At 46.4% G+C, this 72089-nt stretch overlaps 1 long non-coding RNA gene across 1 annotated transcript; it reads right to left on the reverse strand.

The window, feature by feature from the left end:
• Positions 1-6315: 6315 nt before the first annotated feature.
• LOC138579821 (uncharacterized) lies at positions 6316-48812 on the reverse strand. The gene is made up of 3 exons (XR_011304136.1): positions 48665-48812; positions 12337-12459; positions 6316-6528 (listed from the first exon to the last, which is right to left on the reverse strand). It is a non-coding gene; the product is annotated as an uncharacterized lncRNA (long non-coding RNA).
• Between the last annotated feature and the right edge of the window lie 23277 nt (positions 48813-72089).

A 72089-nucleotide genomic window follows, 5' to 3' on the forward strand; every position in this document is an offset into this window, starting at 1 on the left:
GAGATCGACCGGGGCCTCTCCAGAAGCTTACCCGGGTTCTCGGACTTCCTCTTCCCCGAACCAGAGCGCTGGCTCGTGGTTGATCGTGCCGGGGAAGTCGCGCCCTGCCTGGAAGCTGAAGAGCCTGACTTTTTGGCACTCCCGGTGCCCGCGGACTCGCGGTGCTTGGCCTTCTGTTGGGCCCCCGTCGCCGGGGCGCCCACACAGGACTTAGAAGACCGCTCAGACTTTTTCTTCGCCTTCTCACCTGCTGTGCCCTTCTCCAGCCAGGCGGCGAGGCGGGAACGGCGATCTTGCTTGGTCCGTTCCGACAGGTTCTTGCAGAATGCACAGTCCTTCTCCACGTGCGTCTTGTCCTCATGAAGGCAGTAGAGACATCTCGAATGCTCGTCCTCCTTGAAAACATTTTGCAATCCGCATCCCGGGCAGCTCCTGAACAGCTTGGATCCGGGCGTCGAGCTTCCCATGTCCTGGGCCATGTCCGTTGAGGTAGGCCACGGATCTTCTGGAATCCTCCAAGAAGCGTAGCTCGACGAAAACTTCACCCTTGAGGGGCGTAGAAGAATTCCGAAACGGGTCCCCATTATCGGAAGTAGAAACGGTGGAGCTTGAGGCTCGATTAAACCGAAAAAATAAGAAAATCTCCAGAAAAAGCGCAAAAACGCAGTAAAAGCTCGAGAGCTAAAGCACGAGGACTCCCAACACTTGAACGTTCGGTAAAAATCTGAGGATGGCTGCCAGGGGAGTGGCTTACGGAGAGGGCAGTCATTGGCTGGGGGCAGTATGACCCAGAAATTAGTGATTGGTTACTTCTAAGAAAGACAGATCAGAAACGAAACTGATTTTTTCTTTACCGAGGATTCCCAGCCTGACGACGGGGAATATTCATGAGCATGTGACTCCATGCCAGACCCCATGCTGGAGAATGTCTACTTACACCCCTACAGAATACCGTCTGGAACTTCAACAACTGTTACCGGAAAGGTTCATGGTAAGAATTTTACTTTTTGCCATCAGACCACACGAATTACAAGTACTTATAACTGGAGGCATATAGGCTTTTTCGTCTGTTGTCTCTGGAACAACCCGTGTGTAACTAGCCATAGATAAGCCCTCTGTGGTCCAAGATGTTGTTGAAGGAGACAAGGTGCACATTGCAACTCTTTTTTCGTTCAGGTCTCGCTTTCCCTTCACATGATGTTACCTACTACTGTATGCCCGTAGGGCCATTCAGGTGCCCCCTTTTGTACTGGGCCGATGAACTGTCGGGTCACAATTACATATTGTTGATTCATGGACATGTGTACAATAGAAAAATGGATATTGATCCCATTGTCTTCTCTATTTTTCTGGAGATACACAGTGTTACCAGTGGCCACGTTCTGGATACACCATCAACCTTACGCTGAGAATGAAAGGTTCATGAAGTGTTTTCTTTAGCACTTTTTGGAGTGCTCATTGTAATTCAGGATCATTTCCTGTTTGTTTCAGCAGGTTTTGCACATTGCTTATTACAGTGCACTTTATTTGTTTTCCCCTGACAGTCCCTGATGAATTTCCTTGCATCTTTCGCACTTTATGTTATGGAAAGAAACATGTTGGAGGTATTTGCTAGTATGTGGGTGAATGAGTGATGGAGAGTTTGAATGGAGTGTTGGATTTAGTTTACATGCGTATTTGCACAGCACACGGCACTTTCTTGACACCACTGACATTATAGGGCAACTGATTCATAACCCTTGACCTAACTATCTGCTGTCTGTTATAAATTTGCACTGCTCTAATTGATTGGAGTATTCACCCCTACCCGGATGACTTCAGTTTTTGTGTATAACCATCCCAATATTTTTATTATTGTGACCATTTTATGGTGTTATTTTTTGTATATGAATAAAATTGTTTACTTTTTGCTATACTTGATTGTGCTTCGTAATTTAATGTACCGGGGGCACACACTTGGTTGAATGTCACTGGTTTCTCCCAGGCTATCACTTGGCAAAAATAGAATTGGTAACCCCTCTAACCTTTGTGTTTGTATGTAAAGGTGAAATACCTAAATGAGGGTCGGTTAGTAGTGGGCATTGGTACTCCCTCAATCTCTCATTGTGTTTAGTGGGGCTTTCTTTGCACCATTTCATACAGTTTGGGACCAGCTGTGTGACCTTCCACTGGTGCAGGATCTTCACCACCTTAGAATGACATTGAAATACCTTCAAAGGACTTGTCCTAAGATTCGGGTTCTGTTTGGAGTACATTCCTGGGACTGTGTACACTTCCCAGGGTTTTTTCGCCTTACGCTATGTGTCTCAATGTTCAGAACATCAAACTCTAGCCTCCTACGGTATAAGGAGGATTACAGTCCCCTTCCTCTCCGTTATACCATATAGAACATTAGCACCCTTAGCAGGTGTGGCAGCCAATCAGGTTGCTCCAAACCCATGCTGAATCTACAGATGCAAGTCCGGGTTACGGAGCAAACCGAGTGCTCTACGCAACCACCGTCCACCCAGCGCTGTTGTTTTCCCTCCTCCCTGCCACCCGCTCCCAAATCCAGCTCCTGAAAACCTGCACCTCCCATCTTCTTACCTGAAAGGGGCTCCTCTGCCTGGGCCGCATCATCCGCTTGGGTTGCTGTTCAAGCCATGGAAATGGAAGAAGGGCTCAGAATTGAGCCACACCTTCCATTCCATGGCAATCATGACTCTCCCTGGCCGCTGCTATGAACGAAGCAGCGCAGGCATGCTTTTTTCCCCAACTGCTATTAGCACCTCCAGGGTTTACCTCGGGCTGCTAATGTTATGTTATTATGTTATGTTATGTTAAAGGTACTTATACAGCGCACCGTCACCAACGGAATTGGTCCCCAGGCGCTCTGGCGGATCTGTAAACGAGAAGGTGGGAAGGGTTAGTAAGGTGAAGGGTAAGTAGGATAGTGAGAGAGGAGTATACTGTTGGCAGCTTCAACTCGGTGGACACCGAGTGCTGAGCTTTGGTGCAAGTATTGGATCGGTGTAAGTCCGTGTGTGCTGTTGGTGCAGCTTATGTGTTGTGGTGTGGTGAAGTGTGTGCAGCTTGTTGTGCGAGAGATGGTTGTGTGAGTTTTTCAGTGATATTAGTATGCAGAGAGTTTGAGATGATATTGGTTAGTTGGTTATATGAGATTTAACATGTTGACCTACATAGTTCCGTCTAAGTGTGGCATATGTGGCAAGTGTGGCATATGCTAACATTCACTATCCTGTCTAGATACGGCACAGGCTAATGTTCTAAATTCTAAGTGTTGCACGTGCTAATATTCACAATAATATCTAGGCACGGCGCAGGCTAATGTTCTCAATTCTAAGTGTGGCACATGCTAACATTCAAGTTCCATCTAAGTGTTGCACATGCTAATATTCACAATCCTATCTAGATACGGCGCAGGCTAACGTTCTCAATTCTAAGTGTGGCACATGCTAACATTCAAGTTCCATCTAAGTGTTGCACATGCTAATATTCACAATCCTATCTAGATACGCCGCAGGCTAACGTTCTCAATTCTAAGTGTGGTACATGCTAACATTCAAGTTCCATCTAAGTGTGGCACATGCTAACATTCACAATCCTATCTAGATACGGTGCAGGCCAATGTTCCCAATTTCCTCCAGCTGTGACACTTGCTAACATATATTTTTATGTTAGGATGCAATGCAGGGCAACATTTACAATACTGTCGTGGAGAGATTTGGGTTGGTGGTCACAAACCTTTCTAAATATGCATGGGCTAAGACTATGACAGTCTATGTTATGGAAATGTAGGTAGAGTGGCGGGTCTTTCTAGTGTAGAATAATTGCTCTACACCCCACCCATTCCACACTTACGGTTTTTGCTGGGGTCCTGGTAACTGCTGGCTTCTCAGGCTTCCCCTGCTGACACCTGCCGAAACCTTGTGGAGCCGCCTCTGTTGAAGCCGCCCTCTGCCTCGGTGTCCTCAGCCACTGGGGCTGCCGGGCAGGGGGGCTGCCCTCAGAGGGTCGATGACATGGAGGGAAAGGGCCAATCAGGGCGCGAGGGAGAGTAGGGAGGGAGGTCTTATTTCCCCAAGCACTCACCTGCTCTGCACCGAGAGACTGGGCGAGCGTGAGGCTGTGCCGGCCAGTAGGCCTACAGTGCAGAAAGAGGCCCAGCCAATCAGCTGGGGAAGGCGGGTCACGAGGAGGGAACCAGGAAGTTGCAGCGGGAGGGAAGGGGGAGAGAGGACAGGCTCTCCAGCGAGGCTCAGGGCTGCAAAAAGTCCAAAATGGGGTTGGATGGTCCAGGGGGGTCTTATTTCCCCAAGAACTCACCTGCTCTGCACCGGGAGACTGGGCGAGCGTGAGGCTGTGCCGGCCAGTAGGCCTGAAGTGCAGCACGAGGCCCGGCCAATCATCTGGGGAAGGCGGGCTAGGAGGAGGGAACCAGGAAGTTGCCGCGGGAGGGGAGGGGTAGAGAGGACAGGCTCTCCAGCGAGGCTCAGGGCTGCAAAAAGTCCAAAATGGGGTTGGATGGTCCAGGGGGGTCTTATTTCCCCAAGCCCTCACCTGCTCTTCACCGGGAGACTGGGTGAGCGTGAGGCTGTGCCGGCCAGTAGGCCTAGAGAGCAGCACGAGGCCAGGCCAATCAGCTGGGGAAGGCGGGCCAGGAGGAGGGAACCAGGAAGTTGCCGCGGGAGGGAAGGAGGAGAGAGGACAGGCTCTCCAGCGAGGCTCAAAGCTGCAAAAAGTCCAAAATGGGGTCGGATGGTCCAGGGGGGTCTTATTTCCCCAAGCAGTCACCTGCTCTGCACCAGGAGACTGGGCGAGCGTGAGGCTGTGCCGGCCATTAGGCCTAGAGTGCAGCACGAGGCCCGGCCAATCAGCTGGGGAAGGTGGGCTAGGAGGAGGGAACCAGGAAGTTGCCGCAGGAGGGGAGGGGGAGAGAGGACAGGCGCTCCAGCGAGGCTCAGGGCTGCAAAAAGTCCAAAATGGGGTTGGATGGTCCAGGGGGGTCTTATTTCCCCAAGCAGTCACCTGCTCTGCACCAGGAGACTGGGCGAGCGTGAGGCTGTGCCGGCCAGTAGGCCTAGAGTGCAGCACGAGGCCTGGCCAAGCAGCTGGGGAAGGCGGGCCAGGAGGAGGGAACCAGGAAGTTGCTCCGGGAGGGGAGGGGGAGAGAGGACAGGCTCTCCAGCGAGACTCAGGGCTGCAAAAAGTCCAAAATGGGGTCGGATGGTCCAGGGGGGTCTTATTTCCCCAAGCACTCACCTGCTCTGCAGCGGGAGACTGTAATTAAGCAATGATGACATGTTCTGCAGGCTTTGCCGGCCCAGTAAAGGCACCTGGGCTCGGCAATAAGGCCCTTGCTTCACTTAGGCCTATATCTTGATCCCTGGGCCGTTACCGGTCAGTGAAGCCCGCAGAACACGTTATTATTGCTTAATTAGAGTGGTTCTACCATCATCCACCTGTGATGCTCCTTCCATTTCAGGGATGAAGTTCTTTTTTCCTCCAAAAGTCTTTTAAGTCCTTCAAAGGGAAGGCCCTTTCTAATTGTTGCCATGCTGCGATTGAGTCTCCACCTTTTAATCAATTGCTTATACTTATAATGATGAATTCTAAATGACCCCTTGTCCCTGTCTCACTGGGCTTTCCTTGCCATCTGGGAAAGTTAATGTTGTGCAGCTAAGCAGCCATGGTCCAACCTAGCTCACCCTGCCCTCCCTTGGGATGAGCCGACCAACCTCTCTGAACTCATGTGGAATTCCCTGGGGTCATTGGTTTCCATTCTTACATAAGGAGGATCCGGAGAGTCACAACACTCAAAAGGGCAGTATTTTGTTAATAATTTACCATTGGATAGGTTTTTGGAAACACATTTCCTGATTCTGAATTAGTAGCCCATCGATAAGATCACAGAATCTTTTTCAGCAGAGGTCTGTCATGAATTACCAAATCATGAACAGTGAAGATGGACTTGCACAAGAGGGAGCCAAAGGCAACCTCGCATCTTAGATTTCAAACCCAGAGATTTGAGGGCCACCTGCCCTAGCCCGTGAAGAACCCGGCGTGCAAGAGGCGACAGCATCTAACCTCACGGATATGTCTGAGCTTGAATCCAGAGAAGGGCACAATACGGGAAAGAAAATCATTACATTGTCGCTTGTAGTCATCTAGGACACAGAGAAAGATCAAAATCTTTGGAAACATCAAAATCACGCACTAAGAAGCCAACAGCTGACACAGCATACAGTGCTCATATTGAAAAAAGCTAAATACCATAACCCCTCTGCACGGCACCAACACAGACAAACACGCCTATACGCAACAATATTTATTCATAACTTATAACTTAAATACTTAAATACTTTAAAAAAACATATTGACTGAAACATGTATAAATAACTATTATCATCTGCTGGAGCAATGTTTTCTTTCACTGAAAACCATTTGTGAGAAATCTTTAATTCCCTTTAGGAAGTCATGGAAAGAGGACTCTTTCTTCTCTGTCCTGGCCTTCGCGGAGCACTGGACCTAAGAGGAGAATAACATTGCGCAGGTTAGTGAGATGCAAGCCCAGGCTCACACTGATGACATCAGCAATGCTATTACTGTACGTGTGACTCACGCAGCCTCTGAAACGAGTCCGCTTCTGGGAACAGCATGAATAGCATTACGGTAATTCTGAAAGGTGCGAAACGCGTATGTCTCATTGCTACTAAGCCTGACCTCTGTCCTCGCGTGCACACTTCCGCACATTTTGATAACTCTTTGTGATATGGTTCATCTTGCGAAGAATACGGTTCGCTTACGTGGCTTGTGATTAGGGACACCAATAACGGGTCCTAGCTTTAGTATCCGGCTGTGCAAGAGAAGACAGAACCACAGGTTTCGCGATTGTGCTAAGTTCTCCCCTTGGGTTTTTCTGACCTAGCGCTTCCACCCAACATGCTACAGGGTTTAAACAGCAGGAGATGGACATTCTTTGGGCCGGATTGTGTTGTGTGAAGATATATGAATAGAAGGGTTTGTGCAGAAATAAGGGTGCAGGCAATTGTGGTTGGGCAATCATGTGTATTTGGATGTGGGGGGCAGTTTTCTGCCCCTTCATCCAGAGAATAAGCAAACATTGTTATTTTGTTTGCCGTGTTAGTGGAATCTATCCCTCCCCCAACTAGGGAAGTCTGCATCTAGGTTTACGCTGTTGCCCGTTTTTAACATGAGCAACTAACTGCAGCCCAGTTTCAGAATCGTGAAGTCTGCACTCTGTAGCTAACTCCCAAAAGAGCCAACAGAAGGCTTGCGGGCATCAAACCTCCCACATTACTAAAGACATCGCCATGAAGCACAAACCGGCCTCAAGAACCTACAGACAGCCTGGTCCAGGGCATTGCTCTCAGAGGTGCCCCAGTGCCAAGTCCACTCTCATTTAAGAGTCTGTGGTTCCACCCAGCTTCCCTGACAATAGAACCTGGCTGGTCATGCTCAATCAAGGCCCAGGGAGGAGCAGAATAGAACGTGCTCGCCTTTTCCCACACCTCCAAAAACACAGACAAAAGGTCTATCTATCTATCTAAATTCTTGTATTGCGCCACTAACCCGAGGGCCTCAGGGCGCACACAGGAGAAGGAAAAGAGACAGACAACAGATAACAAGAACAATTAAAGAAACGTGAGACGCAGTAGAACCAAGTGGAATCCAGTACTCTCGGAAGCCAAAATAAGGGTAAGATATGGTGAGATACAAGATTCAGTGCAAGAGCACTATACATGGAAGATGAATATATCTTAACCTTTGTCAAAGAAGGAAGTCTTTAGTTGTTTCTTAAAGATGAACAAGGAGCCACTATTAGCGAGGTGTTTGGGAAGTGAATTCCAAAGGGCCGGGGCCCATGAATCAAAGCTTGTGCCTCCAAATCTTTTCAAGGTGAACAGGGGTTGAACCAGGATAGTGTTACTGCTTGAGCGCAGAGAACGACCAACTGATTTCTTTTTTAGCCTAGCGGTAAGATAGGATGGAGCTTTACCATATAGGCATTTAAACACAATGGTTAAACCTTTATGTTGTAACTGCTGTTGAACTGGCAGCCAATGTAAGCTACGCCTAGCATCGGAAACATGCATATTGCGCTTAAGGCCCATTACAGCAAGTACTGCACTATTCTGTATGACCTGCAGAGTCTTAATATTAGCCTGCGAGGTACCAATCAAAAGACTGTTTCAGTAATCCAACTTACAGTTTACAATTGCCGCTGCGATCAAAGCAAGATTTCCTTTGGACAGATATGGGCATATATAGTAATGGCAAGAGGATTTAAGGTAGTTGGTCTGTCAGGTAAAAGATAACTGAGGGTCAAAAAAGACCCCCAGAGTTTTTACAGATTTTGATATAGAAATAACATGTTGACCAATCAAGAAGTTGTCATATTTTATGTCGAGTTTCTTTAACCTCTGCTGAGTTCCTAAGATCAACAGCTCAGTTTTGGCATTATTGAGGGTTAAAGAGTTTAACGCCATCCATTTCTGAATTTCAGCAAAAATGTGATTAATGTGCTCTAAATCTTTTAGATACTCACCAGTAAGTTTGATGACAATCTGCGTATCGTCAGCATAGTTGGAGAAATAAATGCCTATAGATGACAAAATAGCGCAGAGAAGGCGTGAGTAAATATTAAAGAGTAAAGGCCAGAGACATGAGCCCTGCGGAACACCACATAGTAACAAAGATGCCATAGAGTAAGCATTGTCCTTTGTTACCTTCTTGTTAAGCTGATGCTTCAGATGAGCATTTACCGATTGTAATTAGTCTATCCGCCAGAAGTTGGTGATCGACTAAATCGAACGCGGCGGATAGATCTAATAACAGCAGCAAGGCTGTATGACCTTCATCAACAAGACCAGTAATATAGGATTTTAAATCCAGCAGCGCAGTCTCAGTCCCATGATTAGGACGGAACCCGGACTGTTGGGTAGCTAATATATCGTGTTCCTCGATGAAGGTTTGATATTGATAATATGCAATTTTGTCCAAGGTTTTCAACATAAAGGTGAACATTGGTGATTGGACGATAATTCCCCGCCTCGCCAGGATCCAGGTTTTCTTTCTTGAGCAAAGGTGTAACCCAGGCTTCTTTTATATTCTCAGGGACATAGGATTCCTGAAAGGATCTATTGAAAAAGGTAGTGTCCCATGGGGCAAGAGTAAGGATATGATCTTTGAATAGGGAGATGGAAAAACATCCCCTTTGCAGGAGGTAGGTTTCAGTTTAGAGACAGTGTCAATGACTTCTTCTATGGAAACAGATCTAAAAGTAAAAGCGGGGAAATCTCCAATGATATCAATATTATCTATAGTAGATGATATATTGGCAGAAATAAGTTTGACCTGGGTACTAATATTATGTTGATGAGTTAGGGTTTTATTTACAAAGCTTTTGTGAATGTTTTGACACCATATACTGTCCGCCGGAGGCAACAATGTAGTAATGCAACCCTTTAGCTCCTGAAGAATAACAAAAAGCTCTTTAGAGCTAGATTTAGCTTTAGAAATCCGGGAATTAAGATGATATTCTTTAGTGGAACGAATAAGTGATTTGTAGCGTCAGAGGGCATGCCTGTAAGAAGTGAAGCTAGACTCAGATGGTTGTTTATGCCATAGTCGTTCCATGGTGCCATGGAAGGCTTTAAAGCCTGACCACGCCTCAGCTAAAGACATGCCAACATCATACTCTAAGGGGTTCGAGATGTACTGTAGCCCAGCTGCTTCCACCCGGCCTAGTCTAAGATCTTGTTTGGGCCACAGATGAGAGAGGAGTACTATGCTGTTTAGCTGGTGCCCTATTTGCCCATTGGTGACTCAGTCTTTTTAGTGCAGACTAATCATTGCACCGATTTTGCAGTGCAGAAAAGTCACTGCAGGCAAGCTCACCTGCAGTATGTATCTGCAGAAAAGGTACAGATTGTATGTTTTGGAAAAAAAGGATTATGGTTTACTTGGGGTGTGAGTGGTTAGTTAATGGGAACTTCTGAGGGGTTTCCCCTCAATATTGCTGCTGCACTAAACTTAAAAACACCGAAAATTGAAATATTATACACCCAAACAATGTGACGAAATAACACAAGGAACCTCCAATTGTACACAAGGGTTCCTTGTAGTGAAATAACGCATGCTCTTTTTACTGTTCCTAAAATGGTGTTTTTGTTAGAAACCCAGTTTGCCTCGTCATTATGTATTCAATTCGTGTGTCCCTCATTAATGAACTGTTGCAAACTGGCATTTTGTGTGGAAGTGGCTGAAAGACCAACTTGACCTGCTTGATAAGGCCATGAGAATGCAACGTGGTCTTCTAAAGACACAATAAATGGGTTTGGTTACTGGTATCTGGTGTTACGGAGCAGATCTGACTGAAACATTTGGTGTCCCATGAGGGCTTCGTATGATTGAAGTACAAGTGTTGACATACAAACGGTGTCTCTCGGTTTAAAGAGACAATATTATTCTGAAGGTTATTAATATTGAAGGTGCAGGCTCCATCTATCCCTCGAATGTAGCCAGAGTGAGAGCAAACACAGTGAATGGTTTAGCCAACTTTACTTCAATGCTGTGCCTCTGGACAGCCCAGTTCTGAACTGAACTTTTAGGTAGAGTTACATTCCAAGAGATTTCTAGAGAGCAGGTAATATGGCTGTGCCATTTGGAGGGATTGAGGGCCTCCCAGAACCTGGGACTCTGTGCTTCTAGTCATCAGCTCACAGATTTCTGCTGTTTGCACGTCTTTTGGGCAGTGGAGTAACGTTGCTGAAAATGTTGGGGGGGACATGACATCTGAAGAAAAGGTGCCCCAGCCAAATGAATGGGGACAAAATGGTGTACCATGAAAGTTGGGGGGGACAAACACCCCCGTACCCCCCTAAAATTACGCCCATGCTTTTGGGGTGTCACTGCTCTTAGTACTTTGGTGGTTTCATTAATCCTGTCCTACCTTGCTCAGTGGGACACCTTCATCGTAACAAGCACTTAACATTACTTTGACAAGGAATTATATGAGGCTCGGATTGTATTGGAGGGCCATTTCTTGGTGTCATTTGAAAACATGCATTTTTCGTCTCCAGAAAGGAATTTGAAAATTGATCAACACCGTTCTGTTTTGGGGTTTGATCCTAGAAGTGCTATTTGTTCTTAAAAAGAGCCTCTTAGTTTCTCAAATTTCACATACTCTTTTCGTTTCGTGATTGGTCCCCAATCTTAGCCATAGCAGTTTTAAAAGAATGTGATGCCATTGGAAATATTGCATGCTCGTCACATGTACTCATACACCTGCCCCCTGCACTCCTTACTCCTAAATGGCTTTAGTTTGCTCTTATTGGATACAATGTATTCTCACAATGCACTGTTCCTTGTGCAAGACCTGTGGTTCAGTATGCACCTAAAATATCTCAGGACTAAATACTTGCTGAGGGAAGACAGTAACCTGCTTATCCTTAGAGAGTCTACATCATTCGGACAGGAGCTTGGCACACAGCAAGCACCTGCACGATCTGAAACTCAATGGATGTCCTCAAAGTTCCCATCCAGCCTTAAATGTCTGCATACTCCAGTACAAGAGGAACCCGCCTAGTTCCCCAAAAGGAGATTTGTTTTCTAGCTCCGCTAATATCCTCCTAATCAGGAATCGAGGACGCCCACACCCCAAAGGATCAAAGACTAGGTGGGAAGTAAGATTTCTAGGTGATAGCATCTCTTGGCCTGGATCACTCAGAATTCAAGTATCCTCAAAAGTCTCATTCTAAGTTTTAACTTCACTTTCCAGTGGTTATAACATCCACATTTTTCTGGGACTCTGGCATATCAGGGTGGTTGGAGAGTGTGACACAGATGTGTTTACATTGGACATTTTTGTATTCAAACAGTGTAGTCTGTTATAAAGGTACAGGCACCCGGTTCTCCTTTAATCAGTTGGATTGGTCATGCTCAATATAGACCTATACAACAATGGTAACATGTCCATGCTCTTAGTCCACCAGGAGTCCTCCATTTTGGAACAGAGAACAAGGAGAAAAGTACAGAACATTCCTGTTTGGTCCAAATGATGCTCACGTGGCCTGTTCCAATATCCTGATGGTAATGAGGGGGTGCAGATTAGAGCAGGCAGGGGTTGCACACCTGTATGGCTGGCTCATCTAAGGTTCTCAATGACTAAATTTGTGAAGAATAAACTAGCATGCACAATAAAATGAAGGAAATGTGATAAGGTTACTTGTAAGAGAGTTTCGACAGGTACGGAGATACGGACAGCTTCAAGCACTCGATATACAGTGAGAGGTAAAACAAAATTACACTTACGTTGTCTTGCAATCGCGCTAAATTTATGAGGAGACCATTCAATTGGATCTGATGGGACGGGCAAACAATTTGTTTGACAATGTTGGCTGCTTGGCACCATGTTTCACATGTGTCTGTTCCTCCCTAAAAAACATTGCAAGAAGTCAATTAATTAATGATCATGCATTTTATTAATGAATTCCACATCCCTTCAAGCAAATTATAAAGTTGCAATGTAGAATAATGACTATGTGCACAAAAGAAAAAGGCAACAAAAGCATTTCTGGTTCTTATATCACCTAGAAAAAAGGGATGGGTGGCCCCTTCTTATACTATCCGTGTGCTGCGACATATCTTTAACAATCCAACAGAAGCAAACAGCCTAAACATGTGTAAGATCATCATAAGACACAGACTTATCTGCAGCCCATTGGATATTCTGAATGCAGTTTCCTTTCATAAAGGTTGCATGCAGCCTTGCGGCTATAACTTTAATGAAAACAAATGTATAGTTTTTTCTTTGGCTGTTGATAAAGCTCAATCAGCCCTTGAACGCTTTGCAACTCTTCCCCAGGTAAATTATGAAAATCCCATTGATTGGAAGAACATTTGTCCATGGTACAGCTTTGGGAGGTTGAACCCAAAAGCACCCACTTCCTAGCACACTTTACAATCAGTTTATCTTTAGCCTAAACAAATCCTAAACTAGAAAGAAGTGGCATAATTAAAGTGCAAACCCATGCAAAGTATAACAAAGGTTTTTGACCCATCTGCACGGTGGTCTGCCAACATTTGCATTTTTGTATTTTGATTGCTGTATTGGTCATTAAAGAAGTGTGGATCTTTTCTGTCATCCACATCAGGGACGCACACATAATCATTTCTGTAATTTATTTTAAATGAACTAATGTTATCATGTAGTAAATTACACAGAACCTTGGATTCTAACAGTGCCTTTCCCAAACATTGAAAGATACACAATAATATTGTATGATTATGTTCTCAGACTAAGTTTACCATTGTACTAAAAAGTGGTAATAAAGTACCAGGCTGTTATGCAAGTCTATGCAAAAAGGACGAGCATTCTCGTCCTTGTCACTTAAGGGATACAATCAAATAAAATTAAAAAGAGATTTCAATTAGAATATGCAAGTAGATGGTTTAATTCCCTTTGTGTTACTTTTTCAAATAGCTGAGCCGATCCTAAATGTGTTTACATTTTTGCTCTTCTTCAGGGCTCTAGTACAATGATATTAATGGTAATTGCATATTTCAATACATACCAATGTAACCAAAATCAATTCAACCAATGTATTGCTTCCCAAATAAAAAAAAGTCCAACATAGCCGTTGTGTCACAGAAAATAAATAATCATTAATGAAAATGAGTTAAAGAAAACATTGTATATGTGATACAAAATAGACATCCAAAATCAAACGAGATAAAATGCCCGAAAAATAGGGAAAGAGAGCTGTGACAACAGACCAAACATAAAAACAAAGAAATAGAAATCATAAATAATTTGTGAATGCACAACGGATTATTTTATAGTTACATAGTCCTTCTCATTTAGTTAGTAGTACTAATAAATAAATAATATTCGTGTAAATATACATTGTTATTAGATTGGTGTCCTATGACCATTGCACCGGCACCACTGGAAAAAAAATCACTGGCCACTGTAAGAAAGGCATGGTATCAAACAGTAAGGTAAGACAGACACAAGTGATCACAGTTAAAGGGTGTTTATTTAACTTCAACTGGGTTTGAAAAACACCTATCTAATCCTAAATCTAAAAGATGGGAGCAAGCTGCGACCATCAAATAATAACACAGTCCTAGTGGTGTCTTGTAAAAAAAAAAGGGCCTATACTATTAAACCTATTGCCAATCCTTACTTCTAAATACAAATAGTGTGGGAAACGATGTTATGCAAAAGAAAAGAGTTCAAGAAATGATATGTCATGATATTCAAGCTGTTGGCTTCCCTTCCCCACTTTGTCAGCACGGTACAAGACGGCACACTTGAGCTTAGCACAGTCTCTGGCTTCTCTAGCACAAGGTTTCAGTACAAAAATTCAACATCAGGGCCTTCTGTGCCAAAGTCACTTTGCCATTCAAAGTCTCTTACTCCAGAGGGCCTGATGCAACACGACAAACATCAAAAGTTCCTTTCTCCTCAGGATTCTCATGTACAACTTCTTTGGTGATGTTCGATTCACCCCGGGTCCCCGCCTGTCGGGCTCAGACCCACTTTAACACAAAGCCTTCAAGTGGTCTGACTCTGCCGAGCTCGGCCCAAATTCATGTACTTTTGTGTGCAGCATTTTACTTGACCCGTCGCAGGACCACTTCGATTCACATTTATTTATTCTCTTTCAATTGGTCTCCTTCCACCAAACTCAGACCAAATTCATCTACTGTTATTACTTCTCAGCTGGATACCTTACAGAGACCTTTGATTGAGCACCCACACAGTGCCGGACAACTCAGTCAAAGGTATTGTAGCTTGCTTTAAAGTTCAATCACTCATCAGCAGTTTAACTTCACTTGCATCTCTTATCACACATGTTTTAACAAAGTTCGTTCCAGCGCTCACCATACAATGTTGCTCCTTGCAACTTTGGCTTCAACACAGACCGGTCTTGTATCGGTCGCCCCAACTCACTGGCTGTGTTGACTTCACTGATGCTGCTTTGTTCTTGGAGCCAATGAAAGTAGGCTTGTTAATCTCCCCACATTGATTACTGATGCGGGAGGGCCCCGGGTATCTCCGACACACATTGCAGGATTCTTCAGCCTGGCTTTCTGGTCTTACGCTTTCTATTCTCGAGGTCTCTGGATCCCCTTTGGTTTTGTCATCTTTCTCTGCGTGCTCAGCTGCCAACTCAAAACTGCTGTTTCCTTGTGTGCGTTGCCTCGCTCAGAGTGTGCTCTCGTGCTCCGCCTTTTATCATTTTGGGGAAGTGTAATGGAAGCAAGGTGTGAGTTATTGTCTGTAATTGCCTGACCTCGCCTGACCTTAGTATTGGGATATGTCAGGTACACAGCTCGGTGTTAGTCTGTTTTCCCTTATAGCCGGCTGTCTGTGAGAAGGTTTTCATGTTCTTAAAGGGGCGGTGAGTAGAGTTCCTAAATATCCTACCGGGTAGGATGGGGTAGATGTGTTATGGGGAAGGGGATACCGCGTCTCACCATCCGGTGTCCCACTCCCTGAAAACCCCTCGCTCAGGTGATCCTCCCACACTGGTCCACCCTCAGGAGATGGATCCTAAAACAATGTCCGTGTCCTGGCCACCTGGATGACAGATCCCTGGGGACTAGTGGGTGGGACACCTTCTGGTTTCTCACACCACCCGTAACACTCGTGTCAAAATAATGGTGAGTGCCAAAAATATAAACCGATGAATAAACCATTTAATCATGTTAGTGATTCTATTAGGGGGGAGGGTAATCTGTGTTACCTATCCTTGATATCTGCGAGTGTGGTCTAGGACGTGAATCAACTGATACATTCATAAGTTGTTACCTATATGGATCTATGCATGTACTCTTTTTTTAAATACTTCCAGGAAAACATATCTACCTGTTGTGAACATAAGACTATTAATAGCGTCTTGTAAGTGATACAAAAGGTCTTTGATTGAGCAATTTAAAATTAAGAGGGGCATAATGCAGAAAGCCACCAACCTTGTATGAGTCACTATATTTAGTGATGTTTATGAAGTTTCCGTTATAGCTCATGTTAAAGCTATCCTTGTGGAACTGATCAGGCTTATTCTTGTCTGTGCACGGATCAGTGTTCCCTATATGAGGGTTGAAAACAAATAAGAATCGAGCTTGTAACCATGTTTGGCGTAAATGGGGTTAACCTGCATGTAAAATCCTTTCTGTGGCTAATCGGATTGTGGTGTGACCCAATTACCATTTGCTTACATCTGGTGTAGAGAAAATCACCTTTCTCAAAGACCACTGTTAATTCCGGTGTCCAGGGTTACAGGAGCCATGTTGTCACTTATAAGGAAGAGGAACTAACAGAGTGGATGGACTAACTACAATACAATGTGCTTGAACACTTGGTGCAAATGTGGGTGCTATTTTGAAACTACATACTACCTGTGCAAATAATGATGTTACGTGTCGAGATTTATAGGCAAATGTTACGTGTCGAGATTTATAGGCAAATGTCAAGCTACCGATGCTTCATGTGTGCAAATCGAAAAAAAGAGATTACTAAATATATATGGATGATGATGATGATTACTGCTGTAAAATGTGTTCCAATGTCTCCCTTAAAATTAAACTGCTGACTGAAATCATGGTAATACATGTAGCTCCATGTCAGTGAACTAGACTATTCACTACTACATGAGCAATGCCTTCAGAAATTCAGGTGCAGTGCACATAAATAGATGCAACTGGGATTTCCTTATAAGATATCCAAATATTCATCGCTATGAAAGGAAAGATAGGTTACTTTCCCAAATATGCATCTCAAATAGGTAAAAAAGATAGATAAGAAAAAAGAGGGGGAATGTTCCAAAATCGTTTATAGTTCAGTTGATAAAAACATGTAATTCACTGTCATTGAGGTCTTCCTTTGAATTCTAATGATCCTGGCTTCTTTTTTTTCTCATCTCTGGTTCTCTGTTGTCTATTCTCGGTTCTCAAATTTCTTGATTCAAATAAATCTAATTTGTTTGATGTTGTCCTTTGAATGTTACAGAGACCAATGAAGTTCCAATGGGTATTACCCATTCGAATTATATACAGGTGTTCTCGAATACTCAGCTGAAATGGGCCCCAAAGAAGGCTATTGGGGCAAAATGTCGAGGGGCCACAGTGAAAGGCTGTGTATACTGGCAAGGGCTAAAGACCATGGCTAGTGTGCCCAAAAGAAACCTAGTGGTGTGCCCACAGCTGAAGGCCGGGGCAATTAGCCATGGCTGAAGATGATGGCTAGTGGGCCTGTTTAGGAAACCTATTGGAGCAATATGTAGAGTGGCCATGGCCAAAGGCCATGGCCATTAGGCATGGCCAAAGGACATGGCTATTGGGACTGGAAGAAAGCATTTGGGACAACATTTAAATGGGCCGCGGCCGAACGGCCAGGGCCAATGGTCATGGGCGATGGTCACAGCTAGTGAGTGGGAAAGAAAGATAGTATTTTAGAAGAAACAGTGGGAAAGGCCAAAGGCCATGCTGACTGGCCAGGAACGAAGGCCCTGACTAGTGGGCCGGAAAGACATGTATAGTGGGTCCAAAAGAAAATATTTGGGGAATATGTATTTTGAACACGGTCAAAGGCCGTGGCCACTGGCCATGGTCAACATGGACGAAGGACATGGCTAGTGGCCCCTAAAAAAAACATGGTATAACAACATCCTTGCAATTCACTGAAAAAACCTTAGCTAAGGCGAAGTTAAGTTGAGCAGATTTAACAAAAAAACGTTGAAATTCAGCACATGTGGGAAGTCATCACCAGCTTAACTCTGAGTGTTCTCGTTGCAAAGCCTATGAGCTGTGAGAAACCTGAAGGTACTCTCCCATCTACTCCCCAAGGATCTTCTTTTCAGTTGGCCTGGGAAGGGCCATCGCTTTTGGATCCCAACCCTGGGGGTGGACTAGCAAGGTAGGATCACCTGGGTGGAAGGGCCTGGGGGATTGGAGAGAGAGTACCTGAAGGCGAGACATGGTATCCCCCACTTCCTGATATTAACTTATCTAAACCTTCCTCAGTCTCTGTAGGATATTGTTGTTCATATCTTAATGTCCCCCCTGAAGTTATCCAAAGTACTGCAAAGAAGAAGATGCCACAAAGAATAGTACAGACTTCCTATAGGAAACACACTATAGTACTGGGATGAAGAAGAATGATTTTGAAGCCTAAAGGACTGAATGTCAGGCATGTCATGTTAATTGGATTGACTGTGGTCAGGCAATTGGGCCTGGGATGGTACACCTGCAGCCTGTTAGAGGCCTACAGGTGTATAAACGGTGGAGTTCACAAACACCAAGGAGAGAGAGAAAGGCGAGAGCGAGAAGCCTGTGCAAGGAGAGAGCAGCAGGAGGGTCACCACAGCCCGCAAGAAGCCGGAGGAAAGCGGGACGCCAAGACGCTGAAGGACAGCAGAGTGAGAGAAGCTGTCATTGCGTGGTGAGGGAGCCGTGTCTCCAAGGAGCCAGAGAAGGCAGAAGAAGGGTACCGTGGAAGGTACCGGAGGGTACCGGTCCCTTTATTGTGGCCAAGAACTGTTTGTTTCCCTGAATGGCAGTAACCATCAATGGGTGTCTGAGGGGCAGGCAGTGAGACCCTGACTTCAAATCCAAGAAAGCATCTTACTGAGGAAACCGAAGAACTGGTCAAAGTAGGTCGCAGCTGGTGAGTTTCAAGAGAATGGAAGGCAACCTGGTGTGCATATAAAAGTGAAGGAATTACATTGTCGCGGAGTGGTCGCGTTCCATCGGCACAGTCTCAAAAGCCCGTGAAGAATGAATTAAGACAAATTGATTTTTGCAGAAACATTGTGTCACAGTGGTCACGATTAAGCATTGCATGTTCAAAAGTCCCTGACTAACGAAGGACATTGTGAAAGTGTCAGGAAATGAGAATACTATGAATAAGAGAGTGAAGATGATGAACGTCCAACCCAAGGGGAGACAGTGAAGTGTGTGCAAAATGCAGAACAGGTAAAACAAAGCTGTTACTGAATGTCAAGCTTGTATATTATAGAAAGGAGAACCAAAGAAGTATCAAGAAAGGCAACCCCTGAATCTAAGAACTGGTTAAACCCTGTAACTTGCCAAAGTGATAGAAAGATGCGTGACCTGTACTGGGTGGGCCGTGTGGCCTGTTAACTGTGCCTAGATGAGGACGCCCCAACTAGGAGAAGTGTGAAAGCAACTTTGTAATACAAATACTTTTGAACACTGTGAAGTTTGTTGAACATTGAGAGAAAGTGCTTAAAGCTTGGGGAAGGAAACCCTGAGCGTCCAGTGAACAGTGAGAATCTAATTTGAACATTGTGCTTTGAAGCTCGGGGAAGGGAATCCCTGAGCTTCCAGTGAACAGTGATAATCTAATTTGAACATTGTGCATTGAAGCTCGGGGAAGGGACTCCCTGAGCTCCTTTGAAACATTGTTATTTTGACAATCAATGTTTGAAGCTTGGGGAAGGGAAACCCTGAGCTCCTATGGAACATTGCTGCTTTGGAAATCAAGGCTTGAAGCTTGGGGAAGGGAACATCTGAGCTCCTTTGGAGCATTGTTGTTTTGGTGAAATAGAGCTTATGCTTGGGGAAGGGAACCCTAAGCACCTGTGCTTTGTGGTTGGAACTGTATCCTGAACTTGTGAAGGAGCTACAGACTGCTCCAGACTTTATGTTGAACACTATTTAAATTGGAATATTCCTGTACTACATTTCTATATTGGACATTAAAACAAGCATAGGTTTTGACACAGACACACTTTTGAGTTGAGATTAGACTTTTCCTTAGTTTCTTTAGGTAGGGCTATTCTCACCATAGCTGTAGGGCAAGTTAGGCATTACACCCATCCTGATATTTTAATAAAGGTTTTCAAAATTGTTACATCTGTTGTCTGTGTCATCTCTTGATACCATGCCTGTCTCACAGAGCACATACATATTATAAGAGATGGGATTCACAATGACATACACAATGGCAATATGGGGGGCATGGCATTATGGGGGGCATCAATGGGAATGCGCTGAGTTAAGCTGATTATGTTTTCCCACTTTGCTGAATATATATATGCATATTCCAATGTTAAACAGCATCCAAGACGCTGTTCAGGCGAGCAGCACTCCACACAAAAATGTTCCAAATAGTAGCCACGGGCAGCCAGCAACAAACACTGCTACACCAGTTGTATTTTATAAAACAACCTTTATTTTCGTTTTTAGCAGTTTTTAAAAATCAATTCACCCAGTGAGAGTCTCTTGCCAGACGGCAGCCTGATGCGTTTCGCCACAACCTAGTGGCTTGTACACAGTAACTCATCACTCACAGGAAATTCATTTTTGTAAAAAACACCACAGTGTAAAACATAGAAGAGGTGACTTGCCGAGTTAGCATAGTGGCTAGTAGCCATTTTGGCTTGGGCTACTAAGTCTGATTACAGATCTCCTAATATTGTGCCCAATCCAACCTTATTAGTTAATTTTGCGCAAGTGAAACATGACTCTTAAAGATTGTGATAGAAGCACAATTCTTAATATTTAAATTGTAGCAACTACAATCTAGACAATAGCATGCCACTGTATCTGTAGTGTTAGAAACGGGACCCAATCGTGCATGCTGTAATAGCACCATTATAATGCTGTGGACATAATTAAAAATGACACATTTCTACAACCTGAAAGAAAGGGAAATCCTCATAAAATCCTTTTAAAAATGTTAAGTCCATAACCATTATTAATTTTTAAAGTGCCAAGTGCATCAAAATGGGAGAATCTATACCCTAACCATAGGCAATAATAGCCAAGTGCATTGGAGTCTGAGAAATGTGTTTTCAGACCATAGGCAGTCATTGCGTATATGTATCACCGTTATAAGAGATATATTTATATGATTAAAATTCATTTCGCATTTTCAAGACAGTGTTGTGATAATGTAAAGTGCATAGTGCGTACCTAATGCATTGAAGAATATTTCAGTGTGCATAGGTGTTTCCATGTGCAAAAGTGCATTCATATGATTGGGTTCAATTCACATTTTAAAAGCAACACTGTCATGATATAAAGTGCATAGTGCATACTCATTGCGTTCTCTAAACAGCAGTCACATAATGGGAATTGCGTAATGCATTCCTAAAATATCGGTTTAAAATGCAAAACCACATACACCAGATCTGCCTACAATTATAAATGTGCAATGATGCATTCCTATGGTTTCTATATTGAACATGGTATGGAAAAGGTAAATATAAGAGAGAAATGTGTTCTAAGGTGCCATGTGCATATATAAAACACAAAATAAAAAAGTCCAGGTGCTAAAAAGTCAAATGGCACTGTTTTGGTTATTCAGATGTTGAAAAAATGTATAGAGTATTGCTACTCAGAAAACATGCTAATAATGAATTTTCATGAATAATAATAGCCACATGTATACACTTTGTTGCAAACAATTAAATTCTAAATCATATTGCAAGTCACCATAAAAAAGTGAGAGATAAAAATAGTGATAAGTAAAAAAGAAATGAAAGAAAACTTTGCACAAGTAACCAAACGTAAAGGGTCACAGTGTATGGTCATTTGGATTGATGATCTTGCTGGGGTTTCTATGCTGTATTAAATAGAATCCTTATGTCCACAGGAAGGTGTAAGCTCTTCATCAATATTATGTCCCACCGGGGTCGTACTCTCAAAATCTAGAATAAATTTAGTCTCTTCTTGTCAGAGTATTCTCTCATTATCTCCTCCCCTGGGACCTGGAATGACCTTATGTATGCCAAAAAATGTTAGACAGGCTGGATCGGCATTATGGATTTCAGAGAAATGTTTCGCCATCGGGTAGGAACAATCTTTGTTGGTGATGGCTCTGACATGTTGCAGGATACGTACTTTTAGCTTGCATTTGGTACTTCCAACGTACCATTTAAGACATGGGCACATCAGAAACGTACACCACCAGCTCTGATTCGCATGTAATTTTGCTGTTAATATGAACCAGATGTTTTAATATTGGGTGAGCATAGCTTTTGCAATTTCTTGCGTATTTGCAGATTTTACACCTGGTACATTTAGAGAAGCCAACTCTTGTTGTGGAAAGCCAATTAGTGTTTATATCGTTCCTTTCCACAGCCATGTAGCTTTTTACCAATAAGTCTTTTATGGATGTGCTTTTACGAAAGGTAATGTCAGGATGATTATGGAACAAACTTCGGATGTCTTTGTCCGCTTTTAGCACCTTCCAGTACTTATTTATTATCCGTTTGCTAATTCTATAGTGGCTTCCAAATGTCAAAATGAGCCTGGTGGTGTTTTCCTCTTCTTGTTTTGCTAGGTCAGTCTTTCATGTTATTAACATTTTATGTCTATTCATTTCTCAGACCTTCAGATATGCCCTTTCAATTATCTTTTTTGGGTACTGTTGTTGTAGGAAGTTTTGGGCCGTTACTTTGCTTACTAAGTCAAAATCCATGATATTGCAACAATTGCGTCTGATACTGATAAACTCACCATATGGGATACTCCATAAAAGAGTATTGGGATGCGCACTGTTTGCGTGTAGAGGGATGTTTGCCCCTCTAATTTTTCTGTAAAGACAGGACTCGATTTTTGCGCCACTATCTTTACCTCTACATCCAAGAACACAATGGATTGGTGGCTGTGGTGTTCAGTGAACTTGAGATTCATATTGTTGATATTAAGTGATTCAACAAACTCACACTATGTCATGATGCATGCTCCGAAACCCCTGGAGCTGTTGGGTCCACCCCAGTCCCTGTCGCCCAGAGGGACTTCTCAGCCTCTAGGGGGTGCCCCAGAGCCTCATGGGCTCAGTCCTGGCGCTGTTGGCGCCGGGCTCATGAAGTGGGCTGAACTTATGGAACTGTTTGGTCTGCCTGGGGGGGCTGAGCCTCCTGTGTATCCGGGGTGTGGCAGAGGGACTACTTTTCCTGAGAAGACAGGGTGTGGTAAAGGGACTACTTTACCTGGGACTACTTGCAAGGCTATCTAAGCCACACCCTGCAGGCAGAACACGCTTCGCGTTATTCTGCACCTCTGCAGCGTAACGCTCACCGTGTCTGCTCTGCCCTCGAGTTTCTGCAGCCACACCCGTCCGAGATTTCCATCCATCGGTGCCTGCAAGGAGAAAAGGAGAGGAACAGGTATTACTTCTGCGACAAAGGCCTTACCTGCAATTCCGTCCATCGGTTCTGTCTCCAGCTGGACTCCCGATCGTCGCCCCCGTTAGAAAAGGACTTCTGCGCAGGCATCCAATACTCACCTGGGATTTTGCATTCCTCCGGGTTACTTCGGGGCGGTTCTTCCAATTCTTCATCCTGGGGCCGCGCCGCACCTGCGAAAAGGGAACAGAAAACAGCAGGTTAGTCGCGCACAATACAAAAACAAACAAATGTTCAACCATCCAGCGCCACTCATCCGCGCTCATACTCACCTGGAGACAACCAGTTCAGCATTCTAGGAGGGTTCATTCTTCTTCTAACCTGCCATACGAGACCGCATCTGCAAGAAAGACAAAACACGTTTAAACCTTGGAACAATAAGACTTGAGCATCTATACCAAGCTATCATTGGGATAGAGACTTACCTGATTAATCCAAACATTCCTGAAACACAGCAACAGGTACTCATGAACAGTGAAGTAACTGTGCCCAGAGAAAGACTAAGCCTACTGAGCCCCTGCTGAAGGTCAAGCAGGACGGAGAGCCTACCTCACCAAACTCAAAGGTGAGCCGGAGAGGAGTTGGGCATCAGGAGGTTGCAGGAAGTGGGACCAACCCAACCCACTCATTAGCTAACTTCTTGTTTCAACAATGCAGGCTAATGCCTCCTGGGGAGATAACAGGGGAGAAGACACCATCATACCATCAAAACTACGCCAGTACAGACATCGATCATACGACTACGTGCTACGCCCCCGTGGAGACCAGGTGAGCGTGACAGAACGCGAAGCCTTCTACAAATTCTCTACCTGGGCATCATGGAAACCTCAGAGACAGACCAACTAGCCCAGCTTTTGGGGGAACTCAGGGCCGAGGTACATGCGGCCCGGCAGGAGACCAATGCTTTAAGGAGGGAATTGATTGTGGCTAAAGACCGTACCGATGAGCTTGCTAAACAATTGCTTCAATCCCAGGCGGGGCAAACACCGTTACCTGGATTGGGGTCAACGGTTCCGACTACACCCAGCAATCCAGTTCAAGTGGTTCTTCCAGGAGCCGTACCTTTGGCACCTCCAGAACGCTTTGCAGGTGACCCAAAAAGGTATGCGGTTTTCATGAACCAGTGCCTGCTACATTTCCTATGTAGGCCAGGGGCCTTTCCAAACGACCAATCAAGGGTAGCCTTTGTATTGTCTTATCTCAGTGGCAGTGCTGCTGACAGGTCGGTACCTCTAGTCAATCGGGACGATCCCATCTTGCGAGACTTCCAGAGGTTTCAAATGAACATGGAGAAGTTGTTTGCTCACCACTCTCAGGGTCAGGCATTGGATAATGAACTCTTGTCCCTGCGCCAAGGCAATCAAGATCTGTTGACGTACATCGTAACCTTTAATAGACTGATGGTAGAAACTGATTGGCCTGACGACAAAAGAACAACTCTGTTTTACCAGGGCTTAAGAGGGGAGTTGAAGGATGTTTTAGCTCAAGTGGTCAACCCTCCTAGTGATTGTGTGGAATACATAGATCTGGTGGTTCAGCTTGATCATAGACTACAGAACCGTAAGGCAGATCGAGCTAGAATGGATACTCTGGTTTTTGTACGCCCCAAGGAGAATGCATCCAAGACTTCCGACTTGGCCGAACCCATGCAGATTGGAGGGGTGCGAGGGCCGTTAACCAAGGCAGAAAGAGATAGAAGAAGACAACAACAGCGTTGTTTGTATTGCGGCTCAGCCGGCCACTTCCTTCGAGACTGCCCTGTAAAACCATCCAAGAAGGCAGTCGGAGTTGCCGGCAAAGTGGAAGCGGAGCCGGAGTCGGAAAACATCCTCGCCCGACAAGCGTAGAGGTCCGCTTGTCGAGCGAAAAGGATTCTCAGACCTCGCACCTCGTCTTGCCAATGATCCCCATAAATCACCAACAGCAGTCTCAAATGCATGCAGTCAGAGCATACATCGATAGCAGAGCCATTTGAAATTATATGGATCATGATTTGGCTACAATGATGAATCTTCCGCTGTGCGAAAAGGCAACTACAGATTTAGTCACCACTGTCCATGGAACTGAGATCTCTTAGGGTCCAGTGACACACTCAACAACAGAAATGACAATCTTGTGCCAAGACGGACATCGGGAAGACATTGGGACATCGGGAAGACATTGTGTTCGATTTAATCAAGGCTTCACAATTTCAAATAATTCTGGGAATGCCATGGCTAGAATCACACAATCCTTGCATCGACTGGCGTGCTAAGAGGCTGACCTTCTCAGTCGAATGTGCTTGTACCTGTTACCAAACAAAGGAACCTTTAGTTAAGGAAGTTGCAACTATCATGAATCAGACTAATCCGCTACCTCCAGAATACCAAGACTATCAGGATGTTTTCCAGAAGGACCAAGCGAATACTCTTCCTCCCCATAGATCGTACGATTGTCAGATCGACCTTATACCTGGCGCATAGATTTCCATGTGGCAGAATCTATGCACTTACAGAACCTGAAAATCTGCACTTAAAAAAGTATCTGGACCAATACCTAGCTAAAAGCTTTATCCGCCCATCCAAGTCCCCGGCAGCCTCGCCCTTGTTCTTCGTGCCTAAAAAAGAAGGAGACCTTAGGACTTGCATCGATTACCGCGCATTAAACCAAGTCACAGTTAAAAACCGTTACCCCTTGCCACTAATTCCTGAACTTTTGGACCAAGTTAAAGATGCCCGAATCTATACCAAGCTAGATCTTAGAGGGGCATATCATCTGGTATAAAATAAAAAAAAGGGACGAATGGAAGACTGCCTTCCGCACCAAATACGGATTATTCGAATACCAAGTGATGCCCTTTGGCCTTTGCAACGCCCCAGCAGCGTTCCAGTATTTCATGAATGATGTCCTGTGTGAATTGATTGATGTGTGTGTCGTAGTATACATTGACGACATTCTGGTATATTCATCGTCTGAACAGGAACATGTGAAACACGTCCGTGTAGTCTTGGACAAACTTTGACAACACAGATTGTTCGCAAAACTGGAAAAATGCTTCTTCCATGTTACGGAGGTCGAATTCCTTGGGTTTGTCCTAACCCCACATGGTGTACGCATGGATTCACGGAAGGTTGACGCCATTCTCAACTGGCCTTCCCCAACCTCGATTAAAGGAGTTCAGAGTATGCTCGGATTTGCGAACTTCTATCGCCGCTTCATTCCGGGCTTCTCGCAGTTAGTGCATCCCATTACCTCTCTTCTGCAAAAGAACAAACGTTTTCAATGGTCTGAGGAAGCCGAGAAAGCCTTTCAGGACTTAAAGCAAAAATTAATCTCAGCCCCGATCCTGAAACACCCACGTCCAGACCTGCCGTACGTGGTCGAGACCGAGCTTCCAGTTAGGCAATGGGAGCGGTCCTCTCGCAGAAAGATCCTGAAACGGATCAACTCCATCCAGTGGCCTTCTGGTCATGGAAATTCACGGCACTAGAATTGAATTATGCCATTACGGACAAGGAACTTCTGGCCATCAAGGCGGCCTTCAAGGGTTGGCGGCATTACCTTCTGGGAGCCAGACATACAATTACAGTAATCACTGACCACCACAATCTACAGTATTTGAAGGTGGCAAAGGCCCAATCATCCCCGCCAACTCCAATGGGCATTATTTATTGCTGAATTTGACTTTTTTCGTGATTACTTATCGACCTGGTTGTCGAAATGGCAAGGCAGATGCTCTATCTCGAATTGGGGTAGAAGAGGAATCCACCAACCCAGACCCAGTGCCCATCATTTCCGGCGAAAATATCTTAGGAGTGACAACGTCTCTAACCTTAGATGACATCCACAAAGAAATCACATATCTCATGGATACAGACACTCTGAGAGACTGGTCTACCCCAGATACATAGGTCCATACACCATTAAGGCCATCATCAATCCGGTATCTCGAAAGTTGAATTTACCTTTGCACATGAAAATTCATCCCGTGTTTCATGTCTCACTTCTGAAACCAGTGCAACCAAGAACCTGAGTACTGAAACCACCAAAACCAGTCATGGTCGACAAGGAACCCGAATTTGAAGAAAAGGATATCCTGGACTTGAAAATCGTCAAATCAAAGCTGTTTTATCTAATAGATTGGAAAGGATATGGACCACATGAAAGATCATGGGAACCTAGTGAACACTATCTTGCACCACCGTTGTTGAAAAGGTTTCATCAGAATCACCCAAACAAACCAGGACCAAGGGGAGATCCCGCCATTAGGGGGGAGTGCTGTCATGATGCGTGCTCCGAAACCCCTGGAGCTGTTGGGCCCACCCCAGTCCCTGTCGCCCAGAGGGACTTGTCAGCCCCCAGGGGGATGCCCAGAGGCTCATGGGCTCAGTCCTGGCGCTGTTGAGCTCCGGGCTCATGAAGTGGGCTGAACTTATGGAACTGTTTGGTCTGCCTGGTGGGGCTGAGCCTTCTGTGTATCCGGGGTGTGGCAGAGGGACTACTTTTCCTGAGAAGACAGGGTGTGGTAAAGGGACTACTTTACCTGGGACTACTTGCAAGGCTATTTAAGCCACACCCTGCAGGCAGAACATGATTCACGTTATTCTGCTATCCTGCAGCGTAACGCTCACCGTATCTGCTCTGTCCTCGAGTTTCTGCAGCCACGCCCGTCCGAGATTTCCATCCATCGGTGCCTGCAAGGAGAAAAGGAGACGAACAGTTGTTACTTCTGCGACAAAGGCCTTACCTGCAATTCCGTCCATCGGTTCCTTCTCCAGCTGGACTCCCGATCGCCGCCCCGTTACAAAAGGACTTCTGCGCAGGCATCCAATACTCACCTGGGATTCTGCATTCCTCTGGGATACTTCGGAGCGGTTCTTCCCATTCTTCATCCTGGAGGCGTGCGGCGCCTGCGAAAAGGGAACAGAAAACAGCAGGTTAGTCGCGCACAATACAAAAACAAACAATTGTTCAACCATCCAGCGCCACTCATCCGCGCTCATACTCACCTGGAGACAACCAGTTCAGCATTCTAGGAGGGTTCATTCTTCTTCTAACCTGCCATACGAGACCGCATCTGCAAGAAAGACAAAACACGTTTAAACCTTGGAACAATAAGACTTGAGCATCTATACCAAGCTGTCATTGGGATAGAGACTTACCTGATAATCCAAGCATTCCTGAAACACAGCAACAGGTCCTCAGGAACAGTGATGTAACTGTGCCCAGAGAACGACTGAGCCTACTGCGCCCCTGCTGAAGGTCAAGCAGGACGGAGAGCCTACCTCACCAAACTGAAAGGTGAGCCGGAGAGAGATCGGGCATCAGGAGGTTGCAGGAAGTGGGACCAACCAGTTCCCCGGGTTTGGCGGAAGGTTTCATTGTTAAATATGAAAACATTGTTGTCCAAGCACATATATACATATATGCATATATGTACTTATATTCAGTGAACAAATCTTAGTTAAAGAGACGTTAAGGTGAAAACCGAACGCAACAAAATCCTTCATATTTGGCAGACAATTCAAGCAAAGCCACCTTCACTACTGGTCCCCTGTTGCACAGCGTATGACCATAATGATGACATCAGAGCTTACATCACTGATGACATGACTAAATACATTATCAGGGTAATTCATAGAATTCAGCGCACAAGTGGCGCACGCGGCTGGCGCACAGTGTGCGTGTGTGACTTTCTACGCCAGCCGCGTGCGCTAAAATCCATTTCCGTGCACAGCGTATTAATGGATTTTAACATCCAAAACCAGCGTGGCGCAGAGTGGCGCATCGACCCTGCAGCAGCGCCAGTTACGCCCCCAACCCCTCCCCGTGCGCCATGTACAGCGCACAAATCCCGTACATGGCGCACAGGCTCACAACCTCGAAAACCCCTGTAAAACTCCCCGCGCGTCCCTCCGAATACACGTACCCCGCTGCGCGCGTAGACTCACACACGTGATTGTCCCTGTGCGAGTGGGGTACGTGTATTACTGGGGTTCGCGGGAAGTGTCACACGCGATTGGCCCTATGCGAGCTGGGTACGTGTATTACTGGGGTTCGTGGGAAGTGTCACACGAGATTGGCCCTGTGCGAGCGGGGTACGTGTATTACTGGGGTTCGCGGGAAGTGTCACACTCGATTGGCCCTGTGCGAGCAGGGTACGTGTATTACTGGGGTTCGCGGGAAGTGTCACATGAGATTGGCCCTGTGAGAGCGGGGTACGTGTATTACAGGGGTTCGCGGGAAGTGTCACACACGATTGGCCCTGTGCGAGCGGGGTACGTGTATTACTGGGGTTCGCAGGAAGTGTCACACGCGATGGCCCTGTGCGAGCGGGGTACGTGTATTACTGGGGTTCGCGGGAAGTGTCACACTCGATTGGCCCTGTGCGAGCAGGGTACGTGTATTACTGGGGTTCGCGGGAAGTGTCACATGAGATTGTCCCTGTGAGAGCGGGGTACGTGTATTACAGGGGTTCGCGGGAAGTGTCACACACGATTGGCCCTGTGCGAGCGGGGTACGTGTATTACTGGGGATCGCAGGAAGTTTCACACGCGATTGTCCCTGTGCGAACGGGGTATGTGTATTACTGGGGTTTGCGGGAAGTATCACACGCGATTGGCCCCCTGCACCCCCATGCCACAGCAGTGAGGGGCACCTGCCAGCAGGCCCCCACTCATGTCCCCCTGCACCCCCACCCCCCAGCAGTGAGGGGTACCTGCAGCAGGCCCCCACTCATGTCCCACTCATGTCCCCCAGCACCCCCACCCCCCAGCAGTCAGGGGCACCTGCCAGCAGGCCCCCACTCATGTTCCCCGCAACATGTCAACATGACCCACAATCATGGCCCTCATGGCCACCAAAATCCCACGGCACGCCACCCCTGCCCAAATAACCAACCAAGCATAACATACACCCCACATTGAAATGCACATTACAAGAAACAACCCAAATGGCATGTATGTACATCAACACAAGTCTGTCACACACACACAATGGGTGCCAGTGAATGTGAAAACCCACATCGTGACATGCATGAAACCAATGAGGGAATACCACACATTGAAGTACGGGAACAAATGTATTGAACAAAAAATGTGGTGAAAGAAAATCCAATACCAAACAATGGACATAAGGAAAACAATGCAGAATGTCACATCATGATAAAAAAAGGAAATCAGAATCCAAAATATATGAAATCATTCAAAGTCTCCTTCCAACAAAGCAAATCCAAACAGAAATGAAAAAGTAAAATCCATTACTCCATGGAAAAATCAAAAAAGAAAATGCAGACAAATCCACAGTCCAACTATTTACAAGGATGAAATCCTGGGTCCATGAGCCCAACTGTCCAAATGAAACCTACAAAAATACACTAACTAATGAAGAACTATATACAAAAATGTGGGGTATTGTCCACGCGCCCCAAAAATAAAATTAAAACCAAAATGAAACCTAACACTAACTAACTATTTACAATGGCAGGAGGCTAGTCCGACGTCTCACTTTGGATGTCCCAGGCCAGGGCATCATCGAACTCCCGCTCAATGTCCTGGAGGCGGTCCTCTTCCATGGCCCGAGGGTTTGCAGGGACGATGACATGTTGGCCTCCAACTCCCTTCGAATTGCCTTGAGGCACTCGGCCCGCCTCAGTGCCCTCCGCATGGAGTTCTCCTCCCTGACCATTGTGAGCCGTGCCTCTTCCGCCCGCTGCCACTCCGCATCTATGGCGTGGCCCAGCTGCTGCCACACGGAAGACACTTCCAATCCTGGGTCCTCCTGCACTCTGGCCGATGCCTGCCCCTCCGATGTTCAAGGCCACGAGCCATCATTGCTCCCACCATATTGCTGCTGCTGCTGTGCCTGCGCCCTGGCTCTTACTGCCTGCATGTCCTCCTCCCGCTGGGGTGCAGTTGTTGTGGTGGCCACCCCTGCTGGACGTCCAACTCCCGACTGTGGCAGGGATGTGTCCTCCACCAGCCTGGCCGCTGGGTCAGAGGCAGCTCCACAGGGTACCCAGGTGTTACATGGGTGGGAAGATGGCATGGAGGACGACTGGCACGTAGGGGGTTCAGGTGAGGAGGGGGTCGCAAGAAGGTCCAGCACACAGAGGAATCCAGCACTGGTGACCCGTCCCAGTAGGTCAACGCGGTCAAAGAGGCATCCCAGATGACGTGCAGTGTCTTCACGAAAACACCGCAGGTCAACTCGCATGCCCCGTTGACGTAACGCTATCCCAGCCAGGACAGGCTCAACACGGTCCCGGATAGCCACGTCCGCAGGGAGAGGAAGGCCAGTTGTTGTGCGCCCATCCCCTCCCTGAAAAAGGGTCTGGACGTAGGCATCCCTGCTGGTGCCGGATGATGCAGTCACAGGATCAGGGACAGGATTACACACAGGCACCTCCGCGGCGGACTGTGCTGCCTCCTGTCCCTGCCCCTGCACTGCACCACTGGCACCAGTGAATCCCCACCTCCAGACCCCGTGTGTGTCCCTTCCACGGCCTCCTCCTCCTCCAAACCCCCCCACCAACCTGGACGACTCCATGCCATCTTCCTCCGTCGGACCCTGTGGGGTCTCAGCTGCCCCTTCTGCTGCCGAGGAGTCCATCTCCAACCTCCGCCTCTTGGACCTACCCTCGGCAGCTACGGCCTGGGACGCGGCACCAGACTCCTCACTCCCCGAAGAGATGACAATCTGGGAGGGGAGCCGGGCCTTGCGTCTCGGACTGGTGGTGCGATCCCTGCCGCTTTGCTCCACAGCACCCTCTCCGCCCTCTTCATCAGTTGACGCTGCAGACAGGGAGAGATAGAACACAGGCATCAGGGCACTGTACAATGGACTGATACACACATGACAGTTGTACATGAGTGGCAGTGTCAAACTTCAGACATGGCATCACACTCCCTAACACACATGTCATTTCTACTCACACACATGAGCAATTCCACAGCAGTATTGCACTAGGCAGCACCATCCATACACATACAACAGCATCAGCATCCGAAGGTGAGCCTGACGTCATATTAAACACGGGGAGTACACAACACATGCACACACACCAACACACTTACATGCATGTGTACATGTCCACCAACTGTCAGAGTGATGAGATCGCCATCCATGTCACATCTGGCATTCAGCCTTCTACATGTCAGTGCCACATGCATCCATGTTGCATCACAGTTGCACACTTGTCAAATACACACACATGCACATGTACACAGTGCAGATACATGCAGCTGGAACCAACATCCATGTGTGACACCACAACCATGCCAATGTACATACACAGTAATTCAAACATGTGTGCTCCCACATCTGCATTTGGCCTGCATGCTTACCCACACATACACCATCCATGTGTCTCACACATGAGAGGACTCGCATGTGTCAGCCTCACGCCCCTGTACATACACATCCATACATGGCCCTACAAAAACACATGTGCAACCTGCACACTACTGGCACACCACGACACGCACAGCGTCCAATCAGTATGCATGTACACTTACCGCTCGACTTTAGACGGGTCTGCCTCTCAAGGACCTGGACGTGGAGCGTTCCAGGACCCTCATTTGGTGGTCGGACAGGGGGCCCCGGCGCCCCTTGGCATCCGCTGCCTTGAAGAGGCGCTGGGCCTTGTCGAGGGTCCTGGACCTGAAGTCCTCCCAGCGCTTCTTGACATGTTTGATGTCACGGACTGCCACCCCCTCCTCGCGGATGGCAGTCACGATGTCCATCCAGATCCTGGTCCGTCCTTCATAGTCGGCGCGAGAACTTCCTAAGAGGGCATCGGCATCATACTGCCTCAGGACTTGCTCCACCAGGACACCAACTTCCCTGGCACTGAAGCTGGTGGCCCTCTGCTTCTCTGGCTGGGGGTTGCCAGTGGTGCCAGATGGTGGTATGCCCGACATGGCAATCCCAGAGGCAAGGTGTGGGTGGGCAACTGAGTCCTGGGGCTGGGCTGTGGAGCGATGGTATCCCAGTCGGGAGTCTTCAGTTCCAGCAGGGGTGGTCACAACAACTGCACCCCTGCAGATGGATGATGTGCAGGCAGCAAATAGTCGGGCACGTGGGGAGCAGGCAGTCAGGCAGCAGCATATGGCAGGTGGGAGCGTGCACGGGGCTCTGGGGGGCAGTAATTCGGCCTTCTGGGCAGGAGCGTGGTCTTCCATGTGTTGTTGCGTGGCCAGCTAGATACGGAGTGATTTGGCATGTGAAAATCTTGCACGTCTGCGTGTAATTTGAGGAAAGGCCCTTAGCACGTAAGCGCGTCTGTGACGTTACGCGCGCGGGCGTTTCCCTCGTGACGTGGGCATAGTGGCTCATGGCGCGTGAAAAAACTGCATGTCTGCGTGTGAATGCGTGTAAAGCGAGGAAAGGGCCTACGCGTATGTGACGTGACACGCGCAGGCGTTTCCCTCAACATGGGTGCATGTTCATCGTACACGTCAAAAAACTGCACGTCTGAGTGTCAGCTCGTGTAATTGGAGGAAAGGGCCTTAGCGCGTACACGCATAAGTGATGTTGTACGTGTGGGCCGCTTTAAAAGGTACGTGTAGAACCCCATTTCCTTGTACGTGCTTTTCGTGAAGAGCAAGTGGGTGAATTCTGTACTTCTTGTCAGTTCACACGCAATTACTTCACAGTGTTTCAAGTTCGTACTCCCTGTTACCTCTGACAGCGTTCATTTTTTTTGTTGGGCCCGTTTCCTCAAACATCGTTCACCTCTTCTTTTGTCTTGTCTCCTCAGACAGTGTACAATTCTTCTTTTGGCGGGGGTGTTGCCAACGCGCACACGTGCGCTTTTTCACGTTCTTTGTGCAGGCAGACGGTGAGTCGCGCACGTATTTACCAACTGGGCTTGCCCCGTGTGTTGCGTACCCCTTCAGAGGTCATTGTAGGCTGCGTGTAACACATGTATGCTTATTTTTGTGTTCCTGGGTGCCACAGCGTAGTGCGGGTTCATTTTTCCACGCACGTGGTCTACGAGGGGTTGCGTGCACGTTATTTTTTGTTTTCGGGGTGCCTGTGCGTTGCGTGACCCGTCATCTTCCCCCAGGGGTCACAGACAGCATTGCTAGAGCACTAGGGTACGATTTCCATCTAGTACCCTACCCCTTTCACCCCCAATTGCCCAGGACAATCATTTACTGCTACTCCCATACGCACAACAACATCAGTGCCATGGTTGGGAGGCGACCAAGCGGTAAGGGAGGCTAAGGTGGCCGACCTCCAAAAGGTGGGCATGGTGGGTGCGGTAGGGGATGTGGCCAGGGTTTGCAGGGTGCCCCCATGTGTGGAGGACCAATCAGGGAAACCCATGCCCCCCCATTGTTGTGGGAAACGTAGCTGACACCATCCCAGCTCAGCCCTTGTTGGACCAGCCCATTGTGGCACCTGAACCGGTACAGGATGACTCCCAGGCTGACTTCCAGGTCAGCAAGTCTAAGCCATGTGTGGTGGTGCAAGTTGGTGTCACCAGGCCACGTGGATCTGGGGCAGCGATGTCATCTGCTGCCCCAAGTAGGCAGGGTGGGGAGGCTGCAGGGGCAGCTGCAGCTCTATCCACCCCAGCTCTGAGTCTCCCAGCCGGGACAGTGTCGGTCCAGGTCCACCAAACCGACGTTGCCCCTGTCAACATCACACTTCAGCCAATGCCTGCACCAAGACCTATGGTCACTGTGCATTTGCACACTCCTAGTACCCAGTCCACCGGCGCTTCTGCCCCTACTGACCAGAGCGGCATAAACCACTCAGGCTCCGCTCCACCTTTGAAAAAGAGGAAGAAGGGTGCTCTGGCACTACAGGCTGAGACCCCAGACACGGCTACACACTCCGGCACGCCAAGGAAGCCTAGCTTTAATGACGCCGAACTTGATGCACTTGTGGCCTATGTGTCGGCACATAGCCGCGAAATGGTGGTAACTGCAGGGTGCAAGACCACACCTGGTCAACGTAGGGCACACTGGCAGACCATCGCGGACCGCATAAGTGCCCTTGGATTTGTGAGGCGCACAGCTGATGATTGCTACAAGCGGTGGATTGACCTGAAACGCAGAGCAAAGAACAAGCTGGCCTCAAATCATGTGCTTGGGAGCACAGGGTGGGTAATGTGAGGTCATCCTCCCACTCACTCACCAGGTCGAGTATTATGTGAGGTGGAAACCTGTACCTCCCATACACCTGGTCATCAGGCATCCCAAAAAGGCTGGTTCTGGGTGTAAAAATTCTGGGCCTGACTATCCTCCTCCTGCGGTATCCCACGACCACTGCTGCAAGGAATGGTATATTCATCTTAGTGTCTGAGCTTGTTTGTTGTTTGCGCACACTTTTATGCTGCGCGGGTCCACGTACGCCTGCTTCCTGCTGGCGTACGTGTTTCCGGATTAGCGCGTCTTTTTGGGCGCATGCATTAGCCCCGTTCGATTCCATGAATACGTGTTGTAGACGCGCATGTGGGCGTTCCGTGCATTTGCCTTCTGTACTTCCCTGTGACGCCCACATTTTCACGCGTTGTTCCCCATTCCACGTGTTACGCCCCGTGTTACACCTACTTTTGTTGTTTGTGCTGCGCTATGTGCACTTTCGCTGTGCGCGTAGCGCACGCTGTTTGAAGACGTGTGCGCCAGCATGCGCCACGCAGGATTTTAGCGCACATCCATGGATTTACACGCGCACGGACTTCCATGAATCGCTGTGCGCGGGTTTCGCTGCGATTTTCGCACTTACACTGCATTTCGCACGCTTGCGCTGAACTTTTCAGCGCACATTATTTCCATGAATCGCCCTATATATATGACTTCACTAATGATATCAGGCATAACATAATATGTAATTTGACTGATAAAAACACTGATTACAGTCATAAAATGTTCAACTTTTAGGACTATTTTCATTAACATAAAATATATACACATATTTTCAAACTACATTTTATTCTGCTGTAATGTCTTTAAATGTAGTGTATGGTCCACAATTTGAAGAGCATGCAAAAATTAGTGCAACAAAAAATAGTATGGGCCTCATTACGACCCAGGCGGTAAGTTACCGCCTGGGTCGTACCTTTACCACCATGGCGTAAACTACGTTTACGCCATGGTGGTTGGCGGACTTACCGCCCCATTCCGAGGTTGGCGGGGCGGTAAGTCCCCAATCCCCATTTACCCTTCCCCATTCCCATTTCTGCCCCATAGGGCATAATGGGAGTGGGGAAGGCGTTAATTACGCCACCGTAAATTACGGTGGCGTAATTAACATCAAGGTCCCTTAGCGCCATGGAGGTTTTAACACCTGCTAAAAGCAGGTGTTAAAACCTCCATGGCGCTAAGGGACCTCGGAATCAGGCGGTAAGGGTCGGCGCTGTTTACGCCGCCGTAAACCCCTTACCGCCTGAGTCGTAATGAGGCCCTATAGCATGAAAAGATTAATTCCCTTTGGCATACTATCTTTTAGAGTGTAATACAAAGTCATAATTAATGTATAACAGAAATAACTGAAAATAATATAAATCAAATTACATGTCTAAAAGTAACGCTTTAATTTCTAAGCTTCATTTCTTTTGGTACATATATGTAATTGTGTAGTATTAATACATTTTTTGAAAACCCATACTTAGAATTCTTGTAATATTTCACACTACATAAGTGCATGTACTTTCTTTTACATGTGTTTTTTAACACTTCTCATTTAGAAAACAATAGGTTCTTATACTATTTTTATAATAAGCAGAATAGAACATTTAAATATGTACATTTGGCATTTTCCTAACAATCAGGATTCAACATGTTTCGATTTCTATCTATTCCTATTATAATTTTTTACTACTGTATTTAAATATTATATTATCTTATAAATATCTAAAGTACATTTATCGAATTCAGGTACATTCTATACAATGAACTATTTTAATTGCTTGCTATTATACAACATTAAAGGTATTTCTAAAATATTACATATTTATATTTTACATTCACTAAAAAAAACTATGTTAGAGGGGCGTTATGGTTAAGTTGCACTACTAAAAACCTGTGAAATTCACTATAAAAACTTTATAAACGTGACATGTTTCAAAGTAAAACCGAAAACCCCCTGAAATTCGCCAGTTATGGTAGGCTAAGCAACCATAACTGCCCGCACTACTGTGCACTGCTAACACTAACACCCAGGACATGAAAGATGACATCACAAATGTCATTAATGACATCCCTGATGACATCACATGTGTAGCCCCTTCGTTTTTGATCACTGCCATATCTACGCCAGGTGGGTTTATTTAATGACAGTCAGAAACTGAACTTTCAAAAGGTATTACATTTATAAATATTGCTATTCTCACATGTTCTTACACTACTTTCCTTAGAATTGAATCGCATCGTTAAACTTAAACGTTACATGACCTTGACAGCCTCCATTGTGTTTGGCGTAGTCAGACCGCAAAGTGTTCACATCAAAGAATCTTCGTGAACTGATATTTCATGTTCCTTACAAAGGTTTTTAAAAAATAACCTTATCAAATGGTATTTTTTTTCCAAGTTTTCATTCCTTGCATAGCTTTTGAAGTTTCCCTTTCGCTCAAGGTCATAAAACAATAGCCCCTTATGGATTGACTTGGATGCGTGGGCCAACTGAGCTCGCAACCAAAAAAGAAAATCAACTGACCTTCACTCAGAAGGCAAATACATTCTCACTTTGCAACAACATAAGACAATCCAATCATGAGAACCGCTACTCCCATACGCCTCCAGAACCACTGTTTCCATCAAACACGCCAGGTGGCAGCCTCAGATGTCAAAACATAGGACGCCAGTCCAACTTCAATATTAATCTGAAAACATTGTAACACAGATGCAGGCATTGGTCGCCGTACATTGAGCACCAACTTCCACTTTATCGTATGAATTTGGTGGCAAGAAAACTCCACTTTTTGAGTTTGCGCTGCCACATTCCATCCCAACCTAATTAAAGCTCACCTTCGGAAACAGTATTTCATAAGTATAACAAGTACATTGGTGTCTTGTTTTGTATGTGTTACCGACGATGTCCGTGTACACCAAAACATGAACAAAAGATGGCAGAGGCAGCGAAGAAATCTGACGCACTTCACGCTGTTCCACAACCAATCAGTGAAAGCACCACATGTCCGCGGACATGACGCTATGGATTAGCCAATCGATTTCTTGTCCGTGGAGCGAACAGGGAAGTGTGACCGCGGAGCGGACATAGATATCACTCATTTTTTCAGACCTACTTTTTGATCGTTTTAAAGAAAACTACTGGATGGATTTTCACCAAATTTACAAAACCACGCTTTTGGGACCAAGCCGCTGCTCCTGGCGCAACTTTGGTGAAAATCAATCCAGCGGTTTGGGCTGTAGGCGTGCGCAAAGTTTTTCCCCCATTCAGTCTATGGGGAAAAAAGACGTCTTGGGACTCCCCCTATAACTTTTCCCCCCCTGAGCCAAACATCACCAATCTTTGCAAAAAGATTCAGAGTGGCCCATATGCTTTTATTGCAAAGTATGGTGAGGATTCGTTCATGGGAGCGAAGTTATAGGCCGCACAAAAAGTGCTCTTCCTATGGAAACAGCAATTTAACCATAACTACACAGCCACTTCTGTGGCTGTGTAATTTCAACCTTTATCAAATACTATAAGTACACATATCATACATGTGTCTCCATCTATTGTGCTGTGTCATGTTCTTATTCATATTAGGTATACTGAAATAATGTCACCATTGTGGTCATATGCTGTGCACCTGGGAGCGAGTAGTTAAGGTGGCATTGCCTCAATTGCCTGCCAAATTTCAAGGGTTATTTTGCATTACATTTTCACCTTAACATTTCCTTAACTAAGGTTTTTTCACTGAATTTGAAAGATTTTGTTGAAATGTATTGTTCCTTTTAACTGTTTTCAAATAAAAATACTTTTTTTTATTGAATTTCAAAGGTTTTGTTACTGTGTATTTTTCACATAAAATCTGATCGCCATAACTCTCTCTTAACTAAAGATTTTTCAATGAATTTCAAGGGTTTTGTTATACTGTAGTTTGTTTGGGGGCACTGAACATGTTGCACCAATAGGTTTCTTTAGGGCACACTAGCCATGCCCTTCTGTCATGACATTTTGCACCAATATGTTTTTTCGGGCCTTCTAGCCATGGCCTTGGCCACTGTCCATGTTTCACCAATAACTTTCTTTGAGGCCTACTAGCCATGGCCTTTGGCCAAGTCACTGTACATGTTGCACTAATAGGCTTCTTTGGGGCCCATTAGCCATGGCCTTTGGCCTTGGCCACTGAGCATATTGCACCTGTAAGGAAGGCATGGTATACATAGTAGACACAGACACAATGGATACAAATTTCAAAAACCTTTATTTGGGAATTCGGTTGGGTTGGTAGAATTCCTAACTGGCCCTAACTCTAGAATGGGAGTAGTCTCGACCATTAAATAAATAACAAACACTCCTAGTCAGTCTTAGTCAAAATAAAAAGGCCTATACTAAGAAAACCTAACCCTGCCCTCCTTCTCAAAATGACATATTTGATAAGGGAATACAAAAGGAAAATAGTGTCTCGAAAGAAATGTCAGAATGGCTTTTAAATAACAAGTGCCTTCCCCACGTTCTGCACAAGGTACAGAGTTTTCTAAAAAGTGTAAGTGGATGACACAGTTATTTCAGTCTTGCACACTTTGGCTTACTGCTACAATTCAACAGTTCAGGTGTGGGCTTCCAGCTTCTGGTAGTTCAATCACTTCCTTAGGCTTTGTCCGCCTTATCATAAATATGCAGTTCCACTTTTGACATTTACTGTACAGGCTTCCATCTGTCGGGCTCAAGCCTGTCTTCCACCTTTCACTTTATCACACAGTTCTGAACAGGCTTCTCTTTGCCTGTCTCAAGCCTGTCTTTTACTTCCTGGGGGTTCACTTCCCCATGTTTTGTCTCAGGTGTCTTTTGCACTGTCTAAGACTTTCGAGACTGCAAGGATTTTACATAGACATCTGCATGACCACTTCAACCTCTCTCAATAATTCTACAATCCACAATCTTCCTCCTCCTAAATCACCAACGCCACTTGGTACCTGTAGTTTCTTATTATCTTTCGTTTGCCTTCTTGACCTCTTTCATAGTTTATATATTTTGCCCTCTTGGCATATTCAGAGTTCACATACTTTGCTTTTCATTCATTCAACTTTCCTTTGGGATCGCAATTGCTTCCTTGTCTTTGATTCCCCATCAACTCAGAACATTTCACAGAGACTTTCGAATGTACGATTTTTGCCTCGCAGGATCACTCTGTTACTTTGTACCCGTTACTGTGGATCTATGTGATCACTGCGACCCTCACAAAATGCGACGGCCGAAAATACTGTTTTTTTTAAACCTTTACACCACAAATATATATATGCGAAGGGAGACCCCCTGCAGCCTCCCCATACTGATATTGTATCATATACCCCCCCACATATATAAGTGGTGTAAGGGGGGGGTCTAAAAAAAAAAGGCAACATTTTTAGCCGTCATAATTGTGAGGGCGGCATTTATGGCCATTACCATTCCTTTTACAATTGTCCTTTCCACTACGCATTTTATTGGCATATGCGCAACCTTCAATTTTTGAGTTACAGTTACTTTTGCTTTCAACACCAACCAGACTTTTGTTGCCATTGATAACTTACTGGTTGTGTTACTTAGCTTTCTTTCACCAACGCTCTTCAAGGCCATTTCGAACACCTCCTCTGCTCCTCCTCAACTCTGTCGTTCACCCGGGAGGGTCTTGGGCTGCTTTCAAGTACCTTAAAGGTTTCTTTTTTCTGCTCATTCGATTTCAGTTTTGCAATTTTACGGCTTCCCAAAAGTGGGGGATTCTCACCTGGCTCTCTCTCGATCTTTGTAACTGCAGATCAGCCCCTTGGCCTTCCAACTTCCATTGCCTGGTGCGCATCAGCCCGAAAGAGCTGTTCCTTCTTGTACCCAGCCTCACTCAGAGTGTGCCTGTGCATACCACCTTTTATTCAACCGAGCGGCAGTGTTAACAAGTAGCAGGCGTATATAGTTAGACTACGTGCCTGACTCTGCCTGGCCTCATTACAGGCACAGAGCCAGTGTAAGTCAGTGGAGGTACTCTGCCTGACCTTATGTCTCATCTTCCTCGGCTTAGTAGTGTTGCCAATGTAATGTGGGAGGAATTATGGGAGCTGTAGTTTTCCATAAAATATGCAGGGATAGGGGTTAGATGGGTTTTGGAAATAGGGGGACACCATGTCTCGCTGGTTTTATGTTCTTTCATCACCAGTAATTACAACGCCTGGCTTTTAAACGTGTACAATATTACAAATTATTTTTTGGGTGGGTGGAGGGGTTACCCCCTAAAAACCTCCACCACCTATTTTTACCTATTCTCTACCCACAACCCCTTTTCTGCCCTTTCTCACCCCCCTAAAAATTTTGTTTAACATTTTCGTAATATTGTACACATTTAAAAGCCAGGAGTTTTAATTACCGGCGATGAAAGGACATTATACCGTCTTGCCATCAGGTGTTTCTCCCCCACACCCTGAAGACCCCCTACCCAGGTGATCCATTCTCGCTTGTCCACCCACAGGGTCAGGATCCAAAAGCGATGACCCTTCCCTGGCCACCTGTGTGCAGAATCCCTGGGGACTAGGTTGTGAAACACCCTCGTGTTTTTCACATATCCTTCCACTATGCAATGTAGACGACTGTGTGTCACAGGGGAACCGTGAAAGGAAATGTACGTTGCTCTGATCCTTACCTTTCTGCTGCTCTACTGTGAAACAGTATGATTGTAAACCCAGAAACCATTGCATAACACGTGGGTTGGATACCTTTCGCTGACTTATCCAGGCAAGGGGAGAATGGTCCGTAACTAGAATGAATTTTCTTTCCAAGAGGTAATATTTGAGTTAAAGAATGGCCCATTTGATGGCTAATACTTCTAGCTCTACCACTGAATAGGTCTTCTCTCTGGGAAATAACTTGCAACTGGCAAATAATATAGGATGTTCTAAGCCGTCGTGTATTTGGGACAATACAGCCCCCAGACCAGTCAGAGAGGTGTTAGTCTTAAGTATAAACTTGTGTTCGTGTTGTAAATGGGGGGGGGTAAAGTTCCTAAATATCGGGTAGGGTGGGGTAAAGGTGTTATAGGGAAGGGTATACCATATCTCACCACAGGTGTTTCTCTCCCACTCCCTGAGGACCCCCATACCTTGGTGTTCCTCTCTTGCTTGTTCACCCTCAGGGTCAGGATCCAAAAGTGATGGCCCTTCTTTGGCCACCTTTGTACAGGATCCCCGGGGACTAGGCTGTGAAACACCCTCTGGTTATTGACACACCAAAATGTTTCTTTGGGGCCAACTAGCCATGGTCTTTGGCCATGGCCAGTGGCCACAACCTTGGGCCTTGGCCACTGTCCATGTTGCACCAGTCGCATTCTTTCGGGGCCACTAGCCACAGCTTTGGGCCATGACCAGTGGCCGCGGTCTTTGCCACTGTCCATGTCGCACCAATAGTTTTCTTTGGGACCCACTTGCCAGTGCCTTCGGCCTTGACCACTGCACATGTTGCACCAATAGGTTTCTTTGGGGCCCACTAAACATGGCCTTCGACCATCACCTGTGGTTATGGCCATCGGCCTTTGCCACTGTACTTGTTACACCAATAGTTTTCTTTAGTGCCCACTAGCCATGGCCTTCCGCCTTGGACACTTTGAATATTGCACAAATAGGTTTCATTGGAGGCCACTAGCCATATCATTCGACACGGCCACTAGCCACAGCCTTTGGCCACCAGTCTGGCTTCAGAGCAGCCAGAGGCATGGAAACTGCTCTTTTGAACACCTGTGAAGACATTCTCTCCAATCTCGATTACAGTAGTCCTTCTGTCCTCATCCTTCTTGACCTTTCCTCTGCTTTCGACACGGTCAATAATACCATCCTGATCAATCGACTCCTGAGAACCTGGGCATCACAGATCAGCCCCTGGAGTGGCTGACCTCTTTCCTCCTGGACCGACCCTCACAGATCCAACTTGGGTCCTTTCTCTCCACTACTTCTCTCTCCACATGTGGTGTTCCCCAGGCCTCTAACCTCTCACACTGGCTCGTCAATCTCTACGTGGTCCCTTTGGCCCACCTAATCTCTACCTTCTGATCCAGCTTTCAGTGTTATGCGGATGACACACAGCTCTCTTTCAGGCTCTCTACAGCCTCCTCCGCTCTCTCGCTCATTCCTGGGTGTCTATCCGCGATTCAGGATTGGTGCACCACCAATGATCTCTTCCTAAATTCAGTAAGACAGAGATCTTTCTCATTCATTGGGACCCCTGCTCCCACTTTGCCTCTCTCACTCTGGCTGCCTTCCTTGGGCTCTGTTCCTTCACCTTCCTTTGAGGCAAAAACCTTGGTGTCATCTTCGGCTCCACTCTCTCCTTCTCTCCTCACATCACAGACCTTTCCAAGGAGGCCCATTATCAGCTCCACGTCCCCAGAGGTACTCTTCCTTTTCTCACTTTCCCCCAGAAGCTCATTGTCTCCAGATCCCTCGTTCGCTCTAGGTTGGACAACTGTAACAGCCTCTTTCTCAATCTGCCTGCCTATACTCTCCGCCCTCTGCAACTAATCCAGAACAGGACTTCAAAACGTATCCTTGGCTTGAAGCCCAGGAACCGTATCTCTCCAGCCCCGAAATCTCTACACTGGCTCCCGGTGGCTGCAAGGATCAAGTTTGAGACCCTCTGTATTGTCCACAAGGTTTTCTGGGGCCGGGGCCCGCACTACATTCAACACTCTCTTCCCAAATACCTTCCTTCTCGAGCCCGTCGCGCTGCTCTGCTGCTCTATGAGGGTCAGACGCTTCTGCAGGCAGAAAGTAGGGGTAGATCACTTTCCTCTGGAGCGGCCTTCCTTTGGAATGGCCTCCCTGGCACTCTCAAACTTGAGCCAGACCACATGAAGTTCCAAAAGCAGCTCAAGACCTTCCTTTTCTCTCTGCTTTCTCTCCCTCCCTCCCCTGCTGACCTACCTATCTGTTAAGCCGACTGGCTGCTTGGTTACCCTCAGAGTCGTACTGGGTACCAGGCTCCTCCTTGACCAGTCCCCCTGCACAGCCTCCGGGCCTGTCATGCACTAGAGGCTGTAACTGTTACCCCTACAGTCCCCATCTCCTTGCACTTACCCTGAGCCACGCTGCCCTGGGTGCACCTACTCATAGCAATGCTACCCTGACATCACTTCTCCTTTCCCTCCCCCTTGCACTTCCCCGTCACCTCCCCCTGCACTTTGCATTCAGCATTTGCATGATGCAAGGCCTAGTAAGGTCGTTGTTTTGTCCTCTGTCTGTCCCCCACTCCTTGTCTTGTCACGCCTAAAACACTTGCGTACAGGCACGTTATAAATGACTTATATCATATCATATCATATCTTCCCCCAACAGGCATTGCAATGCATTTAAAAATCATGCATTGCTTTATTTTGGAACTACTACATTTGGTTTTACTGAAATTGTGGATGTCTGGTATGAGTTTACCACCGTCACGGTTGTATATTCAGGTTTATGCAGATATGTCCAGATGTTTGGTTCTTGCACGTTTTTCTGGCAATATATGGACGCCAGTAAAAAAATGCTGACAGTGTCATTTGTTTTTTGCCAAATATAAGAGGGCACCAGACTTGTACCCGTCTTGCCCATTCCACGCAGCTATACCAAGGATCCATTCCAGCCCCTGTAGCAAATAACCCAGAGAATGCCACGGGGAGGTGTTTTCCACCAGTATCATTCTATAGCTGACAAAATGAACTAATACAAGATTTTTGCATGCAGTAATAGCAACTGCCATATATCTAAATCCTTGGGTGAATACCACACAACTTCAAACAACGGCATATCAAGGACTGCTGCAAACTGCCTTCTTGCCTAATGAAAGCATGAATCTTTTCTGAAGGGAGATGGTAAAGCTACATAAAATGATGCTGTGAGGAAGAGCAGCCAGACTTAGAACCAACCTCACGTGAGTGGGGTGTCCATGGAGAAATATTGAAACTCAGCACTTAGCTCCTAGGTTGACTTGCGCCCATCGAGTAGCCCTCCTGGTCTAAATCCCTATACTTGCTTGAGCACCAATTTACATCTTCTGAATGGAGGGATGGTTCATGGCCCGCCGCTGCAAAAAGGAAAGGACCAGAAAACAAGCCTTCTCTGACTACCTCCCCAAGACTATGGAACCTCCACCCTGTCAGCATCAGACTCACCCCCATTCTCCTACAATTCAGAAAAGAACTCAAGACCCATCTGATCAAGGAGTCTCTTCTCCTCAACACCCAGGACATCACGTCACCCCTTGCACCACCTGATTTGCTAGACAACGCTAGCCCTTCTCCTCCCCGCCACCCAGTAAAGCTGTACCCCTCCTCTGTATCCTACCCCGTGCTGCATATCTGTTCTGTTGTTACCTCTGAAAAGCGCACCATTATGCATCTATACTGTTGTATACCTGTGTAAAGCACTCTGTTATGCATCTGAATTGCTGTATACCCCTGTAAAGCACTCCGGTGCTTCTCGAAGCTAGGTCCACACTCAATAAATACCATAATAATAATGATGAGACCTCAGGAAAAGAATTGCGCATAATGTGCCTTCCATACAGTGCAAGCTATACCTGCTTCCAGGTACCATCGCTCAGCAGATTGCTCTTTTTCCCCCATTGCACTTCCAAGTCCATTTCAAGACCTGCTGCATCATCAACAAGGAACCGGCAATGTGTTGGGTCACTACCCGTGCACGGAAAACCCTGCCTAGTCTGCTCCCCACCTTACTGCCTTTTTGTGAAGCCCTCAAAATAATGTGTTTTCCTAGCCCTAACGTTCTTAACCTGGAGATTTGATTTGATTGCAGCCTTTTTTATGCATGTTTTTATTTTTTATTGTTTCATTTTGTCTGCTACAGTGTTTTGATTGAGTATTCTTGTGGTAATGTTTACATTCTCTATTTGTAATTTTAGGGTGCAGCGCTATTACTTTTGGGTTATCTAAAATCCAGGTGTCACAGTAAATGTTTGAGACTCTCCAGGAAACCAAATTAGTTGCTTCCAGAAAATGTCAGGTCTATGCTAAAAGGAACGGAACACCTTAATATTTGACTGGAAATCATCATTTGAAAAATCTTCCATAATAGCAACACCTATAAATGTGTTATTGCGATATATATCCAATATCTGAGATAATTATAATTGTTCTTCTTTTATAACGCCCTTAATACCTGAAATCGGTTTCTAAGCGCGAGACAGGGATTCAAACCTATATTGCTATATTTTGTCTTGTTTTTTCGAAGACAAATGCATTGTCCCTGAGCTATCCGCCTGGCCCTAGATTAGATAACTGCTAATAGGTCACCAGGACTCTCTGTTTTGTGCATATGCACCATGATGGATTATATTCAAAGAACTGGATATACTTAGACCCTGAAGAAGCTCACTTTAGTGTGAAAAATGCATAGGGCAGATCGCCCTACAATATATAATAAAAGTGACTCTCTACAACAGATCTAAAATATAGTGTATATCTCCTAGAGGAACGATAGAGAATTACCTACATCCAATCAAAGTAGCAACACTATAAAAGATTATCCGAATATTCAGCCACAATATGAAATAAGGATCTAGCACAGCAGCTCACATGATGAATATTGAGAACTAATGTTTCTTCTGGCACACTAGGTATATGTGTAATATTTCTTGTGATAGCCAGCAGCTAATACATTACCTACCATAAATGTACCAGTGCCAGGTCATAATCTGATGTATACCATTGTCCCTCATTAAATAATGCTTACTTAAAGAGGTTTTTGAATCAAAACAAATTCAAAGACTTTGTGGAATTAATTTGAAATTATTTAGATAAGAATTGCCATGCAACATTCCATTGTAGTTTTCAATAGTTTGTTCTTCCATCTAAAAGACGATACAAAGTGAGAGCAAACTATTCTGCTTGTCCAGGCTCTAAAATGTAGCTCTGTTGTCAGCAATTCCTTGTAAATGCAATAACTGTTATTATGGCTTCCTTAAAATGACAAAAGTGGATGTTGCTGCGCCAGAGTTCCTCCAACTAACTATAGCCGTGGACATTGGTAGCAGAACATTTCAATGCATATATTTAATTTTCACAAATATCCCGCTGTAGACCTTTCAGCCAATCAGAATGCTTGTAATGCAGTCCATAACCTCTGACCCCAGCCTGGTCTACAAGGCTGCATTATAAATCTTTGTTTGCTCTTAAGTCATACTTGCCAACATTCTGTGACCAAAAAGATGAAGGATTTTTCAAGTTTCAAAAATAATAATTTGCATAACAATGAGATCACAGGAAAATGCTAAACATACATTGTTGGCACCATTAAATCACTCTAAAATATACAACCCATCAAACAGCACAACATGAAGATGTGCACATGTTAAACATGTATAATTGTGAATGGTAAGGTAACAGCAAATTCAATTACACAGAAAGTAATCACACAGAGCTGGTAGGGAACGTTTGCCACTGCTCTGTAGCAGCAGCCTGGGCAATACATATGTATTCCTGCAGTGCAAATTGAACACTGAATGACATGGAGACTGGTACGCCCCTCAGTCTGATAGGCAGATGCTGTGTGATGTGTTACTCTCTGCCACTTGATTTCACTGGTGGTTCACCTAAGGGTTGTACCGGCAAGAGTGCAGGACCGAGTCACGCAGCTGTCAGGTCAGTGGATCAGCCTGAGCCAATCAATGTATTCACCTACCAGCTCACTGTACAGACAGACTAATTAATGTGTTACATGCTCTGTCCTGGAGCCTGCCTTGGAGTCACATAAATTACCTTCCACTGTAAAAAGCAGTAGGACCTGTCACCCAAATCTGTAGGCGGTAGAGCTGCTTAAAAAGCAGTAGCCTACTGCCTAAATCTGTAGGGTTGGCAAGCATGTTAAGTCCTTACACTAACTGCAAACACGTTTTATTTTCAGACTTGATTATAAGTAACGCTGCACTGTGGGTTTTAACCGTTCCCGTCTCCCTTTAAGTCTTTAAAGTGTAGCATTTTGTTTTGACGATGTTGAGAGCAAACACAAGGGCAATAGGCAGATTACTCACTGTGCAGTGATGATACAAATGAGCAGCATTGATGCTGGTGCAGAGCCAGCTTTAGTCACCAAACGCTGCCGTCACGCTTTGCTAGTTTACATTTAGACTTTACTGTGAAGCTGATGGTGAGGTGTAGGTATGACCAATATATTTGCATCCTACAACATATGCAGCTTATGACCTTTTCTAGATCATTCGATTTTGACCAGAAAACCAAATCACTACATTTACAGGCAGTTACATGTGTACTTGGTGACCTCTTGGCAAGTCGAGTTGTGAAACAAAGAAAATTACTTTCTGTCAAAAAAAACATTACATAAAAATACTCAAGTATTGTTCCTTACCTGTGTGTGATCAAAGATGTTCTGCACCCTTTCCTGCGCACACGGCACCTTAAATGAAGGGGAAAATGCTGGCCGTTAGAATGGGTCCTGTCTAAAAGCCATTTTATGAGCATTGCTGCCACCCCGACGCAGGCCGTCTCTCATTGGAAGAACATGGCTGCTGCGCATGCGCCTCCTGCGCCCTTCACACCACAGAACAGCTAACTCGGCAAAATGTTAGCTATTGATGGCGCTGGATAAGAGGTGGAAGCACGTAGATCATGTGTGAAGCTCCATTTCACGCCTTTCGAATCACATGTTTTTTTTTCCCATACCCCTTTATGTTTTAAAAAAAACAACAACTGTATTTCGTTTTTCTGTCTGCGGAATTTGTAATTTGACCGGCAACTAGTTTCGATCCAAATGCGGCCCAGTAAAGACATTTTACAGCAGGTGAGACGTGCCGAATTCCTCTAGGGGACCGACGTCAAATGGACGGGCGACTATGCACCAGAGCATGCACAAGGAATGCCAGTTTAGTCCTGTTCCCTTAAGTGCCGAGTATGTTCGTCCTTTCTGCATAGACGTGTATAATAGCCTGGCACTTAAGGGGTTTAGGCCATTTATCTCACAGCTGCTGCAATTTTCGCTCATGTAGACCGCCCAGTAGTCCCGGGAAGGATTTAAACCAATACTGCAAGGCAAATTACCCTCAACCTACTGGACCATTCTGCCCACTCTGCTCATTACATACATGCATACAGGTGTTAATAACTTTGATCTGTATGCATCCTGTCCAAAATGTTCCTGTACCCAGTGGTGTCGCCAGGAATCAAATTTAGGAGGGGCACAGAGGGGTCCACAGACAAAAGTAGGGGGGCACCTATAAAAGGGCAATGTGTGAAGTCAGAAGCACTCCTGCAGAGAATCTTTTGTGCACACCAACTACCACACTTCACTGCACCTCCCCTCCCATCAGAATGTAGGCACTAAACTATTAAGTCACTAATGACCCATCATTAGCGGTTTCATGCGCTACATTCCCATTAGAGGGGCTGCTCTTGGCTGCAGGGGGAATTTACCAGCTCTTCATTATTGTGCAGAAGCGTTGATTGGGGCCCTGTGTGTGTGCTGTGCTGGTGGACACACCACTTTAGACAGTGCAGAGAAAGTAGCTCAGCTGAAGTAGAGGGGTACAAGCGGGGGCAGGATTTCAGAGGAGGGGGACTGCCCCCTCTCCCCCCAGTCCCTCCTAGTAACGCCACTTCCTGTACCCCAAATACAAATCCACCTCCAATAGCTTGGGGGACCCACCTTTGTCTCTGTGAGCTGATCCAATGTGGCCATGACTTCTCCTAGCAAGAGGCCGACTGGAATGCTGCTCTTCCTCTTCTTCTTCCCAGCTACATTTGGTGAGCACAACAAGACACAGAGGGCGACGCAAGCGACCTGTGACACCCAGCCCATGTTTTCTGATTTGGCAGTAACCAGCAGGAGTTAAAACGTGCAATTATTTCTCTGAAACAGGGCAGATCTGAATTGCATTTCAGCAATCAGTGCCAACTTATATACCCCCAATAGGTATGAAACTGAAGAGAAACCCTGGCTGGAAATTCTTGTGGTGAATCAGCTAAGTTTGGTTTCATGACTTGTGTGGGGTGATGGACATGAGTGTCACTTTTATTGGGACAGCACTGTTTTGAAAGAAAGAGGAAACACTTGTAACGTGTTACCAATGGGATTTTTTTTTCTTGTCGGTGATAAGATTTCAGCTTGTCTTCCAGAGGAAGTTTCTTACGATGATGTTGGTAACCTTTAAAGAGATGGGTCTTCCATCCCGTCCTTGCACAGGATGTGATAACCTTTAAAGAGATGGGTCTTCCATCCCTGTCCTTGCTCAGGGTGTGAGACAATTGACACTCTCTTTTCCACAAGTTACCATTTTTACCTATCCAAACAATGGCCCTTTGCACCCCGAGGAGTTTCCAACTTCACAGGTACCAACCTTTATATCCACTTTCACAAAAAAGTTTGTGACACTTCCATTAGTTTGTTCAAATCTGTTAATGCCTAGTTGCAGCTTTTTCAAAGGAGACCCCCACAGACCATTGTGTCTTCTAAAAATGGAACTGAAAAACCATATTGCGACATCCTCTTCATTGGCTCCCACTTTGCATGGCCTTACTCATGTATATATCCCTGGATTGGCTTCATCTTTCCTTGATGGTAAAATCTGGCTACATACACCTTCTCATTGTCTCCGTTTATCGAACCAACTCTTGTAGACTGTTCCACACTCAACACGTATATGTAGAGGTGCCACAGTTAAAAATAGAAAAAAACATAAGCATAAGTGTCATCAGGAACACAATTAACTATTAAGTGGTACAATTCTATACATACAGCCTTACATGCCTACCTGTCATGGATATGGTGGGCGCTATTTGAGAAGGGGCTTTTTCTGTGCATGCAGTGATGGAGTGTCAGGAGACATCTGTTGATCCTTGGAATGGGAATTCATAAAGGATGGTTCCATGGTTTATGAAGAGAACAAAAGGGCTTAATAATTAGGCCAGGTAATCCATTCCCTTGCCGAATTCATGAGATGGGATTCAGTGGACCCATAAGACCTCGTCAAATTCATCTGCTACCCATTAGAATGCTCAATTTCATGTGGGTATTAAGTGCGGTGTGCTCGACCTCGGCCACCAAATCAGAAGGCCACAGTCTCAGGAGTGGTTTAGTGGCCTGAGAAAAGGCCCATATCCTATTCACTTTCCTTATGTGGGTGCTCTTTAGATCTTAAAGTAGAAGTGTTTAGGGCGTACTGACAACTTGTTGTTTAGGAAAATTGTGTTGGTCTTAATACTACTTTGGCAGTCCTTGGTGGTATTTCCTTGTGAGTTCATGAATTTGTAGTGCTTGTAGATCCTTTTTTGTTCCATTTTGTCTGTTTTTGTGTTTGTATTTATCCTTATCTTCCCTCATAAAAACTTTTCCACTGTTCCCTTTCCACTTTGTGTCACCCCAATAGCTAGAAAAGCCACATTTAAAATATACTAATCCCATCAATTTTTAACCCCAAATAGTAAAACAAATAAAAATAAATCCTTTGTTTTTTCCAAACTCGTTTGGCTCATTATTGTTCGGTCGTTAGACCATTTCTTTCCCTAACATTGCCATTCAACCACTTTCTAAAAAACAAAACGTCCCCCTTTGTATTACTGCTTGCTTCTAAAACCTAAAAACTGTTCCATTTGTGTATAAACCTGAAAATTTGAAAATCCTTCCTGTGATTTAGTGGTATTCCATTCTGTGCCAGAGAATCCTTTCCCATCATCTGTTTGAGTCCTCTTTGAACGCATGTGTTTGCCCAGGCCACTGTCCTGTATCTATTGTGTATTTTCTGACTGCTTATAGAAATGAATTGAAATCATGAAGCAGGACTAGCCATTGTACTTCGAGGGAGAGGCTGCTACACCTGTCTTTTAGGCAAAATAAAGTACACAGGTCACAAAGGAGGACACAGAGACAGGTCTCTTCTCACCATACTTAATTCTCTTTCTGCCTCGCTTCCCTCCTTGACACCTCCCCTCCCTCTTTCATCAAGTCATCTCTTAAAGGAGACCATAACTGACATTGTCTCGCAGGTAACACCTCCCCCTCAAATATCTCCTTATGTCCACCTTACATTTCCTCAATGCGGCTGACCGGTCTTTCAATACACCCTGATGGCATACCACATTCCCTCCATTCGCTCCATGGTTGTTTGTTATTTTCCAGCTCATCTCTTCTCCTTTCTTCTCTGGTGGTCTCTTCACTGGACTTCTGCCTACTTCTTTCTCTCTTCCCTTATTCTTCCTCTGTATCTTTAACAAGGTGTTTGAAGAAAGATGCATTCCTGGTAACTTCTTTCCTCTCGTTTTGGGCTGTTATCATCCCCTTTATTGAACACCTTGATTTCCGCTCCTGATTTTCATTTAGTCCACTCCTTGACTCGTTCTTTTGCTCTGGCATCATGTTCTCTGAGGTCAAACTCCCTGGGGTCCTGGCCTTCACCTTCTTGGTCAGGTGTTGCTCGGAGTAGCCTCGTCTTGGCTCAATATGTGACCATTAGTTTCTTAGGAGTTCTTCCTGTCGCACTGTATGGCGTGTTCCTATAGTGCCGCGGCATACCACACAGTGCTTGAGGTACAGGCATCCTCTCGATCACAGCTTTTTGAATCGTTCTCTTATGGATGCCATGAACCGCTCAGCCCATACCAATGGCCAGTGGCCATAATGGGGTAACTTTCTGGTTTAGGAACCCCAAGTGGCTTGCAAATCAGTGAAACTCGTGGCCATTAAATGGGGGACCATTGTCTGTCTTTACCATGTGGGAAATGCCCCATTTGTTGAAGACCTCGTCGATTACTGCTGCCACCGACGCAAACACTGTGGTGCTCTTTTTGTTCACTAGTGGAAATTTTGAAAACTCATCCATCATCAGCAGCAAGTAATCACCCGTTTCCATTGGTCCATAGACATCCATGGCGACTCTGTGCCATACTTTTTTGGGAATCGTCTCCTGTAGTGGTAAGGGGGGGTTCTCCATTTGCAGTGCATTGGCATGGGAAACAGCTCCCTTACTCTACCATCTCATCTATAAAGGGGAACTACACAGACAGTCGTAATCATTTCTTCGTGTCATCCACCCCCCTATGTCCTTCATGTGCCATCTGTACTAAGTTTCTCTGGAGCGCTACTGGTATCACTAGCTAACACCCCCGTAGCAGGATCTGCTAGTCAGAAACTTCTAGCTCTGAATGGATTTTAGCCAGTGTCTCCATTTCTCTCCTCTTAGCATCTCCATGGTGCTGTAGTTGTCAGATGTAGTCCTTCCGCCAGTTGGTGTTGCTCATTTCAATGGCCATTGCTATTGACGGGTCCTCTTGTGATGCTTGTGCAAGGTCTTCTAGCATCAGTGCTGGTGGTAGGGGATTTGCCATTATGTGATATAGGTATTCTGCGTCCCCTTCTCTCAGCCGTAGTTGACACTGTTCTGGGTGCCATGCGATGTAGTCAGCTGGGTTGCTCTCTCCACCAGGTCTATGTATGCTTTTGTCATATTCCTGGAGGAGGATGCCCCATCTCTCAATGTGTAGGGAATCTTTGTCCTTGGATTGCCAAAGAAGGACAATAGAGGCTGACGGTCCACCAATGTGAGGTTCTTCCGATGATAAAATGGTGGAAGTACTTGCACGTTCAGATGGCAGCAAGGCTCTCTTTCTCTGCCTGGGACTATGCTCTTCCCGTGTGTGTCAAGGCCCTGCTTGCATACACCACAACGTGGCTCAATGGTGAGTTTACTCCTTCCCTCTGGGCCAGGATGGCACCTAGGCCAGCCGGGCTGGCGTCAACTACTTTCTCGGTGAGCCAGGCCAGTTTAAAGGACGCAAAATGCCTGGCATTGGAAAGTTCCTCTTTTATCGGGTCGACGACTTGCATGTATCCAGAGATCAGTAGAATGGCTCCTCCTTCCATAGCAGCCATCGTAGGGGTTCTATGGTGATGGCATACTTAGGAAGATAGTGGGCTCAATATTGTGGCATCCCCAGAAACAACCTCACTTCCCCCACCTGCACAGGAACCAAAAGTTCTTCAGTGGTGCAGACATTCTCAGAGTCGGGTTGCATACCTTAACTCGAGAATATGTGACCATAAAACCTGAGCTTGTTGCATTTCCATTGTCGAGCATGAGGCCAGCCTTGATCAGAGACTTACATATAGGGTTGAATCGTATTCCTTTTGAGAAGTACCGTAGACCAGAATGTCATCACTATAGATAAATGTCAACTTCATGGGAATTAACAGTCGCAGGATAGCCTGCTGAAATAATTCTGTGGTGGAGGAAATGCCAAAATTGAGGCGTTTGTATCTGAAAAACCCTTGTGCAATGCAAACATTGTTATTGGTCCTGATTTAGGTAGTAGTCCCATTTGATGATACCCCTGGTTCAAATCTAGCTTAGAGAACGATGTGGCTCTTTTCAGCTGCACAATCATGTCCTCTATTTCCAGACATGGGTGTTTTTACATTTGTATCACTGTGCTCGCTACTTTCATGACGATACATAATCTGATCTTGTTCCCTTCCTTTGTGACTATCTCTAGTGATGAGATCAATGATGCTGGTCAACGGCTTTCTCTATTATTCCATTAATCATTAGCTGGTGAAGTTCCTGTGACACTGCCTGCTGCAGGTGAAACCCGACCCTTCTGGTGTGTTGCGGTACGGGGCGCACCTTTTCCTCGATATGCAATTCTACCACTGTGCCTTGCAGTTTTCCTAGGCCACAGAAGAGTTCAGGAAATGTGTCTCGATTGACTTCTTTTGACATTGTTGTCCTTACCATTCAGTCGATGACCCCAGTGCCGATGCTGCTATCACTGCACTTCAACACCTAATTGTCTTGGTAGTGAACATCAATCAGCACTAGTTCTTTCGCGGTACGGTAACTGAGAAAACATCTTCTGCTGAGGGGGCTTCTGAGGACTTGTATGTTGGTGGTTTTTGACCTTCCTTTGTGTGACAACATTCTCTGGAACTGTCCAATTGATGGTAATGGCGTGCTTGCACCCCATTGAAATATGCACAACTTTGACTGTGATAAACTGTTTTTCATGTCAGTCTGTAGGAACTCCTACTCCCTGTGATATTGACAGTGGCATCTGTGTCATTCAGAAATGGTGTATCACTCCTCCCATCTCGTCCATGACTTTTGGTGCTTCAACTGCTTCCTGGTCCCCATGCATCAAATTCACAAACTCGTCTTTGTACTCTGGGTATATATCGTATCCAATGTCATCGTATTCCTGGTAGGATTGTCACGGGTAGTCATACTGCTCCATGTTCCATTGCTTTCACCATTCGCCTTGGCATCTGTGCATATGTCTGCGGAGACCTCCATGACGCCTGGTGAAGTTGTCCTGCCAGTGCCGTCCACGACCTCTGCGCGGGCAATCTCAGGCCGGGAACGGCCTCTCCTCTCTGCATACAGTGTGATAGTGTCCTTCTCGCCCACATTTGGAGCACCCCTGGTTCATCGCGGGGCACATCACCGAATGTGGAAACACCAATCCACATCTAAAGCACATTCTTTGAGGCCTGCTCTTCAACCTCATCTATTGGTGTCCTTCTCTGGACGATTCTTTCATCGTGGTAGGCAGGCTAGCGGTCCTCCTGATAGGTCTCCGGCCGATGTAATTGTTGCCATCATCTTGTCTTTCTCCACCTTCTTTTTAGGTGTTCCATCAATGTTGCTTGAATCTCCACTCTCTCAGGTACTCTCACCAGCTCAATCTCTTCAAGGAGTGGTCTCTTCAACAGCTGCTTTCGGAAGTTGGACGACGTGCACCCTTCGATCACGCGCAACCATATAGTTTTGTCCTCTGAGAAGCATGCAAACTGGCAATGGACCAGTTTCCTGTCTGAGCTTGATTCTAAACTCATCGATAGCCTCGTGTTGCTGTTGCTAGCACTGGTTAAAGACATTTCTTTCGTAGTCTCTGTTGGGCTGCATAACCATTTTCTTATTTAGTGCTTCAACCAGGTCCTCAAATGACGTTTTGTCATCATCCGGGATTGTTTTCATGATCCCTTTGACTTCTTTGCCTGCCAGATTATTGAAAATGTCTCTGATGGCAGGCTATTTTTCCTCTCCGACATTGTGAAAGAAGCAAGGCCACATTCAGAGTGCTAGACTGGGCTTTGTACAGCCTTTTAATTACCTGCAATTGCCCCTTTCTCTTATCACCAACAGGCCCTTTGTCACTGAGGGGCCCATTTGAACTCCCCCTGCCCGCTGGATCCTTATCTTACAAGAAGATCTCCACTTAAAATAAAGGTCCCATTTTAAAGGTTTGACGTGGTGTCTGTCTGACATGCAAAAAGGGATTGCTTCATATGGGTGACGGCTCTTAACATCTTATACAACAGCATGCAGAATGTTTGTGTGACAGAAGCAATCTTTTCCAAGCAATAATACATACAATAGTGATCTAAAAAGAAGATGTATTTTCAGGCGTTTAATATTTTGCATTGTGGGCCTTCTAACTTTCTATTCAGGCTCCGGAAAATAAAGCAACAATATTCCTTTGCCTTAACATGTTTCTCTAAGGATATTGTAATGTTGCCATAATAGGAGTTATGTATATTTTGTAAGTAAGCTATCACAGCTCTGAAGTTTCCCATAGCCACATGAGATGGACATGCATACCTGCTTTGATTCCTTTGGATTCTGGGAGCTGTAGTTTGTTCACTCCCATTTGACATTTCGGGAAACTGAAATCCAGAATTCCAGGCAAAATCAGGACTGGGTGGCATCCTCACACATAGCCCTGGGATTCTTGAGGGCTCCTTTCTATAAGACATTATTGTAGGCCTTGAAATCCAGAATTTAAATATTTGTCTCAAGAAGAGCTTGGAAGTTGTTACGGGAGGATAGCTCAGCGGCAACATGCTTGCCTTGGAAGCAAGAAGACACAAACAACACAGGTTTGATCCCCCGGTCCGTGCTTAGAAACCTCTGGGTATTAAGCCTGTTATAAATAACCCATCATATCATACACTGTGGCTAAACTGTGCATTAGTTAACATCCCAACTTCAATGTTTATCTAAAATGTGTGATCCTGAGCAAATCATTTAATCTCTTCTAGTATAGAGGACACAAATGAGCAGGGCCAACATTAACTTGCTCCCCTATTGATGCCATTCACCAAAGTTGCATTAGCCATCCAGAGTACTGCCAGACAAGAGATTGAGTGAAACTCTTTGCTTTACCCTTTTATGCTGTGTGTGACAAGGGTGAGTAAGGGCACACATGCCCATTCAACCCTCACACATCTACAATCCAAGAGACAAAGCAATCCTAAAGGTAAAATAGGCACAGTTAAGAAATGTTCCTCCTTTGCCTTTTGTGGTAATGTAGGTTGAGGGAAGGGTGTGAATGTGATACAGTAGCGACCCAAACCGCAAAGCATAACTGTCCAAAATAAAGGGAATGTCCAATCAAGGTTCTATAAAAATAGATATACTTTAATAAAACAAGCCCTCTGCAAGGTAATTAAATAGAAAACAATGTTCAGAACCCATCATTGTGGAAAGACAGAGGAAATGCAAACGACTGAAGAAAGTAGCACTCAGAGCGTGAATATAGGGGTGATAGGCAAATCACCAAGCACACAAAATGGTGTCTTTTGATGAAAGAAGGTGCAGTAGTGACTTAACCAGCCTCTAGGGCCCAAGTGGACCAAGGGGGCAGTTATGGTCAACAGTACCTTGTTTCGGTTCCTTGGTGGGTTACTGGGTCAAACCTGGCTTTGAACATTGATGTGAGCGTATTAAGCTCAGTTCAGGCACCATGGATCGTGTGGGCCCAAGCAACAAGCCAGCGTTAAGCAGGGACGAATACAGTTGCTTTGAGGTTGGACCAGGCCGAGTCAGGTTTTAGATGCTCGGAAGGGTCAATGCGTGATGCTCCAGAGGGTTGAGTCAGAGGTCGATGGTTGTCGAATTAGTGATCTTGGTGCTCCGATGTGTGGGTCAGTGAAGCAGCCATTTGAGGGCTAGTCGGGTTGAGCCATGGTTGTAACCCCTGTCCAGAGTCGGGCATGTGACTCTCTGGTGGTTCAGAACTGGTCCCAGCGTCGAGCAGTTAATTAGAGCCTAGTAGGTGACAGGCTCAGCAAGGGCATGATGCCGCATCGAGCTCGTTCTAGATGCAGAAGATACAGTTGAAATCGGTGGAACAGTGCAGAAGACAGCCCTGGCTTATTCCATCGTGTTCTATGGGCAGTGAACACGATGCGACTGGTTTGGTGCGGCAAAGCAGGGAGCTGCAGCTGGTCTGGTACTCTGGATGCTGCAAAGCCCACTCAGGGGGACACAAGAGCAGGTTGGTTCTGTTCAGGGTCTATTCTCCCAGCTTTAGGAGATTCTGGCGCAGAGTGGCAGGTCCTGGTCCACAGCAAAAGTCACCCCTTTTGTTCCCTGGGGGGGGAGTGGATATGGGGGAGAGCTCTATTCTGCCTTGGACTGTTCCTTCACCTGAGGTTGAGGGCTTTGGAAAGTACAACTCTCCCAAAAGAGGTCCAGTGAATCCTTCTTAGGAGTTGTCCCAGAGTGAATCAAAGAAGTAGCGGAAGAACCCTTCTTTTAAAGGCAAAAGTGAATGGACCAAAGCTAGCCTGGCTTAGTGGTCCAATCACTGTTCTTGAAAGAAGTGTACTTTGCCCTTCTGACATTATACCCAAAATGCTTTGCTTTAGAGGAAATGAAGGGGACAGGTAGGAGAGAGAGAGAGAGGCAGAGAGAAATAAAATGGTGGAAGACTCCTTCCACTGAACAGATCACCCCTGACTACTCTAACCCTGTCCCCTTCTCTTCTCACTAGGACCAAAGGCCTGCATACACATCACCTTCCACACCTGAGCTTGGTTCACAGGAGCTGACACATGTGTGATATCAAATTGGATGTGGCTGTAATAATGATGAGAAAACTATCCACCATACCCTAATTCGGGTATGGCTTATATTTAACCACTATTCTGCCAGGAGCAGATAGACCCATAATTAAAGGGCTTTGGAACAGGGGTTCAGTACTTAAATGGAGCCCCTGTGTTGCAGAGACTTGGCTGCCACTGAAGCAGTCAAATGGACACCTGTAACCTCTGAACCTGCTCTGTGCCACCGATAGGGCATCTGCTGCAAATCAGGGCACTGATGCAGAAGGACACAGGTACACACTAGGCTTTTGGCATGGAGTTTATGAAAGGGGAATCTGATCACCAGATTTCCCTTTCAAAGATGAAATTACTCGCATAATTTTATTAATTTAATACAAATCAAAAAAGCCAAGGCTCGTACACCTTTGTCAAATGGCAATCTGCCACGCCGTGTTATTGCGTCTTGCTTAGCATTGAGTCTATCATTTTCACTGTGTCTTAGAGTTTCAGGATTTGCAGGAGGGGGTAGAAGGGGTTAACGCATGAGCAGTGCAAGATTTCTTTTTTGCAGTGCTCCTGTGTGCTTGATCTGAAAGGGTTTTCTGTCGTGTGTACGTTTTATATATTTTTTTAATAGTCTTGAGCAGTGGTTTATGTGTACTACATGTTAATAATGTAAATTATTTGTGTGTTTTTGATGTTTGTCTGGAGTTTTGAGAGTTCTCTTGTTTTAACTGAGGTGGATTAGTGTGCTATTTCGGTTAAATTAAGTGCAGACATATATCTTCTGGTGGTGTGCATTCCATTGTGCAACCCGTGTTGTTCAGTGGGGGATTTGTGTGTAGAGATGTGCTGTTGGTTAGGGTGGGATGTAGAATGATTTTCAGGTGGCTAGTCTTCCCATTTCCTTGCGAACGAATCACTTAATGACAACTGGAGACAACCTTTGCGTTTTGGAAACACAGTTGGTCACATTTATTTGCTTATATCAATGCCAAAAAGTGACTGATACAACACGAAACAGAACTGCCAACAGTATTGTGACCGAGTTTAAAGGCCTGGACCTTCACCTGAACAATCTGGTTGGACAGGGATATGATGGTGCAAAAAATATGAGTGGTCAATTTCATGGGGTTCAAACTGAAATTAGACATCGCTGTCCAATGGCCATCTATGGCCCTGTGCAGCTCATTGTCTGAACCTGACCATTATCAAAGGAAGTAAGAGTGCAACAATACAAGACTGTTGGGCGAATGGCTATCAAATAACAAACTTCATAAATTACTCGTTTCCCAGGATAAGGTGTTTGGAAGACAAGCTAGAATAAATGTTGCCTGATTGTGTTCGAAAAAAAACCCAGCAGACTAAAAGCTTTATGTGAGACTGGATGGGTTGAGCGCCATGTTGCAGTGTGGATTTTCAAAGAATTCCTTCCCTTTGTTGATAGTTGGCTAACTTACATTTCAACATGGCCATCCTTATCAAGCACTGGAAATCTGCAGAAGGCCATTGATGGTGAATTTGTAGTGGCCCTGACAGCCTTTAGCAAAGCGCTGATCTTTACAGAGCCCTTGTCAGAAGTGCTGCTTGAGGGTTAACATTGATTTGCATGCCTGTGTTACCCTGATTGTCAAAACTATAAATATGTTGGAGCAATAGCGCCTAGGATCAACATCTGTGTTTACACTCCTTATGAAAGTACCCTTGAAACCCCTGCTGTGGATTTTGCTCAGAAGTCATCCCTTTTCATCCAAAAGGTTTGCTCTGTTTTTTCATTTTCATTTCCTGAGTCTTTTGCTCTGATTAGCAAAACTGTAAATATGTTGGAGCCATGGTGCGTAGGCTCAACATCTGTGTTTAGGGGTTTGTGGGCTGACTACACAGTGCGTTTGATGATGGAATGGATCTACAATTGAGCAAACCAAGGCTCACTTCAAGGTAACAACATCATGGGGCTAATGTACACACAGAAATGCAAATGATTACTACAGATATATTACGTTTGATCCATTTTTAGAACATCTCCTTGTTAATTTTCAAGATAGGTTTTTCACTCTGCATACAAACTTTCTGCACTGATGGCAAAATATTTAACTATGGACTCCTTCACTGCCTTTTTCCCATGCATGAAACTTTATCACCCACTTCTTTGTGAATAAACGCATGGTGAAGGAAGGCAGATGCTGAATTGGCAGCCAGTGCCATTGATGCTTTTGAAGCTTGTTCCTCAGCAATGATTCCCAACACTCTGACAGTTACTTCAGATATTTGTCACAATTTCAATTTCAAAAAGAAATGCAAAGATCCTTCTCAACTTTTGATTTCTGAAGATCTACCTCAGTTTAACAACAAAGGAAAACAGCTTAACTGGCCTTGCTTTACATTTTACCCAACGATAATGTACTGAAAACAATAGCTATGAGGGAGACCGCCAGGGGGCGCAGAACATGACAGACCTGTGAGCTCGCGCTCCGTCAGCACCGCAGGGCGTGTGCTTCGAGGATCCCCGGCCGGGATTTTAAAGCAGCCCCAGAGGAGACCACTGTCCTCGAATTAAGTGGGAAGCCCCACTCGCCCAGCAGCCCGAGACACCAGCCTCCCTAGGCGCAACCACGGAGAGAGTCGCTGGGAGCGGGAAAGACACAGCCCGCCGAACGTGAGCGGCGCGTACAGCGCGGAGACACCTCCGCGCCTTTGCCGAGCGGGCCCCTTGGAGGCACACGGAAACCGCCAGCGGGGCGGGAATTACCCCCCCCTACAATCACCACAATATCAGGGAAGCCTGGGTGCTGGGGGAGGCACCCCCACAGCCCGGAGCGAGACCCCAGGGGCAAGTGACCAGAATGTAGGGGGGAGAAAGACGACACCGCTCCGGACCCGTCCCTGGCCAGAGAGGACGGGACTGCCCCGCGCCGATCCAGGCGCTCCTCAGCCGCGCCCCGCGTGCAAGCCCGGATGCCTGGACCACAGAGGACCCGGAGAAAGTCGGGCCCGGAGGGCCGCACACGTGAGGGACCTCGCTCCCGCTGCTCTCGGGCCCCACGGAGGGGCTCGGCCCGAAATCAGCTGCCGATATAAGGTGAGGAGCCGAAGGGGGGGGGGAGCAGGTTGGCGTGGGCGTTGTGGCCAGAGCTCCCCCCCGACCTTATCAGAGCTATACGGACCGCGAGTGGAGGCGGCGGGGGAGAAGTGGAATACAGCACACCCAGGCCTTGGCACTGCGCAAGGGACCCAGCCGGATAAGAAAGCGCCTGCCCTGGCCATAGATTTCCCTTGTTGCCCTGGACTTAATCCCACATAGAGCAGAGGAAAACGCAGCACCCTACAACAAGAAGGGGTCGTGATCCCTGACCTGAGCTTCTAGAACGTTCCAGGGGGACCCTGCACAGCGGCGCCACCTCCCACGTGCCCACCCTACCCCTGATCCTGGAGCAGACCCCACTCTCCGGCGCTATCAGTTCTCTCCAGCGGTTTCGCTGCCAGTCCCCAACCCAGCCAGAGGGCCCCGGAGTCATCATGGCGGCCGTGGGGGACCCACCCCTGACAGCACTGACCAGGGATGACCTCAAGGATATCCTCCAGGAGATCAGGGCGCTCCGCATAGATATACAAGCCTCCATTGTAGACCTCAAGGGGAGAGTGGACACCATGGAAGACAAAATGGAGGGGATGGAAAATAACCATCTACAGGCGGACCTCCTCGACATGAAATATGAGGCCAGGTTAGCAGACTTGGAAATGAGAGAAGAGGACATGATCCTTAAGATGGACGATTTAGAGAACAGGGAACATCGAAACAACCTGCGCATTATGGGGGTGACTCAGGAGAGAGGGGAGACGCCCGCGGATGTGGGGAGAAAAGTCCAGGGCCTAATCAATCAACTCTTCGCACTGGAGGGGGGCAAAGAGGTCCAGCTGGAAAGGGCGCACCGAGGTGGAGGCGGTGCGGGGGGAGGCCCAAGATCCATCGTGGTGAGGTTTCTCTGCTACAGGGAGAAAATGGAAGTACTGGAGAAGGCAAAGAGGCTGGGGAGCTTCATCTTTGAAGTGGACACCATTAAGATTTATCAAGACCTTTCAACCCTCACGCTAACCCATAGGAGAGAGTTCCGTTCACTCACACAATGGCTGACAAGCCAGGACATGAGATACAAATGGTCCTTCCCGTTCGCCCTATCCTTCGAACGGGCGGGGGTGGACTACAGGGTGATCAGTGGTAAGGAGGCTACGCAAGTTTTACAGGCGCTCAAGGGAGACCCTCCGGAGGAGCGAGAAGGAGCGGGAACTCAGCCCAGACCAGAAATGGAGAGGGGACCATTGGGCCCCTGGTCGACAAAGAAGAAAACAAAGGGCAGGAGGAAATTTAAAAAACCCAAAACCCCACCGTCGGAGGCTGGAGGAGACTAATGAAACGATTATGAACTCCTGGGATACATCAGGTCCCTAGTGGCACAACCCCGGCCGGGGACAGGATTTTCTTTGACCAAGAGAACTGCGGTGCACAATCATGTTTTGGCTATGGCGGCTTGCCCGTTGGCAGGCATCACAAACAGGGAAGGGAGAAGGGAGGGGGGAAAACGGGCTAGAGGAGGAAGGAACTCTCGGGATCTCCTCAGATCCAGCCATAACAGGGGACAGGGCAGCTCCCGCCGAATCGGGAAGCCGATGAACACCATGCATTGGAGTAATGGCAGACCAGGAGAGAAAGGGCCGTGTCGAGATGATCAGAATTGGCTCACTCAACGTCAAAGGGCTTAACTCCCCAACAAAGCGCTCTCTTCTGGGGCGAGAAATGAAGAACGCGGGGACAGACATCCTCTTCGTGCAGGAGACCAGATTGATGAAGGGTGAGGAGAGGGCCATCCCCGGATCGCATGTGGGCCAGGTATTTTGGGCGTCCAGCGCCACTAAAAAGGCTGGGGTTGGGATCCTGATCCACAGGCACCAAAAATTAACAGAGGTTTCCCATTGGGAGAGGGAGGATGGGAGGGTTCTGATGGTATCCGGTAATCTCCACAACACCAGAGTCTCCTTGGTATCCATTTACTCCCCCAATGTAGGCCAGAAGGAATTCATCCACGAGGCCATGGGAGAGGTGATGCGCAGGGCGGAAGGTCTCCTGGTACTGGGTGGGGACCTCAACATGTGGGCGGACTGGGATTTAGAGCATAGCGGGGGGGCCACCCAATTAGGCGGCGTGGGGGGAGGCCCGGAATGGGGGCTCAGAGAACCGATGTGGGAAAGGGGACTTGTGGACATTTGGAGGGAACGCGACCCAAGAGCAAAACCTTTTACTCAGCAGCCCATGGGACAAGGACAAGAATAGATTATCTGTTCACAGGTCACCAGTTCATGAGTAGAATAGGCGCGGGTGATATTCGCCCTGTCAGTTGGTCAGACCATGATATGGTCTGGTCGGACCTAAGCATCTCTGGCTTAAAGGCCAGGGAATCTTTGTGGAAATGCAACCACTTCCTGCTCAGGGACGCCGTCTTTAGAGAAGAAATGTCCTCGGCTATCAGAGAATATTTCGAGCTAAATGACACGGGCGAAGTGGATCGGGATATCGTATGGGAGGCGGCAAAGGCACCTTGGAGGGGTAGGTTGATAAGTGAAGGAGCCTCCAAGAAAAGAGAAAGGACCCTTCTAGCTCACAGGCTGAGGTCAGATATACTCTCCCTAGAAAGATCTGAGGGGAAGGGGGAAGGAGAAAAAGAGAGGGACCTAGGCCTGGCGAGAGAAAAGAGACAGGAACTCAGGGACCTAGAATTGGGCAAAATAGTAGCGGGACTCCAACACCTGCGTCAGAGGTACTACAAGAAGGGGGATATGCTATGCTGGCGGCCAAACTCAGAGGTCAGAGAGCGGACAGGCGGGTCCAACAAATCGGGGTCGATATAGAGGGGGAATGTACGGATCCAGAAGGCATAGCAGAGAAATTCGCTAGCTTCTACGAGACCCTATACGGAAGAGAGGGGGTAGTGGAGAGGGAAGCACGGGAGGATTACCACAATGCGGTCTCACTCCCGAACCTTGGAATGCTGGAATCCGCGGTCCTTGATGCCCCAATAACAGAGGAGGAGGTGCTGAAAGCAATTTCAGGGCTGAAGCTGGGTAGGGCCCCGGGGGAGGATGGATTCACCGCAGGCTTCTACAAGGCTTTCTCGGGTTTACTGGTGGACTTCCTAGCGGGTCTATTTTCGAACATAATGCAGACAGGGAAGCACCACCGTCATTTGGCAAGGCACTAATCACAGTGATTCCGAGGAGGGGAAGGACCCTACGGACTGCCGCTCGTATAGACCTATCTCCCTCCTTAACGTGGACGCTAAGCTGTTCACGAGAATTATTGCCACGAGGCTGGACGGCCATATGCCGAACCTAATCCACTCAGACCAGGTGGGGTTTATACAGGGAAGACAGGGAGCCGACACCCTGCGTAAAAAACTCTGATCTCATGCGGGTCGCGGCTCCGATGGGTGAGAACCCAGTCCTTGTGTCCATAGATGCCGAGAAAGCATTTGATTGGGTCGACTGGGGGTTCCTACATGGTGTCCTAGAAAAGCTGGTCTTTGGAATGGGGATCAGACGGGCCGTCAAAGCCCTATATATGTCACCTTCGGCCAGAGTGACTGTCAATGGTCGCCTGTCTCGCATTTTTGGCCTCCAGGGGGGGACGAGGCAGGGCTGTCCCCTTTCCCCCCTTCTCTTTGCCATGACCATGGAGATTCTCGCAGAATGCCTCAGAGGTTCGCCCATGGTGCAGGGCATAGTGGTGGGAGACCGTACCTTTAAACTCGGCCTGTATGCAGACGACATCCTATTCCACCTGAGGGAACCCACACGCTCAGTCCCGGCGGCCCTTCAGATCATCGACCAGTTTGGCAGGTTCTTAGGTTTCAAAGTTAATGTCGGCAAGTCCATGATCTTCCCATTTGCCTCGGATGCCGATAGGTGCTTACCTGAATTGCCCCCTTTGGGCCTTCAGGTCTGCGTCGATGGGATAAAATACCTGGGGATCAACATTGTAAGACCCAACGAGGACCTGAGCCTGGCAAACTACCCCCCTCTGTTTGAGAAACTGTTCAGGGAAATGGAGGGTTGGGGGAAGGGGCAAATCTCATGGATGGGTAGAATAAATGCAATAAAAATGAACCTGCTCCCCAGAGTGCTCTACCTCTTCCAGATGCTCCCACTGGAGGCCCCGGTGGCATACCTCGGAGAGGCCAAGAGGCGCATAGTGAAGTTTATATGGCAAGGCTGGAGGCCCAGGATAGGGTATGAGACCCTCACCCTTCCCAAAGAAAGAGGAGGTGTTGCCCTCCCAGACCTCGACACATACCACAGGGCCGCCCAGCTCAGGGTTTTGGCCCCCCACCTTAGAGAAGACCCCAACAAGCAGTGGGTCTACATTGAAAACTCCTTCCTGAGCCAGCTACGGTGGGTGAATGGTTGTGGGTCCCACTTAAGAAACTTCCGAGAAGAATTAAAGGCCACCCCATTATGGGAACTATGTGGAAGGCATTAGCAGGGAAGGGACATAAGGATGGAGTCACCACATGGCCCTCCCCACTCAGTCACATATGGTCCACACCAGTACTGGAAGAGATTCCGGGACACGAACATTACCAGTCCTGGTTCGAAGCAGGGCTTTGTAGGGTTGGCCAACTGGTGAGGGTTAACTGTTTAATACCGATCCAGGAACTAGAGGAGGCGCTGGGTATCGGCAGACTTTCGCCACTTCTATACCTTAGACTCAAGGGCATTCTAATGAACCCAAAACTGAAGCAATGCTTACAGAGGGGGCTCACCCCAGTGCAAAAAATACTGGACTCCCACACGGAAATGAAGGGCCTCATCTCGCTCTTGTACACGGCCCTCCTGGCTCCCCGGGAGGGAACCACTAGGAGCCTCAGAAGAAAATGGGAAAGGGATCTAGGCTGCACCATAGGGGATGGTCTCTGGGGGAAACTCTGCACTAGGGCCTTCAAGACGTCGATTTCATGCCAATATAAGTCCCACGCTGTGAAGCTCCTCCACAGGTGGCAGTACGACCTGATTACTCTTTCCAGGATGTTCCCAGACGTAGCCCCAGTGTGCTGGCATGGGTGCGGGGAAAAAGCCAATTACTAGCACATGTGGTGGACCTGTCACAAAGTCCAGACTTATTGGTCTGAGGTGCTTAGTTGGATTAGGGATGCGGGGGAGGGGGACGACCCGTTGGACCCCATTCTGGTGATTTTTGGCCTGCAACATAGAGATGAGCACTGGGAAAAGTTACCGGCCTTGACACACGCCCTATTGCTGGCTGCCAGAGCGGCTCGGGCTAGGTCCTGGAAAAGACAAACACTTCCAACAAAGAAGGAATGGGTGACAGTGGCCAAGGACATTTACTTCATGGACAAACTAACAGCCGCAATACATGGCTCTAGTGCGCAGATTGAAACCGACTGGCTGCGGTTCATGGAGGTGTTTGTCAACACAGAGGACAAGTCTCCAGGGTAATTGGACGCCTCCGCCCGGCCCATAACTACCTTGTGCATGGATCCCAATGCATGGGAATCCGGAGAGTCGATTATATATAGTTGGCCCCTGGCCCGGCTGGTGCTGCCCAAAGAGAAGAATCACGAATTGCGGACTCTGATTTCCCGAGAGGGGGGGTGAAAAGCGTTAAAGCCTTGTGTCTCTATTAAGTTTTGAAGTGTTATGGGCATGTGCCCAATGTATACTATATGCATAAGTTTGCTTTTTCTTGCTCTTGAAAAACCAATAAAAATTGAATAAAAAAAAAACAATAGCTATGCAGATACGCAAAATGAAGATGGCATTGTTAAACTAGGCCAAGTATATCTTTTGGATACCAATGCAAGGTCATATGGTTTAAAATGTAATGATTGATATAAAGCACTACTTACACGGAAATTACAGCTGCCTTATGTCTTTGAAGCTGGCATCCAAAATTGGTTTGCCTAAAGGAGTATCTCTCAAGATCCTGTGTAAAAGTTCCCTTCTTAACCAGCTTTCTATTCACACAATGCCGGTAGCTCACAGAATATGTGTTACTTGTGTTTTTTTAATTGATGGTTGCTGTGAAATACATACTTCATATTTATATTCAATTAGAATTAGTGCTGTCATAAAGCACCAATTTGTATAGAAATGTCTCTTTGAGGATGGGATAGGAAGTTCCTGATGAGCTTCCAAGCCATGGCCCCTGCCCTCCCTCCAGCCCCACTGGATCTGCCACTGGTGGGGCATGGCTCTGCACAGATTCGATGTGCCAGAGGTGGAAGGAGATTGCAGAGGGTTAGGTGCCCTGCCACTGGTGGGGCATGGCTCTGCACAGATTCCATGTGCTAGAGGTGGACGGAGTTGGCAGAGGGTTAGGTGTCCTGCCAATGATGGGGCATGGCTCTGCACAGATTCCATGTGTCAGGTGGAAGGAGTTGGCAGAGGGTTAGGTGCCCTGCCACTGGTGGGGCATGGCTCTGCACAGATTCCATGATTTCCATCCTGAAAAGGATCCAAAAGTGGGAGTGAAGGGAAATCTGTAGATGGGGGATCAGGGAGAAGGAAGGGAGGGAGTGGAGCATTTACCTTGTTCCCCGGTGGGGAAGATGGTGGCCTTATTACCTTCTTGGAAAGCTCTTGTTCTGAGCCTCCTCACCGGGTACTAATAAAGCATACAAACCCAAATATACTAGAAATCTACAAGGACTCATTACATATCATATCTCAGATTTGAACAAAAAGGCTTGACAACAGACTCCTAAAGCTTTGTTGGAATTAGTGGGTCAGGTACCATGGATTATGGCACACATAATAAAGAAATAGTGAACACCACTACCTCGAGATAATATGGGGGACCAAGTCTCCTCATCCCTTGTCCTCAATGGGCGTTGGTTTTCACAGGTATTGTTGTCAGCAGCTTCTCAGTGCTCTCAGCATCCCCAAAAATATATTCCCTCTTGTTCCAGGAGACCCTAAATGGGACTAAGCAATCCCGCTTTCACCCGTTGCTCCAAAAAGGAAGTCTTTATGATGGTGAGCTTCTTCTTTTTCTTTTCAGTCGCTGGTGCCAAATCAGGAAAGATGAGAATCCTGTGCTCCTAAAACTCCAAGGACCTTTTCGTTGCTGCAGCCTTCAGGATCCTGTCCCTCTCATAAGCGTTGCTAAGCTTGACAATTAGTGTCGGGCCTAGCGATGCATTTAACAATTTGTTGGCGGCAGACAACTCAATTATATAGCATTTGTCCACATATATAGGGTTGTCCTGCACGTCCAAATCAGGAAATTCCACGAGCCAACAGGAAACAAAACAAATAAGGTTGTCTCCTGTCACTCCAGTTGGGAGACCAATAATCCACAGTTGGTGGGCCCGCACAACATTTTCTAGATATTCCAATCTTTTCTCCATTGCCAAGTTCCCTTTGTCACTGCCTCCAGGTCTCTTCCAATTTCCGGAACCAGGGGTAACGTTTGAGCATACTACTGATCCATTTTGTTAGTTCTCTGCTCTAAAGTTGCAGTTCCCGTCTCTAGCTGGGCCACTTTCTCACTCAATTTATCAGATTTGTTCTACAACCATGACATCAACTTCTCAATCATTCCCAATGCAGCCATCACAGGGACCTATGCTACCAGATTCTCCTGGCTGTATTGCCTACCACATGCTGAAATAAATCTGCTTCCTCTCCCTTAGCTTTCTTGTTGGAGTTCCCCGATGCCATTCTACCCTCCTTCACCATATGGTCGTGAGCTTAGGGCCCTTTAGTAACGTGCATACAATGGATGGATTTGCAGAATAACTCTGAGTCCTAAGAACCAAACTAACTCAGGAAGATGGCAAAATTCTGTTTTATTAACAATTATCTAAAACAGGGAGTTACAACGAACATCAACAGATGTTTGCTCAATTTTCTCTTAGCGATCCTTTCACAAAACATAGACTTTATACTAAACATATGTCTGAGGCAACATCATATTACATGGCAAATAATGAAAAACCTACTAGGGATTCTTATAGGCTTAAGGGGAACATTCAAATATACATTATATAGGAATTAGGATTATGGTTGGCTGCCCACTGTCAGGTGGACAACATATACCGACCTCTAAAACATGTCATCTTTAAAACCATTAAGTACACGGTTTTCAAAGGTCCTTCATTATACGGACCTCTACAATTGGTTGGCACGTTTGTACCATGTCTGGAACATACGGTTCACTTAGCAGCACATACACCCAGACCCAGGTGCAAGGAGGTGGGCCTGACTCTATCTCCCCACCCAATTAGCCCAACATCTCTCATCACCCAAGCCTTCTGTCACGAAGATTGTTTTTGAACTTGGCCTTACAAATTATCCTTGTCTCTGAGAATACATGGGAGTGTGAGCACTCAGTTCTTCTAGGACTTCAAGTTCGACTCTATTTTTATCCTTGGCTCACGTGACCGTAGACCACGATTTGGTCCATTTTGCAGGTTTTAAATGTCTTAAATGAATACAACTTGCCACCCTTGGTGTTCTTTCTTTGCACCTTAACAAGAGATGATTCATCCATTGCACGTTCATTCCTTTCAAGAATAGATAACCGACCTTGGCTGCTTCAGTTTTGATACCAGGCCAGAAAGCCTTGCCATGCAGCTCCACGATTTTAGCTTATTCCTGCTGCAACACAATTCTCACCTTTTCTCTTCATGTCTCCTGGCTTACTAAATTCATGACACTGATGTCCAGCTCCTGTACAATGGCGGCTCCGCCTGCATTCTATTCACTATGCATAGCCAGCTTTTATGATGACTTAATCTACCTTCCATTTCAGCGTATGTACACGTTAATTCTCTGAAGCACATCATGCAAGTGTAATCTTTTTCATATTTAAAAGTTCAATTGACTCTTTACTTCATCATTAGTTTCTGTAAGATCCATTCATCCTCTTCAGCCAATATCCCGGGGCGTTGCACATGTCTCATGTGATGTCAGTATCTTCTCTATTTGCTCTTTTTCGTATTACTTCACGGAGTTCCTCCCTCAGATTGTCATCTCCTCTGGGATACATTTGATGGGGTTGTCTGAATGGGTATCTCCTTTCGAAATATAAGCTGCAGTATTGGCACAACAGCTGGTGTCAAACAGGATACAATGTCAGACTTCCAACATATAGGAAGTAGCGCGGGCCAGATTTCCTGCACAGGCATGTAACTGCTCCTCTACATTCTCCCCTCTGGTTGAGTCCTTGACCACCTCTTCAATTGTTTTCACATCCTGGTATTTTCTCAGAAAGTGTTTCTTTGGCATCCATATCTTCATCACCCCTTCAGGGTGCCAGCTGATTTGACATGTTCATCTACACTCCATGCCATGTAGTTACCTTGCCCAATGGATTTCAATAGACCCATCATCCCACGTACTTCTTATGATTCTTCGGATACAGCAACTTTGTTCCTTCATGTGCTACGATGCTGGCCTCTATATATTTTCTAACAGCTACATCAGTTAGCTCCTTGGGTCTTAGTCCAGATTCGACGTTGATCATGATCTTCATTCCTACCACCTTCTATGCTGTTTTCTTACATTGGGCAATCGCTATCCTGATTACACTGAATCTGAACATCACCAGCACTAATATAACTCCAAGGATCTTAAATATATTTGCCAACCACTGCGGAATCCATGATAACAGGGAGGCAAAACAACTGTCATCTTCAATGTCATCTGTCTCATCTTCCATCTTGTTGCGCAGGTCTGTCAACAACATTATGGCCTCTGTCAAGGTCCCATTTTCTTCATCATGAGAAGGTCTGAACGTGCAACATGATGGCCCGATTATGGCACAAACTCCTCCTTCCATCGCCGTGATCATCTGTAGGACATATCTGTTCTGGAGGGCCATTAGTCATTTAGCCCTCGGTTCTTTCCTTGATATTGTTGAATCCCTTTAATGTAGCCATGATTGTCT

The sequence above is a fragment of the Ambystoma mexicanum genome, chromosome 3p, assembly GCF_040938575.1.
Source record: "Ambystoma mexicanum isolate Mex_15411 chromosome 3p, UKY_AmexF1_1, whole genome shotgun sequence".
Lineage (NCBI taxonomy): Eukaryota > Metazoa > Chordata > Amphibia > Caudata > Ambystomatidae > Ambystoma > Ambystoma mexicanum.